General features: G+C 43.2%; 1 protein-coding gene and 1 pseudogene across 1 annotated transcript; one reads left to right on the top strand and one right to left on the bottom strand.

The window, feature by feature from the left end:
* Positions 1 to 24,004: 24,004 nt before the first annotated feature.
* On the bottom strand, positions 24,005 to 64,336 carry cdo1 (cysteine dioxygenase, type I). The gene is made up of 5 exons (XM_078396319.1): positions 63,728 to 64,336; positions 36,245 to 36,322; positions 32,952 to 33,106; positions 28,806 to 28,975; positions 24,005 to 24,624 (listed from the first exon to the last, which is right to left on the bottom strand). The coding sequence occupies exons 1-5, from the start codon at positions 63,895 to 63,897 to the stop codon at positions 24,595 to 24,597; spliced, it is 603 nt and encodes a 200-aa protein (XP_078252445.1). The 5' UTR covers positions 63,898 to 64,336; the 3' UTR covers positions 24,005 to 24,594.
* On the top strand, positions 42,105 to 60,766 carry LOC144611311 (uncharacterized; annotated as a pseudogene).
* Positions 64,337 to 72,089: the final 7,753 nt, after the last annotated feature.

The raw sequence follows: 72,089 nt of genomic DNA, 5'->3' as shown, positions 1-72,089 counted from the left end.
AATCTTTTAGAGGGATATGGGCCAAAGGCAGGCACATGGAACTAGCTCAGTAAGATACCTTGGTTGGCATGAACAAGTTGGACTGGAGGCTGGATATGAACATGGAACAAGAACATTACAGCAGACGAACAGGTCCTTCAGCCCACAATTTCTCTACCGAGCATGATGCCAAGACCAAATCTTATCCGCCTGGACATGATCCATATACCTCCATTCCCTGCATATCCATATGCCTGTCCAAAAGTCTCTTAAATGCCGCTATTATAAATGCCACTGCCTCCACCACTGCCACTGGCAGCAAGTTTCAGGCACTCACCACACTCTGTGTAAAAAGCTTGCACTACACATCTCCTTTAAACTTTGTCCCTCTCAACTTAAAACTTCGCATTTCAGTATTTGATTTTTTTCTATCCTGGGAAAATGGTTTTGACTGTCTACCCTACCTATGCCTCATTATTTTATCAGATCTCCCCGCAATCTCTGGCATTCTAGAGAAATCAATCCAATTCTGTCCAACCTCTCCATGTATCTAATACCCCCGAATCCAGGCATCATCCTGGTAAACTTCCTCTGCACCCTTTCCAAAGCCATTTCAGTAATAGGGCGACCAGAACTGCATACAATACTCCAAACAGCCGTTTGTAAGTTCAGGCTGTCCATAAGCTGGGCATTAATAACCTCGTGAGGACTTGTACGTTAACTGCATCATATCTAAACCGTTTGCACAACTCTGTATTATAAAAGTACATATTGCTCATAAGAATAAACATAACATTTTAAAACTCCGTTTAAATATGCTACTTGGAGGGTGGTTCCTCTCCCACCGTGATTCAGTGGGAGAGGGAGTAAATGTTTAAGGTTGCTATTAGTTCATAAATTCTAGGAGCAGAATTAGGCCATTCGGCCCATCAAGATCGATATTTCTATCTCAACCCCATTCTGCCTTTCCCCCCATAACCCCTGACACCCTTACTAATCAAGAATCTGTCATTTTCTGCCTTAATTAGGGTACCGATTAAGCAGGCTGCTTGTTCTGGGTGGCGCTGAACGTCTTTACTGGATCGACTCATCCAAGCAAGTGAAGAATATTCTATCTCACTCATGACTTAAGCTTTGCAGATGTGGAAAGACTTTGTGGTGAGTATTTCAGGATCTTAAAACCAAATTATAGAGTTGTTGCAACTGAATTTCCATTTAACTGACGAATGAATCTGGGGAAATGGCAGTGTCATTACCATTTAAAGTCAAGGGTTGGTAGCCTGAATCTCTTGTTACAGATGGTACTTTCCTAGTATTCATGGAGCATGAATGTTATTAGTCATTGATCAGCCCATTCCTGAATTTAAAAACCCTTTTCTCACGATAGAAAAAAATCAAATACTGGAATGTGTAGTTTTAAGTTGAGATGGACAAAGTTTAAAGGAGATGATCCTGGGGGGAGTTGATCGAAATGTGGGGAGAATTTAAAAATTGTAAGATTTCTGTAAATGAGTACTTGATAGTTTGTGGCAGCCCAGTGAATTGAAAGCCCTCAATTCAATTGAGGGCTCAGTGAATTGAAAGCCCATTCTGCATGACTGTGACTGGATTTGTCTTGTTATCCGATCATCAGTTTGTTGACTAATGTAGATTGGCTTCCATTTAAGAAAGCATTTTTTAAGTTCTTCCCTTGTTTTAAATCTATTGAGCTTTGGCCTTCCCTTTGTCTAATCTAGAGTCCGACAATGTTGTGAGTTACATATGTAAGCCTGCAGTTAGTCACTCCACCACCGGCAGTAGTGTTCAAACTTCAGTCACCAATCATCTTTCCATCTATTTCAATCTAAGTTGTCAATGTGAAGAATCTTTGGATGTTTTGCTACATTAGAGCTGCCATACTACTCTGGTGTATTTATGCTTGAAAGCACAAGAGCAGATCGGAGATGATGGCAAGATCAAAATGAGATGAGGTGGGCCTCGTGGTCAAATCACCAGCCTGCACTAGCTTTCTATACTCCCAGACAACAACAATTCATCTGAATAAAATATTACATAACCATCTGCACTCAAATAATCGAGCAACCTCCCAATACAATAACACTGCTAAATAAATGAGTTTACAATGGATTGAAAGGAATATAGTGAGCACTGTCCAATTAGCCAGGGATCAGAAGCCAATTAGCTGGACTCAATTGCAGAACATCGTGCAGAATTTGCTGGAGCAGGTTAACTAGTGGTTTACCACATCACCAAGAGAAGTGAAGCCGGAAAAGAATAAATTGATTACAAGAAAAAAGGAAAGAAACATAGAAAATGCTACACACAACAAAATAGATTTTAAAAAAAAATTCTAAGTACAATTTCTCACATATCTCCACGGTGGATAGGTGTGAGATGTAACTCGGTCCTCACAATCACGTGCCAGAGACAAAGTCGTGGAAACAAGAAAACTTTATTCACGAGTCTGCAGAGCCGGGTGCCTCTCCAAATCGAGACACACCGAGACACAGACAGTGTCTTCTTTTTATACAATATTACTTCTTTGAATTTCCCTCCCCTTCGTTGGATCCCCCTCCCCTTCGGGCTCCTTCCAATCAGAGCGCTGAGGTGCACAATCTTCTGTACCGCCCAGGGTAACTCCCAGATCATACATTGCAGGTAAATGGTAATTAGCAGTTTCAGGATCAGGGGCATATTTGCAATGTTCATTTACCTCATTAAGCAAGCGCAGTAGCTATCTACATGACTCATTTTAACCCTTTCCTGCCTCGTTGACGCCTTCTTAAGAATGTGGCTGGTTGTGTAGCTTATCTCTGTCCACAATCATTCTCTCAGTGTCTTAACAAAGGCAGTGTTAAACTTTTATCATCCTGTCTCCGGGTTTAATCGTCCTGTCTCTCACAAACCCTCAGTTCCCCCCCCCCCTTCATTCCTTCAGGTATTAATCATCCTGTCTCTGGTGGTTTAATCATTCTGTTTCTCACAAACCACCCTTTTTCTTTTGCTACGCTTCCTTGATTAAACCCCATTTTCGAACCCCTTTCTCTCCAACTGATGTAGCATTCTCCTAATTTCCTTTCTCTGTGAATCCAGAACCTCCCCTGGTTGCATTATCATAATTTTCTGCACCTCCCCTCTTGCCCCCATTGGTATCGCTACAGCCTGCATCTGGCTTATGCTCCTGGTTATAAGCTCTCTAAGACAAGGTATACAACAGGGGATAAAGATCAGCCCAGCCAGTGCACATAAGATCACCAGTGCCACCGTTTTCCACCAGGATCCTACCAGAAGGGAATTCCACCATCCAACGCCCATAAATGAGTTCCACCTTTGTACTGGAACATGTGCCAATTTCCGGATTCCTTCAGATGCAAATTCCATCAGCATGTGCAGTGCCCTACCAGGGGCTCAAACACGCTGGATAAGGTGTACACCAATGTAAAGGACGCCTACAGAGCTCTCCCGTGCCCACCTCTGGGACAATCCGATCACCTCTCACTGTTTCTACTGCCCGCATACAAACCCCTCATCCGCAAGAACAAACCCACAATAAAGACGGTCAAAATATGGCCCGAGGATGCCACCCTACAACTCCAGGACTGCTTTGATCGCACCGACTGGGACCTGTTTGCACAACAGGTGACCTGTGGTTCAGAGGTAGACTTGGAGGAATACGCATCCACTGTGCTCTCCTACATCAACTGCTGTGTGGAGAATGTCACGGAGGACAAGGAGATAAAGATGTTCCCAAACCGGAAACCCTGGATGAACAAGGAGGTACAGAACCTGCTGAGGGCACGCAACAATGCCTTTAAATCTGGTGACACTTCGGCATACAGTGTTGCCAGGTCAAACCTGAACAAAGGTATTAAAAGGGCCAAAGACACCCACAGGCAACGGGTGGAAGACCACTTCAACACCACGGACACCAGAAGCATGTGGCAGGGTGTCAGGGACATCACTGGCTACAAGAGCAGCCCTGCCTGCCCCCACAGCGATATGGCACTGACCAACGAGCTTAACACCTTCTTTGCCCGCTTTGAAACTGGCAAAACCACCTTGAGTGAAAGAACCCCAGCCGAGGCGGTGGGACAGGTCTTGCAACTGAACACACAGGAGGTACAACGCGCTCTGCAAAGGGTCAACCCACGCAAGGCTGCAGGACCGGATGGAGTTCAAGGAAGGGTACTGAAGGACTGTGCTGAACAGCTGGCTGAGGTATTCACCAGGATCTTTAACCTGTCATTATCTCTAGCTACGGTCCCCAAGTGCCTGAAGTCGGCTATCATAGTTCCGGTGCCGAAAAAAGCAAAGATCTCCAACCTGAACGACTACCGCCCGGTTGCCCTAACGCCGATAGTCATGAAGTGCTTTGAGAGGCTGGTCCTCTCACACATCAAATCCAGCATCCCTGACTCACTGGACCCACATCAATTTGCATACAGGGCAAATAGATCCACAGAGGACGCCATCTCTCTGGCTCTTCACACTGTCCTGACTCACCTAGAGAGACAGGGCACGTACGTGAGGATGCTATTCGTAGACTATAGCTCCGCCTTCAACACGGTCATCCCCACCAAGCTCATCACCAAACTCCACCAGCTAGGCCTCAGCTCGTCATTATGTGACTGTATCCTGGACTTCCTGCTGGAACGACCGCAGGCAGTGAGAATGGGCCCGCACCTGTCCTCCACTATCACCCTGAGTACCGGCACACCACAGGGCTGTGTTCTGAGCCCCATGCTCTACTCCCTATTCACACACGACTGTGTTCCTGCATTCGACACCAACACCATTGTCAAGTTTGCAGACGACACAACGGTGATCGGGCTTATCACCAACGGGGATGAAACAAACTATAGAGCGGAGGTGCAGAACCTGGCGGACTGGTGCTCGGATAACAACCTGTCCCTAAATACCACCAAGACCAAGGAGCTGATCACCAACTTCCGTAGGTCACATAACGGGGAATATGCCCCGATCTCTATCAACGGGGACAGTGTGGATAGAGTGTCCAGCTTCAAGTTTCTGGGCACTCACATTTCGGAGGACCTAACATGGTCCAATAACACTGCTGCGCTGGTCAAGAAGGCACAACAAAGACTGTTCTACTTAAGAACACTGAAAAAGTCTGGTCTACCCCAACAGCTGCTAACGACCTTCTACCGCTGCACCAGAGAGCATCCTAATGCATGGCATCCCTGTGTGGTACCTCAGCTGCACGGAGGCAGAAAGGAAAGCTCTACAGCGGGTAGTCCATAGAGCTCAGAGGGCCATCGGAACACAGCTACCAGACTTGGAGGGCATCTACAACACACGATGCCTCAGAAAAGCCACCAGCATCCACAAAGACTCTTCACACCCCTGCAACAGTCTGTTCGAACTCCTTCCATCGGGCAGACGATACAAGGCCTTCTACGCCCGCACCTCCAGACTCGGGAACAGCTTCATCCCCAGGGCCATAGCTGCTATGAACCGGTCTTGCTGAGCCGGATGACCACAACGCATAGATCAACTTGCACTTTACCCTGGCTAAAAACTGTTACAATTGTTTCGTTTCGTTGGGTTGCTGTTAATTACTTAAATTATTGCATCGTATGGGAGGCGCATTCCCAATCTCGTTGTACCCCTGGGTACAATGACAATAAAGATATATTGTATTGTATTGTATTGTATTGTATTGTATATGTCCATTACTGCCTGTCCATTATCGTCAATATTCAGGCAACAATTAGAGAGGTTGAATTTCCCACATACCCCTCCTTCTTCAGCTAGGATGTAGTCCAGGGCCAATCGATTTTGGTATATTGCTGTTCTCATCTGCGTTTGCTGCTTTGTCAACATCTCTAGTGCGGCAGCCATCCGATTAGTGATCACCTCCAATACCGCCTGTAAGCGTATTAACTGGTTTAGCATGTACACTGGGGTACGATATCCCCAGGAACCATCCTGAGCCCAGGTGGCTGGCCCATAATATGAAATGATTCAGGCCGGAGGCCACTCATCATCCTCCCAGGTTCCTATCTCTAACTCCCTTTTCTTTCTTTGTAGGTGTAGGTCATCAAACACTGGGGTGCCCAGCATTCGTCCTCCTTCAGCTGGCAATAAAAAGAATCCTGGCTGCACTAACCCAATAAAACAAGCTCCACTCCACCTCCCCGGGAGTACTGAGTAGGCCTTATGTCCACAGATCCAGAGTAATCCCTCTGGAGCAGGTCCACTAACCGTGTCACTTTCCCAGAGGTCCCGTAAGATTGGTAACCCCTGATATGGGTTGTTCCCTGTGCAGTTCCAGATTCGGCTTTCATTGTCTGTTTTGTTTCTGACTGGGGTGATGTTTATACAGTTCCCCCAGTCTTCTTTGGCCAGATACCATTTAGGTTCCTCAGGCCACCAGGTCCGTGTCTGGTTCTCCCACAAGGTTAAGATGCGTTGACAAGGACTGATGCCGACTTCTTCTTTCCCCGGAGTCCTTGGTCGAGCTATACATTCCGTCCCTATTGGAGTGTCAGTCAAAAGCCATTCCTGGGGGCCTCGATCTCTCCCTTTCGTGATGTTCCACTCAAACAGGTCCCACACTTCGACAGTTGATCCCCTCCAAGGCCATCGAGAACTCATAAGAGGTCCTCCACAAACCCAGCAGTCCTTGACACCCAGAGTCTGAGCAATCCTGGTAGCCAGGTCCACAAAGAGATTCCCTCCGAATTCAGGAATTTCTATCTGCTTCTGTATCTCTTCGTACAAGGATACAGATACTGGAGGTCTCTTAGTTGGGGCTGGTGGGGCTGGTTGGGTTATCCCTTTTCCTTTTAGCCTGTTTATTAAGATTTCCTTTTCCCTGTCTGAATATTCCTTCCCCAATTGGGACCCCATCCCCCATTGCCCGGCTTTCCATAAGCAAAGCCATCTCTGTCCTTTGGGGCAGGTCCTATACATCCTCATTCCTGTGTATCCCAAATTCTGCACTAAGTAGTATTCTACTCCCCCCTCCTTACAGCTGGTTCTGGTCCTATGGGTATATCATGAGTCATGCACATGGGAATGATAGGTAAAAGACCTTCTGGTTTGTCCGCCATACCTGATGGGGTGGTAACATTTATCACAGCTGTCCACACATTTACTTACAGTGACGACCATCATGAGCACCAGTGCCACGCACTGCATTGTAATCTTTTAGTTCAATTGTTCTTTCTCAAAGATCAGAGTCAGTGGTTTACTTCCTTGCCTTACTGTCCAGTCCTCCTCAGCTGGAGGTTCCACTGGTCCCTTTATTCGCGCTGCGTGTGTCCACCCTTTTTCTTTCGTCCGCACTGCCATCTCCGTGGTCAACAATACCAAATACGGACCAGTCCAATGGGGTTGCAATTTTTCTTCCTTCCACGATTTCACAAGAACCCACTCTCCCGCCTTCACGGAATGGATTGGAAAGTCGAGCGGGGGACTCTGTGCCAGCAGCCCCTTGGTTTTTAATTCTGTAATAGAACGAGAGACTGCCAGTAGATAGTTCCTTAAGAAAACATCACCACCCTCTAGGGTGGGTATTCCTTCTATCTTTCCCAAATAAGGTAACCCAAACAACATTTCGTAGGGGGATACTGCTATATCTTTTCGTGGGGCAGTTCAAATTCTAAGCAAGGCTATCGGCAAGCACTTAGTCCAAGGTAGTCTAGTCTCCTCCATTAGTTTGGTAATTTGTGTCTTTAGGGTGCCATTCATCCTCCCCACCATTCCCGAACTTTGCGGGTGCCAGGGACATGCAACTTTCCAATACTCCCTCCTTCAATAGCTTTTCTATGATCGGTTGGAGTCCCTTTCGACCCTCGATGGAGATGGGGTATTGCCTGACTCGCACGGCATCATGCCCTTCCCTGAGGACTATCCGGAGGGGTGGTATCCTCAGTCCCCCCCTATTTCCTTCCTTAGCCCAGACCTGATCATTGATCCTCTGTTCAGCTTCTTCTTTTAGTTTATATAATTGGACCACTATCCGCCCTACCACAGGTGCCGTTCCTAATCCCAACTGGATCTGCAGATCCCGTCCCATTAAGTTTACTCCAGCCTGTGGAACTAGAATCAAATCCTCCACCGCCTCCCTATTTTCGTATTTGACTTTTACTCCTTCTATCTCCGGGGCCGTCATCACTTTCCCTCCTACTCCAGAAATCTTCACATGCCCTTTCCCAGTTGCCATCCCTTCAGGTATTTTGGTCACACTTGATCTCTCAGCTCCTGAATCCACCATGAACACTGGGTCCTCTCCCTGGGGTCCGATTTTTAAATTTACTAGGGGTTCCCGTTTGTGTCCTGTTAACCCCAAGGAGGGGAACCCCTGAACCCCTAATCCTCTTCCATCAGGGTATACGACTGAACTTCTCTCCTTAGTTTTTGGCACTCCCTTTTAAAATGTCCTTCGTCATTACAGTGATAACACCTGGAAGGTCCTGTTCTCCATGCCCAATCGCGTCCTATGTCTCTCCTCTCGCTTCCCATTCTCCCCCTCATTCCTCTTCCTCTTCCTCGTCCCCTATAGGTCTCTTTCCGTCTATTCCCTTCTCGGTCTTGCTCAACCACTTGCTCTACCGCCTGCATCATCATTTTGGCTTTTCCCTTCTGCCTTTCCTCATCCCGTCGCACATATACTCTCTGTGCCTCTGTTAATAATTGGTTTAATGGTTTCTCATTCCAATCCTCTATCTTTTCTAATTTCTTCCGGACATCAGGCCAGGATTTGGTCACAAAATTCGCCCTCAACATTTGTTGCCCGGCGTCTGACTCCGGGTCAATCCCTGAATATTGCTGCATGTTCTTTCTTAACCTTTGTAGGAAGGTAGTGGGGGCCTCGTCCTTTGCCTGCTGGTTCTCAAATGCTCGCTCAAAATTTTGTCCCTTAGGCACGGCCTCCCTTATTCCTTTTACTATTATTTCCCGGAGTTCTCTCATATTTTTCTGACCCTCTTCGGACTGCTTGTCCCAATTGGGCGAGGCAATCGGGTACTTCACGTTCCCCGCTACAGCTGGATGATGCTCGGATCGCTCCCAGATTTTAATTCCGGCCTGTCTAATCATTTGTCTTTCTGCAGAGTCGAACAGATTTCCCGATAATGGACATCAGTTCGTCCCAGGTATATGTATTTGGACCCAAAAACTGGTCGAGTTGCTCTGCTAACCCCAATCCTCATCGGAGTCTAGTCGTGGCCACCAGACTGAACTCCCTTTTATTGGTTCCTTTGGCCAATCAAAATAACAGAATTTAATCATAATCTCCTTATTTTTACCCCCAGTGCCTCCTTCTCCCCAGAGTTGTAACATTCGCCCCAACGGACTATCGGGCGGAATGTGGGGACCCTCTTCCCTTGGTCCCTTTCCCTTGGCACATTTTTTATCCCCATGGTCATTATTCTTAACACAAGAAGTACCCATCCTCCCTGTCCGACCTTTCCCGTCCGACAGAACCCAATCGCCCGAGTAATACTTGATAGTCACTTTTCTTACCCGGGTCCTGTGCACAGAAATTGCTCGATTGATCCCTTCCTTACTCCGGATTCCCTCTTGTTTCCACGAGTCTCTTGTCCGGATATCACTCGCTCAAACCGCTGATGGCAAGCAAGGAGATCAGAGACTGCTGAAATCAGCAGGGTGCACCTTCCCTTCCTTCCGTGCCTCCGTCAAGCGGCCGAAGTGGCGATCCCGGACGAGCCCCCAAGCTTGTGAGATGTAACTCAGTGCTCACAATCACGATGCCAGGGACAAAGTCGTGGAAACAAGAAAACTTTATTCACGAGTCTGCAGAGCCGGGTGCCTCTCCAAATCGAGACACACCGAGACACAGACAGTGTCTTCTTTTTATACAATATTACTTCTTTGAATCCCCCTCCCCTTCGGGCTCCTTCCAATCAGAGCGCTGAGGTGCACAATCTTCTGTACCGCCCAGGGTAACTCCCAGATCATACATTGCACGTAAATGGTAATTAGCAGTTTCAGGATCAGGGGCGTATTTGCAATGTTCATTTACCTCATTAAGCAAGCGCAGTATCTATCTACATGACTCATTTTAACCCTTTCCTGCCTCGTTGACACCTTCTTAAGATTGTGGCTGGTTGTGTAGCTTATCTCTGTCCACAATCATTCTCTCAGTGTTTTAACAAAGGCAGTGTTAAACTTTTATCATCCTGTCTCCGGGTTTAATCGTCCTGTCTCTCACAAACCCTCAGTCCCCCCCCCCTTCATTCCTTCAGGTATTAATCATCCTGTCTCTGGTGGTTTAATCATTCTGTTTCTCACAATAGGTAATGCAGGAAAGGAAATCTAACAATGAAAAGGGTACATACACAAGGTTCACAACAAAGGATACAAAGTGCTGGAGTAACAACGGGTCAGGTAGCATTGCTGCAGAACATGGATAGGTGACCTTTCATGGATAGGTGACCTTTCATGGATAGGTGACCTTTCATGGATAGGTGACCTTTCATGGATAGGTGACCTTTCATGGATAGGTGACCTTTCATGGATAGGTGACCTTTCATGGATAGGTGACCTTTCATGGATAGGTGACCTTTCATGGATAGGTGACCTTTCGGGTCGGGACCCTTCCTCAGACTCAGTTGAGCACCTGTCCACAGTCAGTTTAACCAGTAATTAATATGCAGACACAACTATTTATTGAAATTCATGCAGCATTATCTACGAGATCTTTTTATACGGCTCGTGCCAGAATCATCAAGTAGGTTGTGGCACTTAGCAATAGAGTAAACCTTTAGCATGTGTTGCTGGATGATGTGTGCAATAATAACCTGAGTGCCATTCATTTGGTAACAAATTTTGATCCAATAATTTTCATATCAGCAATTGACCTTCAAACCCTAATAAAGAAATAGAAGAAAACATTTAAGCAAACAACAGGCTGAAGTTCAAGAAAGAGAAGATTGTTTATTTGTCATATGCACCAGATATAAACCAGAATAATGCTATTCTTGCTCGTTGCAGCTTTACGGGAACATCTGATGCATCAACAACAATAAATACACAACACGTGATCATTTATTCTGAGTAAGCCAAACCATGAGAGTGCAAAACCCCAAGTACATCGAGCAACCGCAATAGTGCAGAGTCCATAGCGGTTTGGTGCTGAGGTAAGGTAATGGTCCTCACGCTCCTGTATCTTCTTCTTGACAGTAGCAGTGAAAAGACAACCTGGCCAGGGTGGTGTGGGTTTTTGATGACCTTGAGCCAGAGCTTCCAGTAGATGGTTTCAATGGTGGGAGGTCAGTATCTGTAGTGGAATGGTCAACGTCAACACTGTCTGTAGACCCCTTTATTCTTGAGCAGTTAAATAACCAAACCTGACCATGAAGGAGGGACATTTTAAAAGCAGTTGTTTGATGGGCTCAGGGAGAAGCACCAGCAGCCAATAAAAGGAAGAGAAGGTGCGGAACTTTCTCTGCAGAAAGGGGATTGCCTTTTATCAAAACTCGAGAGTTGGTGAGCACCCATTTTGACAGGAGAGAATGCCTTTTAGACAATTTGGTGGGAGAGGTGAGAGAAAGAACTGCTTATAATTGGAATGAGGTTTTATTCAAGTGAAGGAGGGACTTCTAAAAAGCAGGTGCTTGATTGGTTCCAGAAGAGGCATGAAATTAAAGAAAATCCCAAAGCTTTTTATACCATCATTAAAAACTACAGGGTAACCAGGGAGACGGTAGGACTGCTCAAGGATAAAGGTGGGAATTTGTGCTCGAAGTCTGAGGATGTAGGTGAGATGTGTGTTTCCTGCAGGATGTGGGAAGTCAGGGACACCGCTGGTGCTTCTGACAAATGCACCTGCAGAAATTGTGTCCAGGTGCAGCTCCTGAAGGACTGTGTTGGGGAATTGGAGCAGCAGCTGGGTGACCTCAGGGCCATCCGGGAAAACGAGAGTTTCCTGGACTGGACCTACAGTGAGATTGTCGCACCAAGGATACCGGAGGAGCAAAGGTGGGTGACTATGAGAAACAGGAGTAAACGTGGAGTGCAGGAAACCACGGTGGCTGTACCTAATGAAAACAGGTACACCCTCTTGGGAGCTGTCGGGGCAGAAGACGCTTCCAGTCCGAGCAGCGGCCAGGTCAGTGGCTCCAATCCTAGCGATGAGACTTGACCGGTGAGACCGACGTCGGGCAGAGCCATAGTGGTGGGTGACTTCATTGTCCGAGGTGCGGACAGGAGATTCTGTGGCGGCAGGCGAGACTTGAGGATGGACGGTTGCCTCCCTGGTGCCAGGGTTCAAGATGTCTCGGCCCAACTTCAGAACATCCTCGAGAGGGAAGGTGAGCACCCGGAAGTGGTTGTGCATGTGGGCACAAACGACGTCGGGAGGAAGAGGAAGGAGGTTCTGCAACGTACGTTTAGAGAGTTAGGAAGAAGACTGAAAAGCAGGACTTCTAGGGTGGTTATCTCTGGATTGCTTCCAGTACCTCGTGCTGGTGAGGGCAGGAACAGGGAGATAGGGGATCTGAATGTGTGGCTGAGGAGATGGTGCAGGGAGCAGGGAATTAGATTTATAGACCACTGGGATCTCTTCTGGGGTAGGGGTGACCTGTACAAAAGGGACGGGTTACACCTTAATTGGAAGGGGACCAACATTCTGGCAGGCAGGTTTGCTGGTGCTACATGGGTGGGTTTAAACTAAATAGTAGGGTGGAGGAGTTGACAAATTGGGAGTATGAGGATGGAGTTAAAGGGAAAGAAAGTACAGGAAAAGTTACGAAAGACACCCAAATTAATGGGGCGGAAAGTTTAAGAAGGGTTCAGAGAGTAAGGTCAGGTGTGAGAGGGGAGGTGAATACCGAATTAAAAGTGTTATATATGAAGTATAAGAAATAAAGTGGATGAGCTTGAGGCTCAGTTAGAAATTGGTTAGTATGATGTTGCGGGAATTACAGAGACATGGCTGCAAGAGCATAGGAGCTGGGAACTGAATATTCAGGGGTATACGTCCTATCGAAAAAACAGACAGGTGGGCAGAGGGGGTGGGGTGGCTCTGTTGGGAAGGAATGAAATTCAGTCCCTTGCGAGGGGTGACAAAGAATTAGAAGATGTAGAGTCATTGTGAATAGAACTGAGAAATTGTAAGGGTAAAAAGACCCTAATGGGAGTTGTCTCCAGGCCCCAAAACAGTAGCCTGGAGATAGGGTGCAAGTTGCATCAGGAGTTAAAATGAGCATGTAACAAAGGTAATGCTACGGTAGTTATGGGAGATTTCAACATGCAGGTAGACTGGGAAAATCAGGCTGGTACTGGACCCCAAGAAATCGAGTTTGTAAAAAGGTAAAAGGCCTCCGAGATGGATTCTTAGAGTAGCTTGTACTGGAGCCTACCAGGGAGAAGGCAATTCTGGATTTAGTGTTGTGTAATGAACCGGATTTGCTAAGGGAACTCAAGGTAAAGGAGCCATTAGGAGGTAGTGACCATAATATGACAAGTTTTAATCTGCAATTTGAGAGGGAGAAGGTAAAATCGGAAGTGTCAGTATTGCAGTTGAACAAAGGGGACTCTGTTAGCATAGGGAGGAGCTGACCAAAGTTGACTGGAAAGGAACCCTAGCAGGGATGATGATGGAACAGCAATAGCAAGTGTTTCTGGGAATAATCCAGAAGATGCAGGATCATTTTATTCCTAAGAGGAAGAAAGATTCTAAGGGGAGTAAGAGGCGAAAGGAAATTCAAGGACAGTATAAAAATAAAAGAGAAGACGTATCACATAGCAAAGATGAGCAGGAAGCTAGAGGATTGGAAAACTTTTAAAGATCAACAGAAGATAATTAAAAAGGCAATACGGGAAGAAAAATGAAATATGACGGTAAGCTAGACAAGAATATATAGTAAAAGCTTCTTTAGGTATGTGAAGAGGAAGAAATTAGTTAAGACAAATGTGGGTCCCTTGAAGACAGAAACAGGTGAATTTATTATGTAGAACAAGGAAATGGCAGACGAGTTGAACCGGTACTTTGGTTCTGTCTTCACTTAGGAAGACACAAATAATCTCCCAGATGTACTAGTGGACAGAGGACCTAGGGGAGGGAGGAACTGCAGGAAATTCACCTTAGTCAGGAAATGGTGTTGGGTAGACTGATGGGACTGAAGGCTGATAAATCCTCTGGGCCTGATGGTCTGCATCCCAGGGTACTCAAGGAGGTGGCTCTAGATATCGTGGACGCATTGGTGATCATTTTCCAATGTTCTATAGATTCAGATTCCTGCGGATTGGAGGGTAACAAATGTTATCCCCCTTTTCAAGAAAGGAGGGAGAGAGAAAGCAGGGAATTATAGAAAGTTAGCCTGCCATCGGTGGTGGGGAAGATGCTGGAGTTGATTATCATTTGGATAGCAGTAACAGGATCGGTCCAAGTAAGCATGGATTTACAAAGGGGAAATCATGCATGACAAATCTTCTGGAATGTTTTGAAGATGTAACTAGTAAAATGGACAAGGGAGAGCCAGTGGATGCAGTGTACCTGGACTTTCAGAAAGCCTTTGATAAGATCCCACACAGGAGATTAGTGGGTAAAATTAGAGCACATGATATTGGGGTAGGGTATTGACATGGATAGAAAATTGGTTGGAAGACAGGAAACAAAGAGTAGGGATTAACGGGTCCCTTTCAGAATGGCAGGCAGTGACTAGTGGGGTGCCGTAAGGCTCGGTGCTGGGACCGCAGCTATTTACAATATATATTAATGAGATGAAGGAATTAAAAGTAACATTAGCAAATTTGCAGATGACATAAAGCTGGGTGGCAGTGAGAACTGTGAAGAGGATGCTATGATGCAGAGTGACTTGGATAGGTTGGGTGAGTGGGCAGATGCATGGCAGATGCAGTATAATGTGGATAAATGTGAGGTTTTCCACTTTGGAGGCAAGAACAGCAAGTACGCCTATCCTGACGTAGGCGAGTTCTTAATATTATAAAGCACATACTAGGCGGGACTACTACTAACAAGCACTACGATTGGCTAGCATGCAATAGCCCATCTACACAGATTATTATCTGAATGATGTCAGGTTAGGAAAAGGGGAAGTGCAACGAGACCTGGGTGTCCTATTACATCAGTCACTGAAAGTAAGCATACAGGTACCACAGCCAGTGAAGAAAGCTAATGGCATGTTGGCCTTCACAACAAGAGGAGTTGAGTATAGGAGCAAAGAGATCCTTCTGCAGCTGTACAGGGCCCTGGTGAGACTACACCCGGAGTAATGTGTGCAGTTTTGGTCTCCTAATTTGAGGAAAGACATTCTTGCTATTGAGGGAGTGCAGCGTAGCTTCACAAGGTTAATTTCCGGGATGGCGGGACTGTCATATGATGAAAGAATGGAGCGACTGGGCTTGTATTCACTGGAATTTAAAAGGATGAGAGGGGAAACATAACATTATTAAGAGATTGGACACGCTAGATGCAGGAAACATGTTCCCGATGTTGGGGGAGTCCAGAACCAGGGGCCACAGTTTAAGAAAAAGGGGTAGGCCATTTAGAACTGAGATGAGAAAAAACTTTTTCACACAGAGAGTTGTGAATTTGTGGAATTCTCTGCCTCAGAAGGCAGTGGAGGCCGCTTCACTGGATCCATTCAAAAGAGAGTTAGCTAGAGCTCTTAAGGCTTGCGAAATCAAGGGATATGGGGAGAAGACAGGAACGGGGTACTGATTGTGGATGATCAGCCGTGATCACATTGAATGGCGGTGCTGGCTCGAGGGGCCGAATGGCCTACTCCTGCACCTATTGTCTATGTATCTATGAGATACTAAATGAGTACTTTAGATCTGTTTTCACCAGGGAGAATCATAATTCTCATGTCGTTATTCTTCAATAAATATGTTGGTTAAAATTATTGAAGCATCTCATCGCCTGGTTGACTTCTCAGTCTGTTTTCTAGGCCAATTCAGCAACACTTCCTTCTTAACCTTTATTACTTCATTTCAGGGATTAATTTCAGACTCATATTTCTCATTTTTAAATTGAAAATGAGATTTTAATGTGGTATAGTAACTCTTTTCCCAATTAATCTTTACCATGGGATCTTTTTTAATTGATTCCTTCATTATGCATGGCTAGATCTACAATAGCCTATTCCCTGGGCAGTACCACAATGTATCTCTTCGAACTAAATTCCATAAGCTACTTTATCCAACTTGAATTGTCCATTTTCTGAATTTATAATCACACAGGATTATTACAGTAGCGTTCCTGCAGGCTCTCACTATTACCTGACCTGTATGCTGTGCCTCAGCATAGCTACAGTTAGGTGTATGTGCATACATTGAAGGTGGGTGGGGGGTAGAGCTGGAGATTATTCCAGTAGGCACTTTCCCTTTAATTCTCACCTCCACTCAAACTGAGTCTATATCCTAATCTTTTGAGTCCATGTCAGTTTTCACCACAATACTAATCTTACCTTTCATTATCAGGGTTTGGCCACCTTCATTTCTTTTCCGCCTCACCTCCTGAAAGGCAAGTTCCCCAGAACGTTCAACCTTGGTCACCTTGCAACCATGTCTCTGCAACAGTTATCAAATCATTTCTAGTTGTGCTGTCAGTTTATCTGTCTTATTGTAAATTCTGTGTGCACTCAAAGAGCCTTAATTTAAGCTTACTATTTGCCCTGCGAAATTTACACCTGTAATCTAATGTTTATACACACTATCCTTCCTTAACAATCTGGTTATTGTTTTCCCCCCACTACTACTCTGCACCATACCCTTGGTTTTCCCCTTAATTTCCCCTCACCTGAACCTTCCTTCACTCCCAATTTTGCATCAGCTATTTAACTTAAACCCCAAACAATAGTTCAAATTATTTGATTCACTGGGACACTAATTGCAGCCTCCTTCAAGTGACTGCTGCCCCCTTTTCCCAGTACTGTGCCAATGCCCTATAAACTAAAACACATTTCTCTCATTCCATACATTCAGCTGTCTGATCTTATTGAACTTGGCCAATTACCACATGGGTCAGGTCCCGCTGAAGTGTTTGATAGCGCTGTGGATCAGGCCACCTGGATCTATCTGTTCTTGTTCTGCAGCCCCAAGGGGATGTCCTTAATCCTAGCAATAGGCAGCCAACACAACCTTCTGAATTCACACTCCTGGTTGCAGAAAACAAACTTTTCCACTAACTGTATCTCCGGCCACTTTTGCATTTGCTTCTCAATAGTCAATAGTCAATAGTCGTTTATTTGTTACATACACATAAATGTGCAGTAAAATGAAACATTACCCGCAGTTGAACAACAAGACCAATAAGATTAATCAATAAAAATGCAATAACACATACAATCACAACTAACACCAAACAAAAAGAAACATCCATCACAGTGAGTCTCCTCCAGTCCCTCCTCACTGTGATGGAAGGCCAGAATGTCTTTTTCTCTTCCCTGCCGTCTTGTCCCGCGGTCAGGCTGTTGGAGTTGCCACGTCGGGGCGGTCGGGGCGGTCGGGGCTCCCGATATTGAAGCCCCCGCTGGGCGGTGAAAAAAAATCCCGCGGCCTATTTCAGGCCGCGCCGGACGGTGAAAGGTCCAAGGCCTATTTCAGGCCGCGCCGGATGGTGAAAGGTCCGTGGCGGGCCGACCCAAGCCCCGCGATTCGGGGCGGGCGAACACGTTGCCTCTGCCGCTGCCGGAGCTCCCGATGTCGGCCCCCATCCAGGGGCCTGCGGGCTTCCGACGTCCAGGCGGCCCGTGCCGGAGCCTCCGGAGATGAATCGCAGCCGCTCCCGCAGCATCCGCAGGCAGCCAGCGCCGCAGGTGGTGAGTCCGGGCCGTGGGCTCTGCGAACCAGAGACCCAGGTGGTCCCAGGTGCATGGCCAGTGGTAGGCCGCAACGGGAACGGAGACACGGCACAGAACAAAGGTCGCGTCTCCGTTCTGGAGAGAGAATGTTACAGTTACAGTTCCCGTTCCCTCCCACCCCCCCCCCCCCCCCCCAAAACATAACATACAACACTACATCATATTAACACTACAATTGAGACAAAAACAACAAAAAACACAAAAGACAGACGGACTGCAGGCCCTATGTACTATAGTCCAATGGTCAGTTTGCTTTCCTCCAGTAAACATAGGCTGAAAAACATTTGCTTTTGTTGCACAAAAGGTAGGTTTGAGGCCCCTCCAAATCTGCCCCATAGTCACAACCTTACTCATGTGAAGAAAAAAAAAATTACAAAGTAATACCAAAGGAATGTGATCCTAGGAGGTAACGTTCTCCCTTCCAGATACATAACACTATCTGGAGATTTGACTCCAGTGTAACATTTGAGGCCATAAGTTTTGTTTACTGTGAAGTGAAAATTGTTTCACAGTGAAACAACTGCAACTGATTAAAATTCCAGCCTTTTAGTTTCCAAATGGCACGGATGGGTTCTGTTTCCAGTCTAAATATTGGCTCTTACTTTCACTGACTTCAATCGTAACGGCAACCCTGCTGTTGCCAACTAAAATAGTTGCAGCACAAATAGTTAGTTTCCTGCAATAATAAACTGTCGATAAATGAAGTTATACTCAAAAATCTTAGATCAGAAGGTAATTTATCTGATTTGCCATGTTGCCCTTAGTTTAGTTGTATTATATTGCAGTTTAAATTGCACATTTTCAAAGGTAAACAAGCATTGTTACCAATGGCAGTTCTAATGCCCAATATCACAACAAAAAAATCCAAATGAAAACCTTTTCTTTGGTAACATGAATGTAGTTTGCCTTACTCCAATTTTGTGCTTTCCTGCAAGGTCCACCCTTCTCCCTATTCAAAGCAATCATAAAACTTATGATCAATCTCCCCAAAATCCTCTTCCACTGAAACACCAATCACCTTGTTAGGCTCATTTGTCAAAACAAGGTCCAGCATGTTCCCGTCTCGGGTTTGACTGTCCACATACTGTTTTAAGAAACCCTCTCAATACTCCTCAACTTTTGCCATGCTTGATTCTTTGACACTGAACAAGTTCCAGTTAATATTGGGGAAGTTAAAGTCACCCACTAAAGGGCCTGTCCCACCTCGGCGATTTTTAAGGTGACTGCTGGCGACTAGGCTGTCGCCGCACGGTCGCCGCTGTGTCATGGTCGTGAGTAGTCTCCAATGAGTTGTAGCTTTTCTTGGGTCATCGCGGAAATTTCTCTCTGGTCGAAAATTTTCGGCCAATGATCGTCGCTTGTCATATCCTGTCATGGGCGCTGTCGTAGGTTGTCGCCAGGTGACTTTGGTTGTCGCCGGTGCTGATCCACCTTTTATAAGAATTTTGTTTGTTTGAATAAAGTTAATTTTGGACATTTGACCAAAGATTGATGTTTGAAGTTATTGTATTTCAGAGTAGTTTCTCATGGCATCTCTTTCAAATATTTTAATTTCATTTATTTTGACCAATAAAGCAAACACAAACACAAGCATTGCACTGCATTGAAAAGCAAACTCTTTTCATTTATTTTGACCAATAAAACAAACACAAACACAAGCATTGCACTGCATTGAAAAGCGAACTCTTTTCATTTATTTTGACATTGCACTGCATTGGGTCTCGTCAGGGACAAGGGCTTCAACCACACAGACTTCTTCCTGGGCTTCTTCTTTCCCATTCTTCTTGTCCTTGTGTCTTGCAGAATTTTAAGCATGAGGGCTGCTGCAAGCAGCAGGGCTTGCATTTGATGTAAGAGCAATGCCACCATATGTTACTTCCTGGCAGTCATAATAAATGATCGGAGACCCTATCCAAACCCATTTTTGCGCCAAAGTTATGTGTAATGGCTACCGTTGTCACCAGTTGTGACCTGACAGGGTCGTAGCTTGTCGAGGGTGGAGGTAGGCTGACTTCGGTTGTCATAGCTTGTCGTAGTCGCTGTCGTAGGTGAACATCCTAGGTCGCGACGACTGGGTCGCCGGTTAGAAACATAGAAATATAGAAATTAGGTGCAGGAGGAGGCCATTCGGCCCTTCAAGCCAGCACCACCATTCATTGTGATCACGGCTGATCGTCCACAATCAATAACCCGTGTTATTGCCGACAACTAAAGGCTGGTTGTCGGCAGCTTGCCGTCACCTAGGTGGGAGGTTGTCGTAGGCATTGTCGTAGGGGGAGTCGTAGACATTGTCGTAGGGTTAAAAAAAAATCGAAGGTTTTTCGGCGTTCTGCTACGGCTTTGACAGTCGCCGGCAGTCGCCTTAAAAATCGCGGAAGTGGGACAGGCCCTTAAGCCAACCCTATTGCTTTAGTATCTTTCGGATATATATATATGCGTGTGTTCCTCTGTCTTCCACCTGCCATTGGGAGGCCTACAATATAATCCCATTAGAGTGCTTGCACCTTTCTTATTCCCAGGCCCTACCAATATCACCTCAGTGGACAAACTCTTCAGTATGTCCTCAGAGTGCCACCATGACAGTCTCCCTGCTTAGTAGCCCAACTCCCTCACCACTTTTGCCTCCCTCTCAATCACACCTGAAACATCGAAACCCCTGGAACATTGAGCTGCCATTTGTGTCCCTCTCACAACCACATTTACCACAATGCCCAAGTCATCGCAGTCACAAGCACTGCTCCAGGCTCATCTGCTTTTGCGACAATACTCCATATATTGAAATAAACATGCTTCAACCCATCAACGTCACCAAGTTTCTTCACCTGTCTCTGCCTGTCCTCTCTTTGAGTCTTACTGGTCCCAACCTCTACCTCCCATCACTCCTTCCAATTTCTGACCTACTCTGGTTTCCATCCCCTGCCTCTCTAGTTTAAACCCTCTCCTGTAACACCAGCAAACCTCCCTGCAAGGATATTTTTCGCCCTTCAGTTCAGATACAACCCGTCCTTCTTGGACAGCTCACTCGTGCCCAAGAAAAGATCCCAATTGTCTAAAAATCTGAACCCCTGCTCCTTGCACTAACTCCTGAGCCATGCATTCATCTATCCTATCTGCCTGTTCCTATACTCATTAGCACATGGCATTGGGAGTAATCTGGACATTACTATCCTTGGGATCCTGTTTTGAAATTATCTGCCTAACTCCCTTTATTCACTTTGCACGACCTCATCCCTTTTCCTACCCATGTCATTTGTGCCAACATGCACAACTACTTCTGGCTGCTTGCACTTCCCCTTGAGACTGTTCTGCATCTGCTCGGAGACATGTGGGACTCTGGCACCAGGGAGGCAACACATTCTCCTGGAGTCTTGTTTGCTGCCACACAATCCCCTGTCTGTCCCCCTAACTAACGGGTCTCCTATCACAAAATACTGGAGTAACTCAGACAGTATCTCTGGAGAGAAGGGATGGGTGACCTTTCGGGGCGAGACCCTTCTCCGGGTCTCTCGGGTCTCCTATCACAATGGTTCTGCTTGGCTTTTCCCTTCCTGGCTGTGTCACTGTCTTCGTCACTGCACATCAACTTCAAGAATCATAGGTCATAAGTGACAGGAGCACAATTAGGCCATTCGGCCCATCAAGTCTACGCCACCATTCAATCGTGGCAGATCTATCTCTCCCTCCTAACCCCATTCTCCTGCCTTCTCCCCATAACCCTTGACACCCATTACTAAACAGGGAGTATCATCAATTGCTATCTTTGGTCTCAGACTCATTTTCATCTTGCATCTGCCACATAACGGCATCCATACAAGGCTGCATTATTGCCCTACACTATTTCCAATTGCAATGCTGTGACTTAGTTGCAACAAACATTCCACTTGTTCCATTCGAGGGTTGCTAATCTCCAGAACAAATGGGATACTATTTAACCAAGGTCACTCCAACTTTAGTTCCCAATTTGACACCTGCACACATATTCAGATGGAATTCCAAATCATTGTCAGCTTGTCATTTAAGCATGAGCGAAAAGCCTTCACATGCAACATCAACAGATCAAAAGGTCTCCCACCAACCTATGCTTGCTGTATTGTACCACTTTCTGACAATAAGAGGTTCATAGGGTAAACCTGGACAATGTGGAACACATGGGACACGATCACTTACATGTTCCCCACCAAATCACACATACAATGCTGACCTGGAGATGCATTATAATACCCTCATGTCACAAATCCAAATCCCAGAACTCCCTCCCAAACCATGTCACAGAAAATTCTTCACAGTATTGTAGTTCAAGAAGATGGCTTCCACAGCGTGCAAGTAAAGCACAGATCCAGAAAACTAAATGTTCAACGTCAATAGTCAATAGTCAATTTATTTGTCACATACACATAAATGTGCAGTGAAATGAAAGATTACCCACAGTCCAACAATAAGACCAATAAAAATAAGCAATAACACACAATCATAAACCAACACCAAACAAAAAGAAACATCCATCACAGTGAGTCTCCTCCAGTCACCTCCTCACTGTGATGGAAGGCCAGAATGTCTTTTCTCTTCCCCTGCCGTCTTCTCCCGCGGTCAGGCTGTTGTAGTTGCCACGTCGGGGCGGTCGGGGCTCCCGACATTGAAGCCCCCACCGGGCGGAGAAAATCCCGCGGCCGGTTCCAGGCCGCGCCAGACGGTGAAAGGTCCCCGGCAGGCCGACCCAAGCCACGCGTTTCGGGGCGGGCGAAGACGCTGCCGGAGCTCCCGATGCAACAATTGATAATATAATTCACCATTGCCTTCAGTACGTCATAGCCTTTGGCTACACAGACCCTGTTCAAAGGTTAAGTCCTCAAACTAAGCATTAGGCTCTGTCTACAAAGCAGTGCCCTCCTGTGTGCTTCTGAACTAGGAAGAGCAGACATCTCTCAGCAGAGCCACCACCACATATTAAAACAAAACTTCAAATCCACTGGAAGGATAAGTAAACCAACATTAGCCTTTACCCCCACCCCCAATTACACTCAAGTCAGCACCAATGGACAAATCACTTGTCTAACCACTGAGTTCTAAAAAAGATTTTCTGTTCTTTACCAAATTATAGCAAGAAATATTATCAAAGAATCCTAGAAATCTAAAATTCACATCAACTGGTAGGAATCCTTGGCCAATGTTTCATAGAAACATATAAAATAGGTGCAGGAGTAGGCCATTCAGCCCTTCGAGCCAGCACCGCCATTCAATATGATCATGGCTGATCATCCAAAATCAGTACCCCGTTCCTGCTTTCTCCCCTTGTCCCTTGCTTCCATTTGCTCTAAGAGCTATACATAACTCTCGCTTGAAAACATCCGGTCAATTGGCCTCCATTGCCTTCTGTGGCAGAGAATTCCACAGATTCACAACTCTCTGGTGAAATAGTTCTCCTCATCTCAGTCCTAAATGGCCTGCCCCTTATTCTTCAACTGTGATCCCTGGTTCTAGACTCCCCCAACATCGGGAACATTTTTCCTGCATCTAGCCAGTCCAATCGCTGAAGAATTTTATATGTTTCTTTAAGATCCCCTCTCATCCCTCTTAATTCCAGTGAATCTAAGTCCAATCTTTTCAAGAGGAAGGAGCAGCTGATTGATAGAGAAGAGCACACAAAATCCCAGTGTAATGGTAGGAGGAGCATATCATATCACAATTGGGGCAACATGGTTGCACAGCAGTAGAGTTACTGCTTTACAGTGATTGCAGCGCTGGAGACCCGGGTTAGAGCCCGATTATGGGTGCTATCTGTATGGAGTTTGTACCTTTTCCTCGTGACCGCGTGAGTTTTCTCAGAGATCTTTGGTTTCTTCCCACATGCCAAAAACGTACAGATTTGTCGGTTAATACAAGTGTAAATTGTCCCTCGTGTGTAGGATAGTGTTAATGTGCAGGGATCACTGGTCGGTTGTATCTCTAAACTAAACTAAAATTACCCATCCAATCAAACACCTGCATGTTACAATGACTGCAGCTCCCACATTAGCCATATCAGAATCCACCAGACTGGAGTGGAACCATTAACTTAATCCCTTTTGATGAAGTGTTACAACCAGTAACTGGTATTCTTAACTGTTACCCTTTCCACAAGTTACACCACATGAGCAGAATAGTTATCCACTGGGTAAAAATGAACATACTTTGCACACAGGCATTTCACAAATTCAGTTTATTATCGTAATATCTAAAAGAAAATCTTGTTTTTCCATATATACAAGTACAGATTTTTTTTTAAATCACATCAGAAATGGTTAAATGAAACATCAAGAGACTTGTCATAAAATCATTACATTTACACCTTGTCTTGTTGCAGGAAAATATATTTTGTTAACTGTTTTTTTAATCCACATTACAACTTGTCAGTACCTATAATAAGTATCCAAATATCAAGCAATGATTATGGCACTTTATTTTAGAATTTAAGATTACAACGATATAGTCAATACTGATATTTACTTAGCATTAAAAACACAATCTTCAGATAAATTACATAATTTGTTACAGTTGAAGATTTATTGAATCATTCAAATCATGTCGATCGATAGGAAATTAAAGCCCCCCAGGGAAATCACAACACTGCCTTTATTAAATGATTCATATTTGCCTGATCAGACCATCTAAAAATCTTTCGCCTGACAATGATTTAATTTTGCTCCATCATAATGGTGTTTTCCATCCTTCCACTCAAAGCACAAAAGCATCTGTCGCGTCATGTCAACGGTAATTTGGCATCTCAAATTCCAGCAAGGTGATGTTGTAATTCAAGGAATTAGTTGTTTTCTTCAGAAACAGCATTTGCCTACAAGTCAAAAAGGAAATTAGGCAGTGAAAGCATTAACAAATGCAAATTATTTTAATTTACACTACTGTGTTGATCAAGTGCCAATGATTTCAATACATTGAACTTCTGCACATACACAAAACAAATGAATTGCCTCAGTTGTCCCCAATATCATATACAGTACCAACATGTCTGTTTAAGTGCTCTGTGCCTAGAGTCAAGAGTGCAGCCAGCCTCAAAAAAGGGAGGCATTTACCCTCCAGGTACAACACCACACAAAATGACAACCATATTCATCTAAATGGGGTATTGGCCCTCCAGGAAATACTAGTGCTTTAGTTATTTTTATATTCATGTTTTGAAGCTTATTTTATATTTTGAAATCTACTTTTCAATTAATCCTATCGAGTTTTTTCGAGTCTTCAACAATAGTGTTTAAAAATGTAAGCCCTTCACAGCTGGGATATGTGAAGATGACCAGTTAATTTTGCTCTCATGTCCAACAGGACAAGTGCGAGTCAGTGATGAGTCACACCCCAAATCCAGCATGATATGTAATGCAAACCAATTTTCAGTCAGTCTCCGACCAAATCTTTAAAATCCCAATGTCATGTGAAAGATACATATTCTGGATGCACTGGGAAGCATCATCAGTGATGTGACCTGGGGTCATCGGGTGTTTCGGGTCTCACAACATCAGACACCCTCGCCCAGCCGGGGTTGATCAAGTCCCGACTTGCGTCCCAGCAGCAACTGCCCATGGCTCAGCCCTCTTAATCCAAAGCCATCTGGTGGCTTTCTCTGCGGCTTCGCTAGCGGATTGAATGGCCCTCTTCTTTGCCAGCCCCGTAATGCCCAATTGGTTGAGGACTTTGCAGAGTGAGCGTCCTGCAAAGCCTCTATGGGTTCATAGTGTCTTCCAGCCTCTGTCCCGGCACATCTCCAACAGCTCCTGGTACTTTGCGCGTTTCCTCTCATTAGCTTCTTCCATACGCTCTTAACAGAGCACTGTCAGCTCCAGAATGATCAGCTGTTTTGTCACTGATGATCATGTCTGGGCGGAGTCATGTTGCTGTGATGTGCTGCGGAAATGTCGGCTGTTTGCCCAGATCGACGTGCAGCTGCCAGTCAGTGGCCGTGTAGAGGAGGCCCACCCTTGTTTTTGGTTGTGGTCGAGGCTTCTCTCCAGCTTTGACAAAAGTGATTGATTTCTTTGGGGCATGGTGGTGTTTGCTGCTACTGATGGCAGTGGCTATGCTCTCAGCAACCACCTTAAGCACCTGGTCATGGCGCCACTGATAGCGACCTTCCCCAAGGGACTTTGGGCAGCTGCTGAGGAGATGTTCTAATGATCCTCTTCCAGAGAGGGTCAAGGTCCTTTGAGGAAGAAAGTTGTGGGGAAGGGGTGGAATGCAATGGTCACAGAGGTCAGATTAATAAATAATCCAAATTTTAGAGGCTTGGCTAGACACTAACACACCATACGAAACACACTAAATGAAAATTTCCAGTGATCTAAAGAGGCAAATGTAGAGCCTTTAAAAGAAATTCACCAGGAATCTGTGCTCAGTCCCAAATCTTTCAGGAACATCACTTGTGGAAAAAAAGAATTCTTGTGAATAATTCAATGAAGAGTTATTTACACATCTCTGTGTAGGGATAGGGAGAGAATCAATAGAGCCAGTAGTATGAATAGTACAGCACAGATGATAACCAGATACGAATAGATATGTGAATATACATTTTAAAAACTCTGGTATATGTGGAAAGTACTATAAACTCCACAGGGAAAACACTGTATACTTTACATCCCCCTCTCCCACCTGGTGCATTTTCTGATAATTCATAGACAACTGTGGAGGAAAGCGTGAGTACACTGTACCACTATAGATTTAGTAGGAAATAATTCAGGTCTGCTGACTGCAGGGAAGTCTTAAATTGACACAAGCAAGCAATTAGTGAACAATTCACTAGGAGGATCAGATATTTGCCTTTTGCACACGTAAAAATACCACATACACACACACAAATATATAGTGCATAAAATGAAAGCACATGGCATTGGACTGGTTGGCAGACAGGAAGCAAAGAGCAGGAATTAACGGGCCTTTTTCAGAAAGGCAGGCAGTGACTAATGAGGTGGCGCAAGGCTCAGTGCTGGGGCGCCAGTTATCTCCAATATATTAACGATTTAGACGAGGGAATTAAATGTGACATCTCCATGTTTTCAGATGACATAAAGCTGGGTGGCAGTGTGAGGTGCGATGAGGGTGCTATGAGGCTGCAGGGTGACTGGATAGGTTGGGTGAGCATGGCAGATGCAGTATAATGCGGAATAATGTGAGGTTATCCACTTTAGTGGCAAGAACAGGAAGGCAGATTATCATCCGAATTGTGTCAGATTAGGAAAAGGGGAGGTGCAACGAGACCTGGGTGTGATTGCACATCAGTCACTGAAAGTAAGCATGCAGGTACAGCAGGCAGTGTAGAAAGCTAATGGCATGTTGGCCTTCATTGCGAGAGGATTTGAGTTTAGGAGCAAGGAGGACCTACTGCAGTTGTACAGGGTCCTGGTGAGACCGCACCTGGAGTATTGTGTGCAGATTTGGTCTCCTAATTTGAAGAAGGACATTATTGCAGCGTAGGTTCACCAGGTTAATTCCTGGGATGGTAGGACTGACAAATGATAAAAGAATGGGTCGACTGGGCTTGTATTCACTGGAATTTAGAAGGATGAGATGGGATCTTATATAGAAACATATAAAACTCTTAAAACCTTGGACAGGTTAGATGCAGGAAAAATGTTCCCAATGTTGGGGGAGTCCAGAACCAGTTTAAGAATAAGGGGTAGGCCATTTAGGACTGAGATGAGGATACATTTTTTCACCCAGAGAGTTGCGAGTCTGTGGAATTCTCTGCCACATAAGGCAGTGGAGGCTAATTCACTGGATGTTTTCAAGAGAGAGTTAGATTTAGCTCTTAGGGCTAATAGAATCAAGGGATATGGGGAAAAAACAGGAACTACTGATTCTGGATGATCAGCTATGATTGTATTGAATGGCAGTGTTAGCTCGATGGGCCGAATAGCCTACTCCTGCAAGTATTTTTCTGTTTCTATATTTCTATATCCGTCCAATGTCCTTTAAACAAGATAACTGTATCCGCTTCTCTGGCAGCTCATTCCAGATACAGACTGCTTGCTGTTTGTTGACCAAGGACCTCAGTATTTGGCATATTTGAGTAGCAACACAGCATTCTTGTCCAGTTTGGTAAATAGCAGGGAAAAACAACTAGATTAACACAAGGAACTGCAGATGCTTGAATGGAACATTAAAATTTCAAATTCATATAAAGCAGTAGGGTATTATAGTTGTATTTTTTCTCCTTCCTCAACCTTTAAAAAGAAAACTGGAACTTCTGGTATAAATTAATTTGTTTTAAAATAGAGAATTGGCACCAATTTTAGTACTATCTACAAAAACAAATGAATCACTTTCCTCTTCTGGCCCAACAGCTCCACAAATTATTTCAAGCAAAGTAAAATATGCTCTCCCACAGAAATCAGATGTGCCAAGATTATGCAACAGTGTCTTTCTTAACAATTTTAAATTACATCATTCATTTTTACTGAAAAATACAGTTGCATGAAGATTATTGCTACATTTTTAATTTCCTGCTCCAGACTACTACTGGGTAACAGAGTTGTGATTGGGGAATAGTGGATTTTTTACAACATTATTCACGAAAACAAATGAAGAAAATCAACTTGCTAAACTCCCAGTGAGTGAGGTTTCCCAGCACATCAAATCCAACATAATTTCTAACCACAATTATCAAGCATGTTTCCATATAAAACCTTCAAAACAAAAAAAATCTTTAAACCCAAAAAAGGGGTTAGATTAACAATGAAAACTCCACGATCTAAGTAGCACATTTTTCAAAATATATTTGGAGGTCTCTGTGAGAGATTTAACACAACACCCACCCCAAATCTAAAATACTGCTCTTAAATTTTACACTTTTTATAGTTTGTAAATTCCATAGAGGTAAAATTACATCCAAACTTTTGGTTTTAAAGTCAGATTTAGCTTTATATCAACATTACCTGCACAAATGGACAGAAAATGCCACTCAAGCTTCCATTGTACAGTACGCACCTTTTGCAAAATTAAACTAGAAAACATAATAGTTGTACTCACAAGAGGAATTTTCTCTCCATATTTGCTTGTGAAAGTAACTCTCACTTTCTTTTTATGTCCACTTCTTTCATCAATGCAGTGGCAAGAATCAAAGGGAGGAATATACAAGTGAAGGCTGACGGCCACCTCTGTGTGACTCACATTTTCAACTCTGTGTACCCCGATTGAATCTATTAGTAAAATAAAGTATTTGATCACATGCATTACTGATGAAAAATCACACAATTTACTCTAGATCCAGAAACAAACATACACTTTATGAATTTATTTTCAGGTCCTAGAATGATATCTTGGAGCCTTAAACGTTATAGTAAAATTCAAGATATGTTTTTCTGAAGAATCCCAAGCAATCCCGAGCAAAAAACTGATGTCTGGACAGTACCTTTGTTTATAAGCATTACTTGAAAAAAAATGAAGATCATAATTAATCAAATAGGCTCTCTGACTGAGACAATAGCAAAATATCACCATTTTTTGGGGATTGGGCTGTTTTCTCTGGAGTGTCAGAAGTCGAGTGGACACCTGATTGAAGTATATAAAATTGAGAGACAAAGATAGTTAGACAAATAGAACCTTTTCCCAGGGTGGAAATGTCAAAGACTAGAGGAGATAGCTTTAAGGTGAGAGGAAAAAAGTTAGGGGAGATGTGTGGGGCAAGTTTTTTTTGTGTTTTTTTTTTTTTACACAGAGTGGTGGATGCCGGAAACAAACTGCCAGAGGTGGTGGTGGAACTGGATAGAGTAGTGTCATGTGTGAGGCACATGGATATGCAGGGAATTGAACGAAATGGACCACGTACCAGCAGAGGAGATTAGTTTAACTTGGAGTCATGTTCGGCTCGGACATTGTAGGCCGAAGGACGTGTTCCTGTGTGGTGCTGGTCTGTTTCTTTTGAACCAAGTATACATTAACCTCTCTCAAATAAAATGTTCCCATCCCCTTTGTTTCAAAGCTGGATTGGAAGTTTCAAGTAGCAAGTAGTTAGAGAAACAAGAGGCCGTAGCGTCCTGATATAGGATTCAAAATGTCAACAATTCCACGCTGCTTAAATGTTTTATGGAAGGATTCTTGTTGAACAGCAAATAGAGTTAAGGAGTTCAAGAGCAAAGACTCCAAAAAATTGCATGACTTGTAGACACATAGTGATCCAATTAAAGTTAATTTGCAGTCCAGTTTGCTAGTCTTGTTGGTTAATTTCCAAAAGACCCCCATTTTAACTCGAGGCCCATGAGAATTAATCAGCAGCTGGGCATCAGCATCTCCTGCTTTTTAAGTATTCATGCCTCAATTGTCAGCGAAGCTAGGAAGTGATAAAGAGCCAATGTTGCTTTTGGTTCAAATCCACCAGTCAATTTTGATACCAATGTTACAAACAATGTCAAAACCTCATCCCTTTCAGGAAGCAAAGCAGTTTTGGGACCCATGTTTAAGATGTCCAGATATTAATTCTGTCACAACAGCATACATGAAAAAAATCAATCATTCTATACAAGCCAAGTTCTAAACCAAATTAACAATCCCATCCATAGTTGCAATTTTAAAGCTTCCTCACAATTTTTATTGCTCCCTGTATTAAACCACAAAAGGTGAATGAACAAGAGTTTGCATTCCAAAGGATGGGTAAACAAACTACAATGCTACCTCCTCTCTTGGGAGCATTATTCCAGCTGAATTTTATCGATAATATCAGGGACTGCAGCCAACATTCACTTTAAAAATGGATGCTGAACTACTGGCAAAAGTAATACAAAAACTATTCCAGAAGACAAATTCCAAAGCAAAGTTGAGAACACCATAAATTCAAATATAAACAATATTTTTCCTTTCCCAGACTGGTTATGGCAAGCACTCGCAACATCTGCCTTAACATCAAGCTTCCATGAAGCCTTGCAATCACCTGCCTTAACATCAAGCTTCCATGAAGCCTTGCAACCACCTGCCTTAACATCAAGCTTCCATGAAGCCTTGCAATCACCTGCCTTAACATCAAGCTTCCATGAAGCCTTGCAATCACCTGTCCTACATAAAAACAAAAAACTTGTTAGGAATAGGAATACGTTATTGTCACATGTGACTAGGCACAGAGATTCTTTGCTTGCATACACAAATAGCAGCCTACATCGCTGACATTTAATATTTGATGTCTGAGCTTTAAATAGAATATACCATTTAATTTATATTCACATTACATAATCCATTCCTATGGAGAATAAGTTTCAAAATGGAGTCTCAATATTCAGTTATTAATGGAATATTTCGACAAAACCATTAAAATTAATACCATTCATTTAAGGGTAGGGTAAATCAAGTATCAAAGTACAAAAGAGAAATTCAAAATTGGCATGTTTAATGTCCATACAGGTAAGAAAACAAAGGCCAATAGTTGAATGTGATTAGAAGAATGAGGAATATTAGCAGCAGAGTTTTGAATAAATTCAAATTTATAGTGGCCAGATAAAAGTATTGAAATAACCCAGTCTGTAGATTCCCCAATGCATGGGCTTCAACAGCTGATGAGCCTGGGCATGAAGCAAGACAGGTGATAATTCAGACATGGAAGTAAGGGAGCTGGAAAATAAAATGCAACCTTAAAGACAATAGTTTAGTTTAGTTGAGAGATGCAGTGTGGAAAGGCCCTTTGGCCCACCGAGACCGCGACAACCTATGCTCTGGTTCTATCCTTGAGTCACTTAAGTTCCTTGGAACCATCATCTCCAGGGACCTTAAATGGGGGGCCACCATCGACTCCACAGTCAAAAGGCCCAACAGAGGATGTACTTCCTGCAGCAACTGAAGAAACACAATCTGCCACAGGCAATGATGGTCCAATTCTATACTGCTATCATTGAGTCCGTCCTCACCTTCTCCATCATGGTCTAGTTTGGCTCAACCACCAAGCATGACATCCCCCAGAGGCTGCAACGGATCGTTCGCACAGCTGAGAAGGTTGTTGGCTGCAACCTTCCCCCCATTGATGAACTGCAAGGGACAGGAAGCGAGCGGGCAAGATCATCTCTGACCCCTCCCACCCTGGCCACAAACTATTTGAAGCACTTCCCTCTGGAAGGCGACTCGGGACTGTCAAAGCAGCCACATCCAGACATAAAAACAGCTTTTTCTACTCAATAACCAAAGTCTGTAGTCTCTTTTTTGCTCTGGTTTATTTTCACCCACATGTTTAGACCATAATGGTGTATCCTTATTGTTTTGATGTGTTTATGCTTTATTCTTAATTGTTAACAGTATGTTTGTGTTGTCATTTGTGAATGGAGCACCAAGGAACATTCCTTGTATATGCATACTTGGCCAATAAACTCATTCTTTCATTCATCCATCCTACACTCTGAGAGACAATTTACAGAAGCTCAATTAACCTACAAACGTGCACATCTTTCGAATGCGGGAAGAAAGCCGAGCAGCTGGGGAAAACCCACATAGTCACGGGGAGAACGTACAAACTCCATACAGACGGCGCCTGTAGTCAGGATTGAACCTGGGTCCCAGGTGCTAAAAGGCACCAACTCTACTGCTGCACCAGTGTACCACCCTTTAAAAAATAATTTACATCTCCCTCCATTCTTTGACCTTTATTTAACTGGATGTGTCGGTACATTAGTCAAATAGCCTATCAAACAGAGGCATTGAGGGTATCAATGTTAAATAGAATAAGAGCCCAATAATAGATTCTGACAGGAGGGATGAAAAACCATTGCAAGTCGTTTTAAGTTGCACTCCAAATCTTGAGCACAAAATCTAGGCTGATAGTCAGATATGCATTGTTAAACAGAGGCTCCCACTTTCCCTCCAAGTGCAAAGAAAATATCCCATTTGTTATATTTCATATGAAAAGGGAGCATCCTGGTCAAAAGTTATCTCCTAATCAACAAGATATTTGAGAGCTTGCCACGCACATTTCCTACTTTACAAATAATTGCAATGGCTCCAAAACAATTTGGAATCTCTCACATTCAAGGACACCAAAATTGTCTTTGAAAACATGGAATTTCACATATTGTGAATAGGAAATAATAAATAAAGTTAGAATAGGGATTGCCACAGAAAGTTGATGGACATAGGGTAATGACTAAAAATGCAATCTTCAATCAATATTTCCTTTTTTGGTTTATTTGAACATGGAAAACTTACCACAAATGTAAGTACACTGGTTTTCTTGAAGGATGGTCTCATTGTTCTTGGTCAGTTCTTTTTTTCCATCACCAGGCCATTTGAAGATAGTTTCCTTTAACTGTCCCTGAAGCATTTTTAAGAAGCAGTGGGAATCAGCGTGATCATGAATACTGCTACAATGTGGAAAGGCAAGAAAAAAGTCAAGTCTCCAAAACGTGTTTTGTTTTTCAGCACGATTAAAAATACTTTGGACAAAACCATAAACATTAAAAGCAGGTGCATGTGGTCATCCATTTGAAATCAAAGTTAGAACAATGGCAGAAAATATTTGTCTAAAGAAACTGGAGTCCATGTACATAAGGTCATAAGTGATAGGAGTAAAATTGGGCCATTCGGCCCATCAAGTCTACTCCACCATTCAATCATGGTTGATCTATCTCTCCATTCTCCTGCCTATTCCACATAATGTCCAACACCTGTACTAATCAAGAATCTATCTATCTCTGCCTTAAAAATATCCACTGACTACAGCCTCTGTGACAAAGAATTCCACAGATTCACTAACCTCTTACTAAATTTTTTTTTCCTCATCTCCTTCCTAAAAGAACATCCTAAAAGAACATAGATCATTGCAACGTTATGACTTGCTACAGAAAATCATCAAAAGGCCTAATAGAATGCTGGTTACAGTGGTCAAGGAGTTAGAAAAATGCTGTAGTGAATAGCAGTTAAAGTTTACCCCCGTGTTATAGCCGTTTGGTTTACTGAAATTCACTTGTACAGAATGCACAAATCACTACCAAAAAAATTGAGATATGGAATAAAAAATAATTATTTCAGAGTTTAAATGAGAGAAAAAAGCTAAATAAACAAAATGCACCAGAAACAAATTTAGTCAATAATTCATGCTATGTGGAAAAAAGAAAAAAAAAATCACAATATGGACAATATTCTAGGAATACAAACTCTTTGTAATGCAGCAATCTATCCATGGTAAACTGGAAAAAGTCCTATTTAGACAAAACCTAGGGAATTGCAATCAGTTCTAGGAACCTGTAAACACAAAGAACTGCAGATACTGGAATCTTGTGTAGACTCCAAAGTGCTGGAGTAACTCAGCATGTCGGGCAGCATCACTGTAGGACATGGATAGGCGGTTTCAGGTCGTGACATCTGAAGAAGGATCCCAACCAGATACATCACCTACCCAGGTCCAGCAGAGTTGGTGCCTGACCTGTTGAGTTACTCCAGCACGTTTTATTCAATGCAACCTGAAAAATTGGTAATTTAGCAGAAGGATATCGAGACACTACAGTTAAATCACACAAAGAGATGATGGAAACCAGACCTGAATTCAGAAAGTAATTAGGGGGTTTGATTGAAGTTCGATATCATTAAAGGAATAATATCAACAGACCATAACCAGTGAAGATGGGCAATAAGTCATCTTTTACGATAATTCTCAACATTGGTGCCTCGCACTGATGCGTTCTCAGCCCCTTTCTATACTCCCTATACTCCCACGACTGTGCAGCCAAATGCAAATCCAACTAAATTTTCAAATTATGTTGGAAGGAACTGCAGATGCTGATTTAAACCGAAGATAGACACAAAATGCTGGAGTAACTCAGCGGGACAGGCAGCATCTCTGGAAAGAAGGAACGGGTGACATTTCAGGTCAAGACCCTTCTTCAGACTTCAAATTCACGGACAACACCACCGTTATAGGCCAGATATCAAATAATGATGAGACAGAGTATAGAAAGGAGTTGAGAACTTCATAACCTGGTGCCAAGACAACAACCTCTCCCTCAACATCAGCAAGGCAAAGGAGATTGTGATCGACTTCAGGAAGCAAAGCGGCACAAATACTTTGGTATACATTGATGGCGTAGAAAGTATTTTATTGGGACACATTACAGCATGGTTTGTGAATAGCTCCAAAACCACAAGAAATTGTAGAGCTGTGGACGCAGTCTAGTCCATCACGCAAACCAACCTCCCTTCCATTGACTCCATCTATAGTTCACGCTGCCACTGCAAGGCATCCAGTATAATCAAGAACCAATCTCACCCCAGTCACTCCCTCTTCTCCCCTCTTTCACCAAGCAACATGTACAGAAGTTTGAAGCCCCCAGTACACACAATAATAATAAATAACCTAAACTAGAGTAAGCAAATTATCTGCTCATTAGGGAATATAGGATGGAAAGGTACTGGTCTAAATATTAGAATGGACGTTTAGTAGTGGTTTTATAGACAGTGATCAGAAAAATGGAACTCTTCCAAATATTACCAATTAATATTTGATTAATGGGCAATTTTAAAGACTAAATTGCTAATATCTTTGGTTTTATCATAGGATATATCATGGGAAGAAATATAAGATTGATCACAATTAAGCTGTGTAATAAATGTCAGAAAATTCAAAAGGTTCGCCATGAACCTATAAAGTTAAAGCAGGTTGCACCTTAATCATAGATAATGATTGATCAAGTGGTAATATCATTTAGCGTGTTAATATCAGACAGTAAAATGCCTACATGCTTCAAATACACACACATCATCACTTTCAAAACATTATGAAGTATGTTGACAGAATGCTTCCTACTTGGGAAATCGAGAACAGGGAATTGCTGCTTAAAAAAGTCATCAATTTAAGGCAGATAAGGGCTTTTTTTTCCCTCCGAGGAGTTTGATTTTTTTGGAATCTAGTCCTCAATGGGTGTTGAATATATAAAATATCCAAAATGTGGGTGCATCTTTAATACAACTGGCAGGAACGCAAACTGAAGGCTATTATCACATCAATTAAACGGTGGAGCATACCCACGAAACCAATGGCCTGCTCCTGCTCCTAGCTCATATGTTCACATGATTTGAAAAGATAGGAAAGAAATAACAATGCAAGACCCATATTCATACATGTTTTGAGGGACGAATTGGCCAGAAGGCAGACCACCAGCTAACGAAACTGTTCAAGCCACTTTTCCAAAGTCAAGGTTTTATTGTGACTGAATCACATTTCAAATATTAGGAGAGAAATGGGATTTAACGGAACAATGTACAATTTTACTGATCATTGTAATTTACTTTTACATCTAGCATTCAGATGATGCCCTTCTTACTATTTATAAGTTCAACTAATCTATTAAAGTCTATCTTTATTTGTGTTGGCAAGATTAGTGATAAGTTTTTTGGAAGCAGAGTTGTTAATTTTGTCAACTTAAAATTACAAACTTTAAGCACAGAGAAAACATAACTGTTGAAATATTGATACAAGGACAGCCTTGGATGAATATCTATCTCACCTGCCATGGCCTTCACCCCAGCACAGTATCATCAAATTAAACTTTCCATTTCCTTCATCAACAAGATTTCTAGTGTATCTGCAAAGAGAAAGCACAGGTGGTCCAATTATACTGCTTGAACCAAATATCCAAGCCAGAACAATAAAGGTATTTACAGAAAAGCATGTTAAGGCTAAAAAGATCACCAACAGACATTAAACCCAACCACCATAATTTTAAATTGGAGAAGTGGCCAAAACACCGGATTAGCCAGAATCTTGGCAGTAGAATATAAAATCTGAAAATCTAGGTGGAAGTCTCAAGTTTCAACCTAAATAGATGCACACAAGTGGGGATGCTTCAAATGCTGTTAAATCAGATGCCAATAACATTTCTCATAATAGTGCTTGGAGGTCCTATACCAGGGAAAGTGTCCCTATCCTCTCACAGGACATCAAATTAAAACATTTTCAATATGTACAAGTGCAATCTGGGGTATTATCAGAAGAAGAAGATGAATGAATAAATAAATCTAAATGAGGAAGAAGGAAAATGGATAAACAGGTTATTAAACACAGACAGATAGACACAAAGTACTAGAGTAAATTAACAGCCCTGGCAGCATCTCTGGCAAAAAAGGATGGGTGATGTTTTGGGTTGGAACACTTCATAATGTCATGATTTGAGTCTAAGAAGGGTCCTGACCCAAAACATCACCCATCCTTTTTCTCCAGAGATGCTGCCTGACCCACAGAGTTACTCCAGCAATTGTGTCTATCTTTGGTATAAACCAGCATCTGCAGTTATTTGTTTCTACATTCTAAGTTACTAAACATATCACCACAGGCCAATAAAGATAGATTTCATAAAACAACTATTAAGTTTCATTTCTAAAAGAATGGAATTAAAATGGGCATGTATGACAGCGTTAGGAAATGAACTCATTTGGAAAAGCTAAATATATTGGGGAACCTGCCTCGCCCTAGAAGGACATCTCTTAGAAACTAAGGGAGTAGTAAGAATGTAGACCATGCACCTGTAAGGGTTAATACTGTAGAAGACATTTTGTGCTAACTCTGACAGACATTTTAAGCTGAATTTGCTCTTTAAACTGAAACGTTCTCGTGGGAAGTAGTCCTTCACAGTCCTAGACACCTGCAGACAAGAAGTTGCTTCTCAGGGTTTAGAAGTTGTTTTTCATGGTTTATCGAGGACTGGATGTTCCAATGCTCTGAGCCAAATCCAATGGTGCCTCCTTATCACACTGCCTCCTTATCACACAATGGTGGCCTCTTTAGTATGCAACTCCTCTTTACTCCCCTGTACTCCTGTTTGACTCCCTAACACAATTAAAGCAACTCTATTATGGGAACTCTACTAGGTATCTGTTGAGACTGCTTTATGCTATGTAACCATGGAAAATGACTGCATGTGCTTTGTGCTGCTTTCAACTGTATAAATACTGACTGTAATCTGTGCATTCTTTGAGAGGACAGAAGCAAGTGCTTGAGTGAACAACAGTGCACTCAGGTCTCTGTGCCTTCTCCCACCTTGGTGTTAAAGTTAAAAGTTTTAACTGAGTCTTGTGTTCTTTGAATTATTTCATAGATAAGTCAAGGCGATTTTCACAATACCCAAGTGCACTTAAAAGAAACCAGATAATGGAAACACAAGTAGCAAAATAAAAAGATGCTGATAGACATGAAAATCCACATACAGAGTAGAATTACCAGGCCTACCTGCCCGCATTGCGGTTCACTTTACATATTTTTACCTCGTTAGTAAAATTAATCAAGTAGAGAAGTCTTGTGACAATTGTAAAGTACTTTAGTAACATCAGGAGGAAAACATGCAGTTTTCAATTTCTCTGAATTACTTCCAATGTAATCTTAAACAAAACAGCAATGTTTATTCCTTTGCAAAAGTTGAGCAAGTCGGGCCTAGGACAGAATTGAAATCTCAAAGAATGATTTTTTTTTTAGCTTATTCATTTTTGGGAATATGGATGTTGTTTGCAAATACAATACTTATTTGCCATCACCATTTACCCTCGAGAGGATGGTGGTGAGCCACTTTCTTGAACCATTGTTACCCTACAGGTGAAGGAACTCCCAGTACTGTTGAGTGACAAGTTTCAGGATGAAGACCCAACACAGAGGATCAGTGATATGTTTTTCCAAGTCGAGTTAATATGTAAATTAGAGAGGAACCTGCAGGTGGTGCCGTTATCATGTATCTTCCGCCCTTACCCTTCTTGAGTGTGAAGATCACATATTTGGAAGTGCTAAATCAAAAGGAGTAACTATAATGCATTTTGTAGTAGGCACAGCCTACAACAGTGCATTCAGTGGTGCAGGAAATGAATATTTTGGGTGTAAATGGGTCCCACTCAAGTCAGTTGCTTTGTACCAGACTGCCCTAAACTTCGAAAGTTGCTGCTGCCATACTTATCTGGGTAAGTGAAGTATATTCCATTATGCCCTTGATTTGCACAATGCTTATGGAATCCTAAAAGATTCCAACACAGCTGACATGGTGGATGCTGTGCAATTATCATCTCTCATGGGAGAATCTGGAACTAGGGAATGGAGTTTCAGAATAAGAGGTCACCCATTTAAGACGGGGTAAGAAATTTCTTCTGAGGATCATCTTTGGAATTCACTAACCCAAAGATCTTCAGAAGCGGTCACTGATTATATTCAAAGCTGAAGTAGACAGATGGTTTTTGAAAAGGGGAGATTAGGTTACGGGAAACAAACAGCCAAGATTTGCGGCCAAGATCAGATCAGTCACGGCAGAGCAGATTCCAGACTACATGACCTGCTCCGGCTTCCATTTGCTATGTGCAATAGATTTCTGGAGCCAAGCAGAAGTAATCCTTGACCAGTGTTCAGTTAGTGAACAGAGATAAAAGAGCAAATGCTGGGAGATAGCCAGCAGGTTTGCCAGCATAGGGAGAAAGAGTGTCAGGACTGGCTCCTTAATTAACCAGAATTGTTTTTTCACCATCTTTCATTAGACGATGGAATTTAACCTGTGATTGAGGTACTACAAAGTAGGCAGCTCCTTACATAAAACACCATAGCATAAGATACTAGCCAACAGATGACGTACCCGATTATAATGGTGGATTCCAAGTTTTCTCAATGCAAAGCATTTGTGTAGGAATGAACTGCAATGCTGGTTTAAACCGGAGATAGGCAGGCAGCATCTTTGGAGAGAAGGAATGGGTGACATTTTGTGTCAAGACCCTTCTTCAGACTGGTCTTCAGACTGAAGAAGGGTCTTGACCCAGAACGTTACCCATTCCTTCTCTCAGTGTAATTGGTATTTGCCTTTCTTTACATTAATAGAATGCCCAAATATTACATAACCGGTTTCAAGGTAATAAACTACAATTGTCATCCCAGGCCTTCATTTAAATTACCACACAATGGTAACCACTTCCAAGTATGTGGCACAATCTTCATCTATTGATCCTCCAAAATGTTATGTGCACAGCCACATAAAATAATGTTGTGTTCAATCCAAATTCTTTTGAAGGCATTTGGCTGAAGAGACTCACCTGCTAACATATTGAAGACAACTCCCTCACAGTTATATTTCTATGTTTATTCTTTCATTGTGATATGTATAAATCAATAGACTGGGAAAATACAAGCAACTAAATCTATGCAATACTATGAAAAGGTATATTTAACTTTAATGAATGATTTTATAAAGTACTAGAAAGATTATACAGGGGTAATGGAAGTTATTCATGAACTAAGTGGGGTTTCCCAGGATCATCACCCCAACGAGGCAGAACCGTGTTTACTCAGTAGATGACTCAGTGATACATTGATTGTTAAAACTAAAATTCCTGCACCACACCCACCGTTCCAGTGCTGCCACTATTGATTACAGCATGTCCTTCCCTTTGTACTAATCCTGGTGTGCAAGAATTAGTCAACCTTGTATTTTTCCACCCATCAAAATTCCACTAGATTTCCTGTATAAACTCATAAATCATGGAAACAGGCCCTTCGGCCCAACTTGCCCATACCGACCAACATGTCCCATCTACATCAGTCCCACCTGCCTGCGTTTGGCCCATATCCCTCTAAACCAATCCTATCCATGTACCTGTCTAAATGTTTCTTAAACGTTGCAATAGTACCTCCCTCAATGACCTCCTCCAACAACTCGTTCCATACACCCACCACCCTTGAGGGGACTTAAAACAAAATCTATGACTCCAATGTGAAATTTAGAATATCTTATTTGTTTTTAATAATGCAGAAGATACTCACACAAGACTAGGCTTGCACAGATTCACTCCTCTCTCTCTCTCTCTCTCTCTCTCTCTCACTCTCGGGAAATATAAACAAAGATTGGGACCAAAACAACATACATCGAAAACATCCAGCACTAACTTGTTAACATTTCACGTTTAGTTAAAATACAAGATGAGTTCCTTAATAAGGTTTTTAGGGTTTTTTTAGATTTAGAGATACAGCGCGGAAACAGGCCCTTCGGCCCACCGAGTCCGCGCCGCCCAGCGATCCCCGCACATTAACACTATCCTACACACACTAGGGACAATTTTTTTTAAGGTTAAAGTGAAGAGCCAATGAATAGAAACTGCACAAATTAATGCATTGCAAATGTTAAGACAATTGATTAGAAATGGTGCATAAAACCTTCTATACATTGTACTAGAGCAGATGTTATTATAATCTTCCCAGCTATCAAAAAAAGTTAAATGTTTGCATATGCCATGAATGGCAACATTCGAGGGATGTGTGCGATGACACTAGTCTTGCTTCCATAACATTTGCAAAAACAGCTCTCAGACAAGGGTACAAAGACAGCGAATTCTGGATGTAGCCCAGACTATCACACAAACTTCTATTGACTCCATTTATCCCTCACGCTGCCTAGACAAGGCCAGCAGCATGATGAAAATGCACACCTCCAGACTCGGGGACAGTTTCTTCCCAGCTGTTATCAGGCAACTGAATCATCTTACCACAATCAGAGAACAATGCTGAACTCCTATCTACTTTATTGGTGACCCCCCAGACTATCCTTGATCAGACTTTGCTGCCTTTACCTTGCATTAAACGTTATTCCCTTTCCATTAAGATTGACAAAATGCTGGAGTAACTCAACAGGCAGCATCTCTGGATAGAAGGAATGGGTGACGTTTCAGGTTGACTCTTCTTCAGACTGAATAAGAAGTGTCTCGACCCGAGATGCCACCCATTCCTTCTATCTAGAGATGCTGCCTGTTTTGCTGAGTTACTCCAGCATTTTGTGTCTATCTTCAGTGTAAACCTGCATCTGCAGTTCCTTCCTACACATTGCTTATCATTTATCTATACACTGTAAATGGCTCAATTGTAACCATGTATTGTCTTTCTGTTGACTGGATAGCACAAAACAAAAGTTTTTCATTGTACCTCTGTACACTTGACAATAAACTAAACTGTAAACTGTTTCCCTGCTTTAACCTCAATTTTTTTTTCCATTTCAGGCTGCAAGATCCCATAAGACGACCTAAAATATACCAATCCAAATTCTGAAAATAAGTTCAAGAACTGACAGTCTGAACATAGACACAAAGTGCCAGGCAGCATCTCCAGAGAAAAAGGGTGGGTGACATTTTGGGTCAGAACCCTTCCTGACTGCCTGAATATATTTCAGTTCCAATCCTTCTGCCTCATGCCTAGCCAGCAAGTACATTAGGAAAATACTGGGTATTTTCAGGGCCATGGAGGAAAGATTTATTTTTGAATAGGGGAGGTTAGGTCAGAAAATACTGCGTTTCATTCTTAAATGTGCCAAATCTAATAAGTCTAAGAGGCAGTTTTTTTTCTGCTGGGCCTTGCCGGAAGGGATGGGGATTGAGGTGCAGGAATGGGGAAGTAAGGAAAGAGGAAACAGTACAATTTTTAAGGAAAAGATTCTTGATACAATTCCATTAAATTGCCACATCACTGGCATGACATCTCAATCCAATGCTTTCTGTTAAAAAATAAATTGGTATGAGAATATATGTTGCCTTTGTTCAAAAAATGTTTAGCTGCTCATAATACTATAATTGTTCAAGATCTGATATTATTTATTTGAATAATCTGGAAATACAAAACTTGTTTAGAAACAAAGAATACCGTTACAACTGGTGCACTGAAAGATAAAAATAACATTTTTGCTAGAACTGCATTTGTTCTTGTATACCTTCATGGCTGTTCTTGTTCTTACTCAGTATTCAATTGTCCCTTTAAATCATTTTTTATGCATTCTAAAAATATTTTCATTCCATGCTTCATTTGACCCAAAATCATCCCAGTGCAAGACTCCAGAGTTATTGATACACAATTTCTTCAGTGGCTCATTGAGCAGCATCCTCACCTCAGTTAGCATATCATGTCCTAAAGATTTGAGTGCAAAAATATAGATTGTAAGTGCCACACTGTTGTAATGTTGAGTTGCCATCTTTCGGATATTAACCTATGACTCTGACTAGTCTCGTTGGTAGAGACAGATCCCATTAAACGTTACTAAGAAGCCGAGGTCTGTCCAGGTACGAAGTCCTGAACATCAAACCTGAACATGACTCAACTGGTCAGTCTTCTTTGCCTCGCTGCACACAAACTTCTCCACAGATTTAGCGTGATCTCACCCATTCCTTCTCTCCAGAGATGCTGCCCGTCCGCTGAGTTACTCCAACATTTTGTGTCTATCTCTGGTGTAAACCAGCATCTGCGGTTCCTTCCTACACATGTAATCTATTGTCCTTTGTATCAAAGCAGGAAAGAAAGACCGCCTGACTTGATCGAAACCCAAATCCTCTGGCAATGCATACAAGGTGTTGGGTTTGGGTTGAATGCAAAGTTCATCAGCTGGTAATAGGTAACTGGGCTCCACTAAGGGCAGGAATGTACTTCCAATGTCCAGAGCATCACATGGTGCAAATTTCACTGTTCTTTCTGGGAGCTTGTAGTGCTCAAACTAGTCGTGTTTTCTGTTTTGCAAGTGTCAATTTATCACAACTACCGAATTTGTTTCACTTTGGGACTTTGCCAAGAAAAGCATAAAATGTTATTTGAAAAAACATGGAACATACAAAATTACAATAAGGGACAGGCTCTACAGCCCAGTAGGTCTGTGCAGAATATATGCCAAGACCAACCCGTATCTGCCTGCACATAATCCATATCCCTCCATTCCCTGCATATCCATGTGCCTCTCCAAAAGTCTCTTAATGCCACAATTGTATCTGGTTCCACCACTACCCCCAAGCCATCGGCTCAAGTAATTCCACTATTTTCTGGGGTTTTTTAAAAACTTAATATTTCAGCTTTTGCAGTGTATGGTTTTTAATTGAAAATGTTCATCAGGAATCTATCAAGGGAATTTGATAGAGGAAGTTTGGATCCCGAAAGAGGAAAACTCAAAGAACATCAATCAGTTTCGGTCAATCTCGCTGCTGAGCGTGGAAGGAAAGGTGTTTTTCAGCATTGTCCCCCAAAGATTAACTGAGTTTCTCCTCAAAAACAGCTACATCGACACCTCAGTGCAAAAGGGTGGGATTCTTGGAGTTCCCGGCTGCTTAGAGCACACTGGAGTAGTCACGCAGCTCATCAGAGAAGCCCATGAAAACAGAGGCGACCTAGTTGTTCTGCGGTTGGACTTGGCTAATGCCTATGGGTCCATGCCACACAGACTGGTTCAGCTTGCACTACATCGCCACCATGTTCCCAGTAAGATCAAGGTCCTGATCGTGGATTATTACCATAATTTCAGGCTGAGGGTGAGTCATAGAGTCCTACAGCACAGAAAGAGGCCCTTCGGCCCATCGTGTCCGCGCCGCCCGTTACCAAACACAGTCTAATTTTAATCCCATTTTCCCGCATTTGGACCGTAGCCCTGAATGTTGTAGCATTTCAAGTGCCCATCCAAATGCCTCTTAAACGTTGTGAGTGTTCCCGCCTCCACCACCACCCCAGGCAGTGAGTTCCAGACTCCAACCACCCTCTGGGTGAAAAAGTTCTTTCTCACATCCCCCCGAAACCTCCCTCCCCTTACCCTGTATCTATGTCCCCTCGTTGTTGAAACTTCTGGGTCAGAAACATTAGACTGGCATGGGCTTGAAAAAGGAATAATAACGGGCTGCACCATTTCTGTTATTCTTTTTGCTCTTGCCATGAACATGGTGGCCAAGTCAGCCGAGGTGGAATGCAGAGGCCCCCTAACCAAGTCTGGTGTACGACAGCCCCCAATGAGCTTTTATGGAGGACCTTACCATCACCACAACATCGGTCCCAGGGAGTAGGTGGATCCTACAGGGTCTTGAGAAACTTATCACTTGGGCAAGGATGAGTTTCAAGCCAACCAAGTCAAGGTCCATGGTGCTGAAGGGGAAGGTGACTGACATATTCCACTTCTTATTATCCGGAACTGCCATTCCCATCATCACTGAGAAACTTGTCAAGAGTTTGGGGAAGCTTTTTGACGCAACTCTGAAAGACTCTGCCGCCATTCAAAAGTCCATCGAAGACCTTGAAACCTGGCTCACCAAAGTCGACAAGTCAGGCCTGCCTGGCAGATTCAAGGCCTGGATCTATCAGCATTCCATCCTGCCCTATGTCCTCTCCTGGTTTACACTGTTCCATTGACCACAGTTGAGTCCCTCGAAAGGAAGAACAGTGGCTTTCTTCGCAAGTGGCTTGGCCTTCCCCGCAGCCTCAACAATGCAGCACTGTACGGGACCAGTAATATCTTGCAGCTCCCATTCAGTGGTCTCAGTGAAGAGTTTATGGTGGCACGGACAAGAGAAGCCCTACAGTACAGGGACTCCAGGGACCCAAAGGTGTAATCGGCTGGCATCGAGGTGAGAACAGGGAGGAAATGGAGGGCGGAGAAAGCAGTGGAGGTGGCAGAGTCACACCTAAGACAAAAGGCATTGGTGGGAGTCATAGCAACTGGCAGAGCGGGCTTGGGATACTTCCCTAAGACCCAGGTTGGCAAGGCCCAGGGCAAGGAGAGACACCATCTCATCCAGGAAGAGGTCCGAGCAGGTGTGGAGGAAGAGCGTGTGAGCAGGACGGTGGGGCTCAGGCAGCAGGGAGCGTGGACAAGGTGGGAGAGCATACCACAGCGCAGGATTACCAGGTCAAACATCATGCAGGCAGATTTACAGCGCGTCCGGTTCCTTGTCCAAGCTGTCTGCGATGCCCTACCAAGCCCAGCAAACCTCCACGTCTGGGGCAAGAGCGTGACACCTTCCTGCCCACTTTGCACTGGAAGGGGATCATTAGAACATCTCCTCAGCAGCTGCCCAAAGTCCCTTGTTGAAGGTCGCTATCGGTGGCGCCATGACCAGGTGCTTTCCGACCTTGGATTTTCCCAAACCATCTGCCAATGGATCAAGGACTTCCTGACCAACCGCCCCCAGACCGTCAAAATAGGCCCTCACCTCTCCTCCACCATTACACTGAGCACCGGCTCACCACAGGGCTGTGTGTTGAGCCCCATCCTTTACTCCCTCTACACTCACGACTGCGCCCCCACCCATCCCACCAACACCATCATCAAGTTCGCGGATGACACGACTGTGGTTGGACTCATCTCAGAAGGAGATGAGACAGCCTATAGGGATGAAATCCAAAGGCTGGCAGCATGGTGTTCAGTGAACAATCTGGTCCTGAACTCCTCCAAAACAAAGGAACTTATAATTGACTTTAGAAAAACCAGTGGAGATTACGACCCACTCTACATCAATGGGGTCTGTGTGGAAAGGGTACCAGCTTTCAGGTTCCTGGGTACGCACATCGCAGAGGATCTTACCTGGTCTACCAACACCATCACCACAGTAAAGAAGGCACAGCAGAGACTCCACTTCCTGAGGATCCTCAGGAAAACCAACCTGCAGGAGAAGCTCATGTTGTCCTTCTATCGCTGCTCCATCGAGAGTGTGCTGGCATACTGTATAACCACATGGTATGCCAGCTGCTCAGAAAAGGACAGGAAGGCCCTTCAGAGGGTCATCACGACGGCCCAGAAGATCATCGGCTGCTCACTGCCCTCCCTGGAGCACCTGTTCAGACTACGCTGCCTCAGTAGAGCAGGCAAAATAATAAAAGATCCATCCCACCCCGGCCACCGTCTGTTTGTTCATCTGCCCTCTGGTCGACGTTTCAGGTCGATCAAATCCCGAACAAACAGACTTAAGAACAGTTTTTACCCCAGGGCCATACGAGAACTGAACACTACCTTTGCACTAGGCAACACCGTTAAAAAATCTTGTACATAATATAATTGTATTTAATTGTATTTATGTATTTATTTGTTTTTGCATTTATTGCATATATGTTTGTACGCACCGTCAGGATTGGCTATTTTTTAATTTCGTTGTACTCGTTGCAATGACAATAAATGAATATTATTATTATTATTATTAAGGTGGTTGCTGAGAGCATAGCCACTGCCATCAGTAGCAGCAAACACCACCATGTCCCAAAGAAATCAATCACTTTTGTCAAAGCTGGAGAGAAGCCTCGACCACAACCAAATACAAGGGTGGGCCTCATCTACAGGGCCACTGACTGGCAGCTGCATGTCAATCTGGGCAAGCAGCTGAAATTTCCGCAGCACATCACAGCACCATCACTCCGGCCAGACATGATCATCACCTCTGAAGTGACAAAACAGCGGATCATTTTGGAGCTGACAGTGTCCTGGGAAGAGCGTATGGAAGAAGCAAATGAGAGGAAACGCACAAAGTATCAGGAGCTGGTGGAGATGTGCCGGGACAGAGGCTGGAAGTCACGCTATGAACCCCTAGAGGTGGGCTGTAGAGGCTTTGCAGGACGCTCACTCTGCAAAGTCCTCAACCAATTGGGCATTATGGGGCTGGCAAAGAAGAGGGCCATTCAATCCGCAAGCGAAGCCACAGAGAAAGCTTTGGATTAAGAGGGCTGATCCGTGGGCAGTTGCTGCTGGGACGCGCCGGGGCCTGATCAATCCCTGCTGGGTCAATCTCTGCTGGGTCACCTGGGTGAGGGTGTCTGATGTTGTGAGACCCGAAACACCCGATGACCCCAGGTCACATCACTGAGGATGCTTCCCAGTGCATCCAGAAGATGTATCTTGAACATATCAATGTTTTTAAAAGAACAGTGCCCAGGACTTCCGGTGGCGCTATGGACTGAGTAAGTCGCACGCCAACTAGCTCCGTGAACATTTCGATTTAAGAAGAGAGGAACGGGACGGGCCCGTTGCAACTTACCGGCAATTCTCAACGAAGGGTGGGTAACGTCATCAGATCACGACTTTTAATAGTAAATGTCGACAAGTCGCACCCCCCCGTTAAAAACCGTTAAAAAAGGAATGGTTAGAACAAGACTGTTGGAAGAAGAAGAACCAGGACAGATGGAAGCCTCTGCTGCAGCCCAAACTTCAGCATTGACTCAGGAAGAAACTTCCAAATGAACCCGGAATCCACAGCCAAAAAAAATTGGTTTGGAAGAATTTCGTAGCGTTGTTGGTGAGGAGCTTTCAGGTATGAAGTCTCAAGTAACGAATATGACGGTTGAACTCCAAGAGATGAAAGTTGAATTAGTATCGCTTAAAGGAATGAAGCGGGAAATACTAACTATTATTAAGGATCAGTTGGCTACATCAAAGGCTGAAATATGTGAAATCATGAATGAACACATGGAGGAAGTAACCTCCAAGCTACAAAAGTTGGACTCCGATTTTTCCGGTAAGGTGAACCACATCACTGAGTCAATACAACAACATGATGAGGCTATATGTGAGTTGGAAACTTTAGCCGAGACGAGTGCTGAAACAACAAAAGCAGTATTGACGGAGACAGCGTTTATCTGATTTATTGATGAAATTAACTGAAAAATGTACTGACCTAGAGGGTCATTCTAAACGACAAAATTTAAGAATTCTTGGAGTTAAAGAAGGTAAAGAGAAAGCTAAAACCCTTCGTGACTTTACTGCTGAGCTGTTACAAGAAGTTTTGAAAATGGATTCAAAGCCCTTGCTGGATCGAGCCCACAGAGCACTGAGAGCACGGCCAGGTGCTAACGCCCCTCCAAGGCATTTGATACTGAAGGTGCATTATGCTCACGTTTTAGAAGATATGCTGTCGAGAATTGCTAGTAACAGAACTTTATCATTTCAAGGCGATGAGATTCGCATCTTCAGAGATTACCCTGCTGAGGTGGTCAAGAAAAGAGCACTGTTCAATGAGTCAAGATCTATTCTTAGGAAGATCCCAGCGCTCAGATTTGGTATGTTGTATCCAGCAAAACTTCGAGTTACCTACAATCAAACAGAATCCTTTTTTACTGACCACAATAAAGCACTGGAATTCGCTCGGGAGATCAAAAGGTCGCTGAAGGGTTGAATATGACATCACGGCTTTATTAATTGGCAGACAACTGATTGGTCTTTAAAATATTAAAACCTAAAGATTTAAGCTTAGTGTATATACTATACGAATATTAACCGTAACTAATTACTATTAATCAAAAAACATATAAACATAGCACAAAAAGTAAGGAAATTTGTGTTTGGTAGATTATTTCTTTGTTGTAACAATGCTTCTTGGCAATAAATCTTATACCGTGGGAAAGCCTGTTTATTTCCCTTTTAAATGGTGCCACATTTGTAAGGAACATGCATTTGTGGGATGAGCAGCAGAGCTGAGTATATGGATTGCGCCCATGAAAAATTTGCCAAATCTTCTCTGCCAATGCCAAACAGCTTATTCTGCTGTTGCTATTGACTCTTGTTTTGAGCTTCTGGTACCCCCAGGTGCTGACAAGAATGGGATGCCATCCCACAACAGTGTGTGACCAGGCTGGTGACCAGCATGAGGAGATGGTGCCAGGCTGTTATGGCTGTGTATGGTTCTTCCACACACTACTGTGGCTCCTGTTTATTAAATGAATAAATTGTTAAATTGCCAATATGTCTTGTTTCTTCAGACTTCAATCACCCAATCCACCAAACAACACCGAACAAGAGTCAATGGCAGAATAAGCTGTTTGGCATTGGCAGAGAAGATTTGGCAAATTTTTCATGGGCGCAACCCACATACTCAGCTCTGCTGCTCATCCCACAAATGCATGTTCCTTACAAATGTGGCACCATTTAAAAGGGAAATAAACAGGCTTTCCAACGGTATAAGATTTATTGCCAAGAAGCATTGTTACAACAAAGAAATAATCTACCAAACACAAATTTCCTTACTTTTTGTGCTTTGTTTATATTTTTATTAATCATTACTAATAAGAAGTACAAGTAATATTTGATTTATGTAAACTTTACTTCGAACACTTAATTAATATACCTTAGACAGAAAAATCGATTTATTATAGACTAATTAGTTTCGGGCCTGCCCCGTTTAACTCTCTTTTATAAAAAAAATTTAAAACTTCGTTAAAAAACGGAGCTAGTATTATTATTTTTTTACATCCCACGGAAGTCCTTAGATTTTTTGCCACCTTAGGGTGGCTATCACTAACTGCACTAATTGTAGTTGTAGTTTTAGTTGTTTCTTCTTTTTTCCTGCACTCTTTTAACCTTTTATATATTGATTTTTTTTTTAAGATTCAATTTTTATTATTATGTAATTTTTCAGAATTTATATACCTTTGGGAGATATTTCCGGGATACATTCTACGTAGTACAAAAGATCATCCAACCTTCATTCAAGAAAAATGTTGTAGTTCGGGTGCCAGGCCATTTGCTTTATTATAGACTATTTATCGGTTAAGATGCAAGATACTACTAGGAAAACAGGGGGTAAAGGTATTACATTTTGTAGTTGGAATGTCAAGGGTATTAATGAACCAATTAAAAGAGGTAAAGTACTTTCACATTTAAAATCTATTGATGCTGATATAATGTTCCTTCAGGAAACTCATCTCAAAAATGTAGCACATAATAGATTGAAAGGCAAATGGATTGATAAATTATTTCACTCATCATTTCCCTTTAAATCAAGAGGTGTTGCCATTTTAATTCGTAAGGGTATACCATTTATACATACTTCCTCTATAGTCGACACTGAAGGTAGATGTTATATTAGTGGGAGAATTATATTCTACAAAATTGATATTGGTGAATGTCTACGCACCAAATTTTGATAATCCGTTATTTAAATATATATTTTTTAATACCATTCCAGAATTTGGACAATATAACTTGATAATTGGAGGAGATTTAAATTGTACATTAGATCCTTATTTGGATAGATCGTCAACTCAAAGGAAAACAAAATCCAAGTTGTGTGAATTATTAAACTCTTATATAAATAGTGCAAATATAAAAGATGTTTGGAGAATTGAAAACCCTTCAGGCCGAGAGTATTCATTTTATTCACCAGTGCATAAAACTTACTCAAGAATTGACTATTTCTTGGTGGACTCCAAACTTATTCCTTATACGTATAATTCAAAATATCATAATATTATTATATCCGATCATGCCCCTTTAACATTTAGAGTAAAACTCCAAGGAGTAACGGGGAAATAGACCAATTGGAGATTTAATCCTCAAATTTTAAATGAAACAGCATGTTATGACTATTTTAAATCGCAATTTGAATTTTTTTTTAACGCAAATGACCTCCCTGAAACACCTGCGTCCCTGCTTTGGGAAACATTTAAAGCGTTTGTGAGAGGATGTATTATTGCCTTTCAAGCGTCTCAAAACAAGAAGAAGCGGGTTGAACAACATGAGCTAGAAAGTCAGATAAAACAGTTAGACATAACAAATGCCATCGCTCCCTCTATTGAAATACATAATAAAATCACAGCTCTCAAATATAAGTTAAATTATATACTCTCAGCTCATATTTTAAGGCTTTTTCAATATACTAAACAAAAACATTTTGAATTTGGAGATAAACCACAGAAATTGCTAGCACGTCAACTCCGTAAATTAGAAGATGATTCTACAATTCATAAAATTAGATCAGAAAACGGAGATTTGCTTAAACTACCCAAGGATATTAATCAGAGATTTTTGCAATTTTATCAGTCATTATATTCATCAAAAATAACAGATAGCTCTGCGCAGATGCAAAACTTTTTGCAGGAATGTAATCTTCCTGGTTTGAATGCGAGTGACAGAAATTCACTGGGCGCAGAAATAACTATGAAAGACATTGAAGAGACCATTAAATCCATGAAAAATGGGAAGACTCCTGGCCCTGACGGCTTAAATAATGAATTTTATAAAAAATTTAGTGATTTGATCTCTCCACGTTTGCAAACTGTATATAGTCACGCCTTTAAACAACAGAGATTACCACAAACTCTGACTGAATCAACAATAATACTTATTCCTAAAAAAGATAAGGATTCTGAAGACCCTGGTTCGTATAGAGCGATAGCTCTTTTAAATACTGATCAGAAGATATTAGCGAAAATTTTAGCTCATAGATTAAGTCTAGTTATAGATAAATTGATACACCCCGATCAATCAGGCTTTATAGCTAAACGATATTCATTTTTCAATTTGAGACGCTTGTTCAATATAATATATTCAAATAGACTATTAAACGAAGATTTAGCAATCATCTCACTAGATGCTGAAAAAGCATTTGATCAAGTAGAATGGCCCTATCTTTTCTCAGTGATGGAAAAATTTCAATTAGGTGAAAATTTTTGTTCATGGGTGAAACTTTTATATACATCCCCAACAGCTAGAATACTAACTAATCAAATGCTGTCATCCAAATTTCATTTATTTAGGGGTTGTAGACAAGGATGCCCACTATCCCCGCTTCTATTTGCCCTCGTTATAGAACCACTTGCTGAGAGTATTAGATCAAATTCAGATATTCATGGTTATAACACTAAACATACAACCAATAAAATTTCTTTATATGCGGATGATGTATTAATATACATTACAAAGCCAGAAATTAGCATTCCGAATTTATTAAATCTCATAACTCAATTTGGTTCATTTTCAGGTTATAGAATTAACTGGTACAAAAGTGAAATTATGCCAATAATGGAGCACAATCCGGCCATACTTCAACAATTTCCTTTTAAAATTGCCTATGAAAAGTTTAAATATCTTGCAATTTACGTGACTAGGAAATATACTTCTTTATTTAAATTAAATTTTCCTCCTTTACTCACTAAATTACACAGAAATATCCAATTTTGGAAAACACTTCCTATATCATTAGTTGGTCGTAGTAATGCTATAAAGATGATCTTTCTTCCACAGCTACTATACTTATTTCAAGCAATTCCGATCTATCTTCCAAAAAAGTTTTTTTTTTAAATTGATTCAATTATTACTCATTTTATTTGGGACTACAAGACTCATAGAATAAATAAAAGACATCTATGTAAGTCTAAAACTAATGGAGGAATTGCCTTACCTAACTGTTCTTCCCTGACCTTCTGAGCTTCAGCACTTTCCTCTTCTCCATCAGAGCCAAAGAGATCAATATCATCTTCGTCGTCATTGTCTGCTGTTGCTTTCGCGGAGGTTGTATCTGCTACATTTTGTGGACCATATTTACCAAGATATCATCCACGATGATGGCACATCTCTCTGACCATGGCGTCCTCTTGCAGAAAGCCCGCGCAGCTTGTCTTTGATGCTGACATTTCTGAGCGCTGGGACACGTTTGAGTTTGATTTCACCCACTTTGTCAACGTCGCACATCGCGCTGATCCTGACTCCCTTAAAGCCTCCCTCCTACTCAACCTTGTCGGACCTGATGCCATGAAGAGAGCCAGAACTTTCACCTATGCTCCAGCGGTCCTGGGCGACGACGACGTGGAGATTACCCCTGCAGAATCTGCCAGTGACCCCGCTTGCCTGCTACGTAAGTTCAGGGAGATTTGTGACCTGCCCTCGAACCGCATTCTGCAGAGGGCACGGTTCTTTACAAGAAAACAGTTGCCGGATGAACCTGTTGAATGTTTTATTGCTGATTTGCGTTATCTCGCCCAGCGGTGCCGTTTTGGTGACATGACGGAGCAGCTCACTAGAGACATTTTAGTAACTGGCATGCGTGACCAGCAGCTACGATGTGAGCTTCTAAGGGATCCGGATCTAACGTTGGAAAAAGCTATGCATGCCTGCAGATTGTCTGAGGTCGTTGTATTGCCAGATGACCACCGAGACTCGGCCAATAAGTCTATCAACCTGGCTGGGTGTAGGAGACCCCAGCCTCGGATGGTAAACAATGCTTTTCTGCCGCGTGCCAACCCAGGTCCTGGTGAAGTGCCCCAAAAAAGGTGCCCAAACTGTAACTACATGCACCATAGACTGTCTACCTGCCCTGCTTATGGCAAATTTTGTAACTTTTGTAAAAAGTTAAACCACTTCTCTGCGGCCTGTCGCTCGATCCGTTCCCGTGGGAGACAGGCACCGATTTCCAGACCCAGTCTAAACATGCTGAGGCAATCTGATGGCTGTTACGATTTACAGCCCAGCCTGGTCGACTCCTACGAGGCAGATCCAATTAATCCTCCTGAGAATTCGAATGTGTTTACCCTCCTACACACAACCGCCCAACGCTCTGATCCCTCTGTAGCTCTGACTGTCAATGGTGTGTCCTTCCTTGCAAAGCTGGATACAGGTGCGAAGGTCAACGTATTGTCAATAAATCTTTTCAATAAGATAAGGAATAATGAGCCCCTGGTTGTTGACAACGCTACGTTGCATGCCTATGGTGGAGAAATTCTAAGGCCTGTGGGGAGGGCTGCTTTAACTTGTGTGCTGCAAAAGGCAACGAGAAACCTCGTTTTCTATGTTTTGAACTCTGACTGTGTAACCCTGCTGGGCAACCGTGCGTGCCAAGATCTTGGCCTGGTGTCCTTCGACCGCACGGTCCACAAAGTGCAACTGTCGTTCAACCCTGTTGTGGAATACCAGGACCTGTTCAACGATGACCTGGGAAAGTTACCACTCACATATCGTATTTCCGTTGACCCAAACGTACAACCTGTAGCCCGCGCAGCTCACAGGGTGTCTCACGCCATGAAAGACAGGGTCGAGGCGATGCTGAATAACATGGTCGATAAGGGGGTGCTAGAAGCGGTTAGCGATCCCACCGCTTGGGTCTCCACTATGGTTGCCACGATAAAGAAAGACAAGAATGAAATACGTGTGTGTATCAATCCGAAGGACTTGAACCTTGCAATCAGGCGACCACACCACCCCATGCGGTCTGTTGAGGACGTGGCGGCTCAGGTCGGGCAGGCCACCATCTTTTCGGTCCTAGACGCTAAGAACTCGTTTTGGCAGATCCCGTTGGACAAAGAGTCTTCTGACCTAACGACCTTCGCCACACCGTTTGGCAGATTCAAGTTCCTGCGAATGCCATTCGGCATTAATTCCGCTAGCGAGGTGTTCCAGCGAACTATGGAGCAGATATTCTCGGGCCTGCCATGTGCCATCATCGTGGATGATATCCTGGTTTATGGGAAAGACATTGCGGAGCACGACCTGAACCTCCGCAGCATCCTGGATCGGGCGCGGAAGGTCAATCTGAAGCTGAATCCCAAGAAATGCCGGTTCCGCGTCCCAGAAGTCACGTATGTGGGACACGTCTTCACCTCTAACGGACTAAAACCCGACCCCTTGAAGGCAGCTGCCATCTCCGAGATGGCAGCCCCCACCGACGTGCCAGGTCTACAACGATTCTTAGGCATGGTGAACTACCTGGGGAAGTTTATACAAAACCTCAGTGAGCTGAGTGCTCCCCTGCGGCAATTGACAAAAAAGGATATTGCCTGGGCCTGGCTCCAACATCACCAGCAGGCCTTTGACTGCCTCAAGTCGAAATTGATTGACACCCCGACGTTGCGGTACTTCGATGTAAGTCGCCCCATCACCGTCACCTGTGACGCTTCCAAGTTCAGAGATTTCCTGTTCGGCAGCAGATTTACGGTCGAAACCGACCACCAGCCACTGGTGACCATCCTAAACAAGCCAATTCACGCTGCCCCCGCCAGGCTGCAGCGTATGATGCTACAGCTCCAGCGTTTCGAATTCGACATCATCTACAAGAAGGGCACCGAGATGCACATTGCGGACACCCTATCGCGCGCCCCGCGGACCTCCTGTGATCGCCACCCCTACGAAACAGAGGACTTGCTTGTACTGGGCGTTAATTTCATTCCCACCAAGCAGCTACAGGTGTTGGCCGAGCACACCGCTGCCGATCCAGTTTTGCAGCGGCTTGCCACTGTGATTAAAGCAGGGTGGCCAACAAAGCGCTCCGCTGCGCCATCTGAAACACAGCCCTTCTTCCTGGTCCGCGACGAATTGGTGCTCCAGAATGGCGTCATCGTCAAGGGACATAAAGTTGTGGTCCCGTCCTCCCTGTTTGACTCTTACTATTGCGCAGCCCATAGCGGACACCCTGGGGTCGATGCAACACTCGCCCACGCTCAGTGCCAATTCTACTGGCCCGGAATGGCCAAATATATCCGAGACCGAGTTTCTGCCTGCTCCACGTGCAACAGTCTTGCTCCACACCAGCAGCGACAGCCCCTGCTGCAACAGCCTGCCCCTGCCTTGGCCTGGTCCTCGTTGGCTGCTGACATCTTCGAGTGGCGTGGTAACCACTACCTTGTCCTGGTCGACTCATACTCAAACTGGTTCGAGGTGGATTTACTGACATCCCTCACGTCGGAGATGGTGATCCGAAAGCTGCGGAAACACTTCTCCACTTTTGGGTCCCCTGTCAGGCTGCAGACTGACAACGGCAGGCAGTTTACCAGCCTAGAATTCAAAAGTTTTGCGGACAAGTGGAATTTTGTGCATTTCACCAGCAGCCCTGAGTACCCACAGAGCAACGGACTTGCAGAACGGGCCGTCCGCAGCGCCAAGCATCTGATGGAACAGGCGAGACTTTCCAACACTGATTTGTACTTGGATCTCCTAAACCTCAGGAATGTTTCCAGGGATCCGGCCATGGGGTCACCTGCTCAGCGTCTGATGTCAAGGAATACCAGATCTACTATCCCGATTGCCCAGCGCCAGCTGCAACCTCGGGTGCTGGAGCCTGCCTCCGTGCAGAGGCGTATTCAAGAGAAGCATGACAGCCAGCGGCGTTCCCACGATCGGTCGTGCAGACCACTCGATCCTCTTTTGCCTGGACAGGTTGTTCGGTTGCAGACCGCCGGCGGTCACTCCCGTCTGGCCACCGTGGTTGGGGTGGCCGACTCACCTCGTTCGTACCTGGTGGACCATGAGGGCACCATCTACCGAAGAAGCCGACAACACCTGCTTGCGGTTAATGAGCCAAAGCCGCAGCCCCCGGGACCCTATGCCCCGCCGCTCTCATACCAGCAGCAGGCTGCCGTCCCGGCCAGCGTTCCTTGTATGCCTCGGTCCCCATATCGCGCGCCCGGTTCCCCTCTGCGCGGGTCCCCTGTTGCCGGTTCCCACTCTCCCGGTTCTACCACCGCACCTCCCTTCCCTGGTTCCCCTGCTGCCTCGTGTCCTCCGGTTTCTTCTGCTCTTTCGGGGGGAGGGGGAGACATTCGTACGCGCTCGGGCCGGATTAGTAAGCCACCTGTGCGCTATGGCGATTTTGCTTAATTCTGTTATTAATTCTGTTGTTGTGACAACAATCTGTTTAATTTTCTAGGGGGAAGGATGTAGATGGTTTATATGCAACCAATAACATAGTTACCTCAGTACCATTAACCCCGCCTAGTTAACATCAATCATAACGCCTTCCCTTCCTGGGTACAGTTCAGTAGAGGAACGTAGCCAGTGCTTGAAGATGTATGTAATACGCTGTGCTATCATTAAAAGATGTTGTACGCTTTAAGAGTTTGTGAAGTATTAATTTACACTAACTTCTTATTTTATTATTGGGCGGTTAATATTAAAAATATAACCTGCTGGTTGGATGACACTGATCAACAACCGGATTGTTTAAAGATGGAGAAAGAGGATTGTTTACCATTTGATATTGGTGCGATCCTCTTAACTCCAATAAATTTAAATAAAAAGACATATGGAGGTAATCCCATTATACACAGTGTTATCCGTACCTGGAAACAATTAAATCTTACTTTAAAACTGAGTAAATTATCTGCTTTCCTCCCTATTGCGAATAACCCTTCTTTTAAACCGTCTGTCTTAGATAGAGGATTTGCTCAATGGAAAAGTTATGGAATTAAAAGGGTGGGAGATCTTTATCATAAGGGAACTTTTCTTTCTTTTCAGGATTTACAGCAGAAGTACGGATTACATGTTAATAATTATTTTAGATATTTACAACTTAGAGATTATGTAAAATTACACATGCAAGAATATAAGTTTAGAGGTCCAGAAACTCTTGATGTATGCCTGAATCGACATTATAATTCAAATAAATTAATATCCTTTATTTATAATACTCTCCTAGATACTGACATTCCGTCATCAGAATCATATAGACGAGCATGGGAGGACGAATTGAACCAACTCATAATGCAAGATATATGGGATGAAAGTTTACAACATATACACCAAAGTTCATTAAATACTAGACATTCCTTAATACAATTTAAAATAATACATAGATTACATTATTCGAAGATGAAATTAAATAGGATTTTTCCTAGTATCTCTCCTATTTGTGATAAATGTCAATTTCAAGAAGCTAATTTAACTCATATTTTCGTAACTTGCATAAAAATGCAAAATTTCTGGTTGGAGATTTTTAAAATAGTTTCTAAAGTTATCAACAAGCAATTGGATATGGATCCAAAATTAATTATATTAGGATTATCAGAACATACTGCAAACTTTACAAGAAGTCAGGTACATTTTCTTGATTACAGTTTAATAACTGTGAAAAAATTAATACTTAAATTTTGGAAAAAACCAATAACCCCCACAATTAAAATGTGGACTACGGAAATGACAGAGACCCTGCATTTGGAAAAAATAAGATTTGCCTTAATTGACAAACCTGAGTTATTTTTTAAAATATGGTCTCCATTTATTGAATTTTTAGAAAAGTAAATGGGTTTGGCACAGGACTAAAATTAAAATTTAAAATTAAAAGTTGAAGCTTGAGTTTAGGGTTGGATGTACAACTGTGGTTATTGTCTCCTGGATCTACCCCCTTTAATTTTTATAGTTATACTTTTTTAAAAAAAAATCTTATTCTCTCTTCCCAATAGTTTATAGTTTTGTTTTTTTTGCTTCTTTATTTTTTATTTTCTCTCTTTAAAAATTTAAAAATTGAAGCTATGTAAGAACTTTGTAACAAATTTGTCTTTTATTTCTATTTGTACATATGCTTTTCAAAAATAAAAATATATTTTAAAAAAAAAGAACAGTGCCCTCCATAATGTTTGGGACAAAGACCCATAATTTATTTATTTGCCTCTGTACTCCACAATTTGAGATTTGTAATAGAAAAAAATACATGTGGTTAAAGTGCACATTGACAGATTTTAAGAAAGGCCATTTTTAAACATTTCACCATGTAGAAATTATAGAAGTGTTTATACATAGTCCCCCCCATTTCAGGGCTCCATAATGTTTGGGACATAGCAATGTCATGTAAATGAAAGTAGTCATGCTTAGTATTTTGTTTTGCATATTTTGCAAAGCCTTTGCATGAAATGGCTGCTTGAAGTCTGCCATTCATGGACATCACCAGTTGCTGAGTGTCTTCTCTGGTGATGCTCTGTATTGCAGCCATATTGCAACCTAATTCTTGTTTTCTTGTTTTGGGGGCTAGTCCCCTTCAGTTTTCTCTTCAGCATATAAAAGGCATGTTGAATTGGGTTCAGATCGGGTGATTGACGGCCACTCAAGAATTTACCATTTTTTAGCTTTGAAAAACTGTGTTTCACAGATAAGGTGGTATGCTTTGGATCTTGGGCAGTTCCTTCTCTCCTCCATACTTTGTTCTTGCCATCACTCTGATACAAGTTAATCTTCATCTCATCTGTCCACAAGGCCTTTTTCCAGAACGGTGGTTGCTCTTTTAAGAACTTCTTGGCAAACTGTAACCCGGCCATCCTATTTTTACGGCTAACCAGTGGTCTGCATCTTACAGTGTAGCCCAAAGATACTAGAGGAACAATATAGACCACTCGACCCTAAAAACGTAGTACATCATTGGCGCCATTTTAGGAGGCAGAAACTTGCAGAAACATTTAAGAAAAATAACAAAACTCTGTGAATTGATAGATGAGATATATTCTGCAGTTTAGTGGAATCATCACACATACTGTTCCCCAAAAACACTAATTACACTGCGAGAGTCATAGCGAACGCCGGGTTTTGCCTACTAAAATGGCTCCTTTGCGTACGACACTTCAGTGTAGGCGATTTCAACGGAGTGGTCCATCTTGTTCCTCTAGTATCTTTGGTGTAGCCTCTATACTTCTGATCATGAAGTCTTCTGCGGACAGTGGTTATTGACAAATCCACACCTAAAGAATGTTTCTGATCTGTCGGACAGGTGTTTGGGGATTTTTCTTTATTGTGGAGAGAATTCTTTTGTCATCAGCTGTGGAGGTCTTCCTTGGCCTGCCAGTCCCTTCGCGATTAGTAAGCTCACCAGTGCTCTCTTTTTTCTTAATGATGTTCCAAAGAGTTGATTTTGGTAAGCCGAAGGTTTGGCTGATGTCTCCAACAGTTTTATTATTGTTTCTCAGTTTCATAATGGCTTCTTTGACTTACATTGGCACAACTTTGTTCCTCATGTTGATAAACAGCAAAAAAAAAGCTACCAAAGGTGATGGAAAGACTGGAGGAAAGACTAGGTGCTGAGAGCTCTCCTATACCTGCATTAAGGAAGCAATTAAACGCACCTGAGTAATTACAAAGACCTGTGAAGACGTGTCCCAAACATGGTGCCCTGAAATGGGGGGACTATGTATAAACATAGCATGGAGAAACCAAAATGTATACAAATGGCCTTTATTAAAATCTGACAATGTGCACTTTAATCACATGTGATTCTTTTCTATTGGAAATCTCAAATTGTGGAGTACAGAGGCAAATAAATGAATGGTGGATCTTTGTCCCAAACATTATGAAGGGCACTGTGGATGTGATTGCACTTCCACCCGTTCCTGTTAGTCTAAATTGAATCAGACAAGCATTAAACCCATGTACGTCAGCTGTGGTTTCAGTTCTTGTCCAACAAGCCATAACAGGTCAGATTTGAAAATTTGAAGTTTCAGAAGAGTTAGTGTGCCTTGCTTGCATAACTCTACATTCTTAAAATGCCACGTGAAAATGAAATTGGAATATATTTTGGGAACCAGGTGGTGAAGAGGTGAGTGAGTTTAACCTCCACTTCATAAGTTAGAATCCAGTCCAGACTATCAAGATGAATTTGGTTCCCTGCTGTTCTTAACGTTTTTACATGACAATGCACAACTGGGTTTCAGCTGATTCTTGGTTCCTGCAGCCATCCCAAAATATTTGATGAGCATAATGGAAATTTTTATTCTGTCTGAGCAGAAAGAGCACTTCGGGCGTCAGTTAAATCTGGCCAAAGAATCAAAAATTATACTTGATCTCTGAGCACAATGTATCTAAGTTGGATGAGCTTTGCACACCAATTAGGCAAATATTACTACTATACTCAGAGATGGGTATGTGAGGAGAGCATAACAATCTCACCTACAGTATTGAATAATTTGATATCTAGAAAATCATGTTCTGTACATGAAGTATATGTTCACAGCAGATTAGGCTTCTGTAAAGAAGGGCAAAGTCAGGAAATAAACTTAGTTTTAAAAGGGAGTTTTGCATTTAACATTTATGCTGGATAGTACAACCAAGTAAAGCAAAGGGGTTATCTTTACCAACAAAATTTATGATAGTGAAACAAAAAACAATCCTATCAATTGTCCAAAATATCATACAACACAAAGTTAGCCTATTAGAGTCATACAGCATAGAAACAGGCCCTTCGGCCCAACTTCAATTCAAATGTCTTCTTAATATTGCTTTGCATTTCTTCAAGGAGCTCAAGCTAGTCCTGTTTGGCCTAGATCCCTCTAAACATTTTCTATTCATGTACCGATCCAATTGCCTTGGAAATGCTGTAAAGTACCTGCCTCAACAACCTTTTGGTTGTTCCATATGCCCACCATCTTTTTACTCTACTCCTGTATCACCAACCTTCCTAAAATGAATGCTGTCTCTTTGCATTTGAGACTGGAGAAAAGACTAGGTGCTGAGAGCTCTCTTATACCTTCATTAAGGAGGCATTTAACACACCTGAGCAATTACAAACACCCGCCGTCTTCTTCTGTCGCATGTCTTTTAGACCTGCAGCTCCGTTGAGGCGAGCCAGGCCAACGTGTCATCGTCCAGGTCAATCAGACCTCGTTCACCATTCGGTGGCCGGTATTTGGGGCAACTGGTGACTATGTGCTCCACTGTCTGTGTTGGGTACCCACACTCGCAGAAGGCACTGTCCACGAGACCTCACCTCTTCATCGCTACTCCATAGCGTCCGACACCGGTCCTCAAGCGATTGAGGGTTATCCACTGTTTTCGGGGCAAGTCCTGGCCAGGGACGTCCATGGTTTCACCGATGTAGCGGTGTAGCCTAGATGGTTCCGCTGACTTCCACTGGTCTCTCCATCTCGTCTTGACACAGGTGGCCTTGGAAGTGTCAACCGGTGTTGTACAGAGCAGCTCGCGGGCTTGCAGGGCAAAGGGGCGCCGTGACTTGAGGCGCACATGTCGTGGTGTCTGTGACGATCTGATGGAGAAGGTGGAAATCACTAGTCTGTGCCTTTCGAGAAAGGGCCAGCGTGGCTGCTTCTCGTCTGATGTTGGCCGGGGCGATGCTGGCAAGGATGGGCAGTTGGTTTACTGGGGTGGCTCGTAGGCATCCGGATACAGTCCGTAGGGCATTGTTGAGGGCAGCATCCAGCTTCTTAGCGTGAGCATAACGGCACCAGACCGGGGCGCAGTACTCGGCGGCTGAGAACACCAGGGTCACTGTGGACATGCGCAGTGTCTTCATCGTGGCTCCCCATGTGGTGCCGGCTAGGCGGCGTATCAGTGCGGCACGGGCGCTTATCAAATAGCCGTGAAGCCATGTGTTTCAAACATTATGGTGCCCTGAAATGGGGTGGGGGGGGGATATATGTATAAACACAGCTGTGATTTCTACATTGTGAAACCAAAATGTATAAAAATGGCCTTTAATAAAACCTGACCATGTGCACTTTAACACGTGATTTTTTTCTATTACAAATCTGAAATCGTGGAGTTCAGAGGCAAATAAAAATGATGGGCCTTTGTCCCAAACATTATGGAGGGCACTATAACATCAATTCTGTTAGTATTTACAAGTGAAACATTAAGACTCTTTCGGCTACATCATCATGCCTTAAAGCGTTTTAGGTATATAATCAAATACCTACATTTGCATTGAAGAATTCAATCCAGAGAAAGTTAAATGGAGAAATGGTGTTAAAAAGTTAGTCTATGGCAATTAAATGTAGTCGTAAATTAATACGTCCGTTTTTTTAACCGTAATTCTTTACGCGAACTGTTCTTTTCCCTTCCTTCTACTGGCTAGCAGTGGAACAAAATATATCAAACTCACTATAAATTGGACATTTAAAGTGGCAGAACTGATAAAGCAGTAACAGGTCAGAATATCCTTCCCACCAAAATTGCAGTAAATACATAGTTTACCCTTCTTACAGTAAAATCCGGGAAATGGCTGCGAAAGATGGGATGGGATCAAAAGTTACAAAAGGCAAAATAGATCAAAACCTTCAAACGGTTTTTGTTTTAAATTGGGTTGACATTTCTTATCGCCTTGTTAAACATTTTCCAAGTGTTTTGAGCCGTTTCCATAGTGTGCTGGCAGGTTGAATGCAAGACTCCAACATGGTGACATTCTATTTTGCAGCAGCCTTCCAGTCCCGGCTCGGCGAGCTGCAAGCGATCAGTTACCAAGAGCCAGGCAGCAACGTATTAGCAATTTAAAACAGATACGTTCCACAAATACCTCAGCGCACGATTAAAAAAAACCACCAACTCGTCTTTACCAACTCTAATTGGATTGAACTTTAACAAACTCCATTGATATTAAATCCTGGTTAGAAATTAATGAAACATAATATTTAAGGATTTTTTTTCTAAAAAACGATTTAAGGGGATAAAAATTGTGTCAATTATAAGTAGAACCAGTTGTTTTTGTCGTGTACAAGTGACATTTCAAAGCCATAGGTGCAGAATTTTAAGTTTAATATTCGGTCACCAGTTGATTAGGTTTCGACAACTGCAGGAATGAATCCTGCAAGGGGCCCAAGTAGCCCGGACAATGTTCATACACAACCACAAGCTGTTCCAGTCGCTTCACCCCCCACTAGGCTGGAGCGATTCGACTGAATCTTTCCTCACTGGGTTGTTCAGCCCCTGCGTGTGCAGAACACAGGCCATTCTTTTACCCAGACGCAGCGTTTTACCCACGGTGGAATCCACACATCAAAAACCCGGCCAAACTCTCACCTGTATTGGTCAAATTTGGCATATTTCAGCCACTCGCGGGGGTCGCTTTGATAGGATTCCATCAAAGCTTGCACTTCGTCCACATCGACTTTGTCACCGGCGAAAATCTGGTGCAAACCTTGAATTACATCCGTCAGGCTCTGAGATTTGTGTGTTTCTGTCCGCTCCATGATATACTCTCCAGTACAACGACACAAGCCAGCCACTCACTACCTACCTACCTTCCTTCCTTCCCCAGCCGCCGGTTGCCTAATGCCAGCTATTTATAGAGTCGAGTAAAGCGCAGGGGAATGACCAACAGCGACGTAAGGGGGATCTTAAATTACGTTTCCTAGAGCAGTTTATATTTTCCGGCTTTTACATAGAACGCGTAGGGGTGTTGCAAGCAGATAAACAATATATGTGCGCACTGGCATATTTGATGAACAGTTATCTTATTTGGCTAAATTAATCAATAATTTGAACATGATCGCCCCCTTTAATTTGCGATGAAAGATATTTTTACCGTGCTTGAGATATAATAAAATCATTCGGGTATTTGTTACACGAAGGGGGTAGTGTTTTGAGTTAGGAAAAGTGTCCTAACCCGAAACGTCTGTCTATTTCCCTCCCCAGATGCCGTCTGACCCGCTGAGCTCCACCCGCATTTTGTTTTTGATATGATTCCAGCATCCGTAGGTCCTTGTCTCACATTTCACATGGTCTACACACATCACTACACCATGAAAGAGTTCTTCATTAAAATGGAAAGTGAAGTAGTGCAGTTTGGGGGAGTGAGTTGGCTTTGCTTGCGACAAACCAACAAAGGAGGTTGCGTACAAAACACTGTTGGAATATTGCCAGACAATATGGGACCCTCACCAGAACGTCAAGTGTCTCCGATATGTTAAATCGCCTTGGCTGGGAGTCGCTGTAGTCAAGACACACCAAAGCCCGCTTATGTACTGTCTACAAAGAGACTCATGGCATTGTCCCCAGTAACATATCTCACTTATTCAATCCAATACCCAGAAATGTTCAAGACAGTCCTCAGGTCACTTCATTTATACTAGGATTGGAGCAAACAAAAATAGCTACCTACAGTCACTATATCCATGGACTATCCCAGAGTGGAACATCCTTCCCAACACCACCAGACGTGCACCAAACTTGTCACTCTTCAAGTTACAGCTCGACAACTTGGACATGGATCATCTCACCAAACTTGCCCACATAAAAATCTAAATAACTTTTTTGCAACCAGTACCCACCCGAGTGAAACCTGCACGAGATAGCCCAGCTATTGGCGGTTGTGCAGTAGAAAACAGAAACAGAAGCAGAAGCCTCATTAAAAAGCGATACTGTACTGATTCACAAAATGCTGGATTAACTCAGCAGGTCAGGCAGCATCTCAGAAGAGAAGGAATGGGTGACGTTTCGGGTCTGAAGAAGGGTCTTGACCCGAAACATCACCCATTCCTTCTCTCCTGAGATGCTGCCTGACCTGCTGAGTTACTCCAGCATTTTGTGAATGAATACCTTCGATTTGTACCAGCATCCACAGTTATTTTCTTATACATACTGTACTGATGATGGCTAATATTTATGAAATGAATATGGGAAAGCCAATGTTTCAGTCTGGCACAAAAATACAAAATGAAATGGAATCAACCATTGATATTTCGCTTGGGAAGCTTACACCCATAACTTACATGTAAGCTGTAAGCTTACATACAGCTTACCGCGGTATGAACCAAAGATACCAGAGGAGCAAGATGGACCACTCCGTCGAAATCGCGTATACTGAAGTGTAGTACGCAAAGGAGCGGAACATCCACCATTTTAGTAAGCAAAACCCACTGTTCGCTATGCCTCTCACAGTGTAATCAGTGTTGTGGGGGAACGGTATGTGTGATGATACCATTAAAATGCAGAAAATATCTCATCTATCAACACATTTTTTTGTTATTTTTATTTTTAAATGTTTTCCCTCTGCTTAATTTCTCCGTTTTTATTATTTCTTACTGTTTCTGCCCATTTCCTTCCCATCCTTCCTCCCCAGCTCCCTCTTTTGTGCAGTTTCCCTTGTATTGCTCAAACACACACTCTGCTCAAATTTAACTTATTATATATATATATATAATATATATATATATATATATAATATATATATATATATATATATATATAAAATATATATATATATATATATATATAAAATATATATATATATATATATATATATTATATATATATATATATATATATATATGAATGTGTGTTTGTGTGTATGTGTATGTGTGTTTGTCTGCTTAAGATGGCGGCGCATCGAGAAGCAGCGACTTTGCGCTCTCTAGACCGGTGCAATTCGGAGCAGCCCAGCACCAAACGAAGCTGCGAAAAAACCCAGGAAAGTACACCCAAAAAACTTTTAAAACTCAGGAAAGCACTAAAACTCACCACCAGTATGAGGAAATCCAGCACCGGCACCGAAACCCCAACGCTGTTGGCGGCAGCACGTCCGGACACAGCGACATCGCGCTCTCCAAAGCGCTGCAGCCCATGCAAGGAGGACCGCTCATGGAGCTGCACGGAGCAGCCCAGCATCTGACGAGGCTGGGTAAACAGGTCACTAAATTTTCATTTAAAATCCGCAACCCTTACCTCCACCAAAATCCAGTCGGAGCCCGTGGCGGCGAGTCCGGACACAGCGGCAGCGCGCTCCCCAAGGCACTGCAGCTCACGGAAGGCGGATCGCACATGGAGCCACACGGAGCTGCTCAACATCAGACGTGGCTGCGAGAGACTGGCTTGTGAGTACTATAAAACCCTCATCAAAATCCCGACGGAGCTAAGCTGAACAGCTGCCTGGATCACCACACCGGAGGGAAGGAGCCGGAGTCAGCGCAGGGAGAGAAAGCAAAAACGTGGACGGCGAGCGGGGGTAAAGGCCAGGCTACGGAGGGCTCCACAAAGACCATCCCTACCAAGCGTCTTTCTCACAAATGTCCAGTCACTCTCCAATAAGCTGGATGAGGTAAGGCTATGGATCAACACCCAGCGATCCCTGAAAGACTGCTGCGCGCTGATCTTCACGGAGACGTGGCTCAACGCGCTGGTTCCCGACGAGGCTGTGGAGCTAATGAACCGGTCACTACATCGTGCTGATAGAACAAAGGACTCCGGTAAGAGCAAGGGTGGGGGGTTCTGTATCTACATCAACAATGACTGGTGCACCAACCACACTGCAATAGAGAGCTACTGTTCCCCAGACCTGGAGTACCTACTGCTTAAATGTAGGTCGTTTTATCTGCCTCAGGAGTTTACTGTGGTCATCATCATGGCCGCATACATTCCCCCACAGGCTAATGCTAACCTAGAGCTAGCACAGCTGGACTCGGCCATCAACAAGCAGCAGGATGCCCACCCCGACGGTGCCTTCATTGTTGCAGGGGACTTTAATCAGGTCGACCTACAAACTGCGCTCCACAAATTCCACCAGCATGTGCAGTGCCCTACCAGGGGCTCAAACACGCTGGATAAAGTGTACACCAACGTAAAGGACGCCTACAGAGCTCTCCCGTGCCCACCTCTGGGACAATCCGATCACCTCTCACTGTTTCTACTGCCCGCATACAAACCCCTCATCCGCAAGACCAAACCTACAATTAAGACGGTCAAAATATGGCCCGAGGATGCCACCCTACAACTCCAGGACTGCTTTGATCGCACCGACTGGGACCTGTTTGCACAACAGGTGACCTGTGGTTCAGAGGTAGACTTGGAGGAATACACATCCACTGTGCTCTCCTACATCAACTGCTGTGTGGAGAATGTCACAGTGGACAAGGAAATAAAGATGTTCCCAAACCAGAAACCATGGATGAACAAGGAGGTACAGAATCTGTTGAGGGCACGCAACAATGCCTCTAAATCTGGTGACACTTCAGCATACAGTGTTGCCAGGTCAAACCTGAATAAAGGTATAAAAAGGGCCAAAGACACCCACAGGCGACGAGTGGAAAACCACTTCAATACCACGGACACCAAAAGCATGTGGCAGGGTGTTAGGGACATCACTGGCTACAAGAACAGCCCTGCCTGTCCCCACAGTGATGTCACACTAACCAATTAGCTTAACACCTTCTTTGCCCGCTTCGAAATTGGCAACACCACCACGAGTGGTAGAACCTCAGCCAAGGCCAGGGCCGTTTTTACAGCATTATGGGCCCCCGGGCAAAGCAGTGTACTGGGGCCCCTACCGTTACTCTCCCCCACCCCCCTTTCCCTACCAGCCCCCCCCCCCCCCTGTCGTGCCGGCGAAAAGCACTTACCGAAAAGCACTTAGCGATGGACTTAGGGTGCTACATTGTTGCGAAAAGCACTTACAGATCGCTGTGAGAAGCACTTAGTGACCGAAAATGTTGCGAAAAAAGCACTTATTGAACCTACATTTTTAAAGTAGTATTTATTTATTGCAAGTCACTTAACATACACAGATCAGCATGGGGCCTCTATGCTCGTGGGCCCCCGGGCAAGTGCCCATCAGGCCCATGCGTTAAGACGGCCCTGGCCAATGCGGAGGGACAGGTCTTAACATTGAGCACACAGGAAGTACAGCGCGTTCTGCGAAGGGTCAACCCACGCAAGGCTGCAGGCCCGGATGGAGTTCAAGGAAGGGTACTTAGGGACTTTGCTGAACAGCTGGCTGAGGTATTCACCAGGATCTTTAACCTGTCGTTATCTCTGGCTACCGTCCTCAAGTGCCTGAAATCGGCGACCAAAAAAACCAAAAATCACATTCCTGAACGACTACCGTCCGGTTGCCCTAATCATGAAGTGCTTTGAAAGGCTGGTCCTCTCACACATCAAATCCAACATCCCTGCCTGATTGGACTCACATCAATTTGAATACAGGGCAAACAGACCCACAGAGGACGCCATCTCTCTGGCACTTCACACTGTCCTGACTCACCTGGAGAGACAGGGCACGTACGTGAGGATGCTATTCATAGACTATAGCTCTGCCGTCAACACAGACATCCCCACCAAGCTCCACACCAGACTCCACCAGCTAGGCCTCAGCTTGTCGTTATGCGACTGGATCCTGAATTTCTTGATGGAGCGACCGCAGGCAGTGAGAATGGGCCCGCACCTGTCCTCTACTATCACCCTGAGTACCGGCACACCACAGGGCTGTGTTTTGAGCCCCATACTCTACTCCCTATTCACACACGACTGTGTTCCTGCATTCGAGACCAACACCATTGTCAAGTTTGCAGATGACACAACGATGATCGGGCTGATGAAACAAACGGTGATGAAACAAACTACAGAGTGGAGTTGCAGAATCTGGCGGACTGGTGCTCAGATAACAACCTGTCCCTGAACACCTCCAAGACCAAGGAGCTGATCATCAACTTCCGAAGGTCACATAATGGGGAATACGCTCCGATCTTTATCAACGGGGACAGTGTGGAGAGAGTGTCCAGCTTCAAGTTTCTGGGCACTCACATTTCGGAGGACCTCACATGGTCCACTAACACCGCTGCGCTGGTCAAGAAGGCGCAGCAACGACTGTTCTACCTGAAAACACTGAAAAAGTCTGGTCTGCTGCTGACTACCTTCTACCGCTGCATCATAGAGAGCATCCTAACACATGGCATCCCTGTGTGGTATCTCAGCTGCACGGAGGCAGAGAGGAGAGCTCTTCAGCGGGTAGTCTATAGAGCTCAGAAGGTTATCGGAACACAGCTACCAGCCTTGGAGGGCATCTACAACACACGATTCCTCAGAAAAGCCACCAGCATTCATAAAGACTTCTCACACCCCTGCAACAGCCTGTTTGAACTTCTACCATCTGGCAGACGCTACAAGGCCTTCTACGCCCGCACCTCCAGACTCAGGAACAGCTTCATCCCCATGGCCATAGCTGCTCTGAACCGGTCCTGCTGAGTCGGATGGTTACGTCGCACAGCGACCCGGCACAAACCTATTTGCACTTTATTCTGTTTTAAAACTGTTTCTAATTTTGTTTCACTGGGTTGTCTAAATTGATACTGATTAGCTAATTAATTTATTGCATCGTATGGAAGTCGCATTCCCAATCTCGTTGTACCCCTGTACAATGACAATAAAGATATATTGTATTGTATTGTGTGAGAGGCAAGAGAGATAAATAAATTTCAAAGTTCCTTCTCATGGATCAGAAGCAATTTTGATTTACAGCAACGCTCTATTTCTCTCCATCTTATTTCTCACATGATGTACATAAACAATAAAGGCGATTCGACCATTATGGTTTATGTATATGCATATATATATATATACACACACATACATATATCTCTAGTTTTTTTGTGATTTCCTCAAATTATTTGTTTAGCAGTCTTTTTCTTTCAATCTCTCTCTCTCTCTTTCTCTCTCTCTCTCTCGCTCTCTCTCTCTCTCTCTCTCTCTCTCTCTCTCTCTCTCTCTCTCTCTCTCTCTCTCTCTCTCTCTCTCTCTCTCTCTCTCTCTCTCTCTCTCTCTCTCTCTCTCAATATATATATATACACATATACACACACACACATATATATATATATATATATAAAATCAGTCATACACACACTTCTCAGCACATGGTTCTCCCTATCGTGATCACTGTTCTCTCATGCATTTCATTAGGGCCTACCCATACACATTCGCAATCAGTGACATCAAACTTATTTCCAGAATCCTAATATTGTGAATAAAATAACAATGAACACTTGTCAAGATATTTTTTCATTCTTTTTATTCTATATTAGTGTAATAAGATGTAATGCATACATACCTTCATTGATACAGAAGTGCTTGCTTTAAACATGAATAATGTACATTACTACCATAGTTTAGTTTTGAATTTAACATATAATTGAGGGGGTCGGTTGAATATAGCGCTAACCCTCACTTTTGTGAAGAATGAGTTACATGATCCTTACCCACAACCCTACAACCTGTAAAAATTTCATATTTAAATTCAACCGATAAGTTGGTCAAATAACATGGGCACCTTCTTGTTTTTTTGTGATTTGTGGATTTTTCAAATGTGAATATCTCATAATGACACATTTGTGGGTTAGCAGTATATTGCACCAACCCCCTCAATTTTATATCATTCAAAAATGAACTTCATAAACAAAGATAACACTTTTTATTTCTGTCATTCATGGTAAAGTTTACATCATTTTGTGTGCGAGATATACAGGGTTGCACTGTTTCGCATATCAGTTAACCAATGAAAAGACCAGGTCCTGATTTATATCAGGTCCTGATTTATACCTCTTCACCTTCCCCTCCTTGTCTGAAGAAGGGTCCGAACCTGAAACATCACCCATCCTTTTTCTCCAGAGATGCTGCCTGACCCGGTGATTTAATCCACCACTGTGTCTATTTGAATTGCATTCATGCTTCTGTATCACATCAGGCAGCATTGGTCATTTTAGTGGTTGTCAAGGGTTTTTTAACTAATCAATTCACCAATTAAAATTTTCTTTGCTCTAAGTATAAAGTTCTTGGTTCTTCGTTCTTGGTCCTCCAAAATATTCCAAAATGGAATTTAAACTGGAGGTGGCGGAGTATGGACTTAAGCAAGAAGGGCTTCTTGGAGAAGAACTGCCTTAAATTTAGTTGCGTCTGGTTGAATAACTATAGTAGGGTGAAAACTATTCCATGCTTTAATTGTGCGAGGGAAGAATGAATTGCTATACACATCTGTCTTGATAGCTGGTGTCTCAAATTGAATCGAATGCCCTCATCTACTCCTGATAGGTTTGGGTTTGGTGTAGATGTGGTAATCTATGTCGAGCTGACCATTTAACATTTTGTAAAAACAGGTCAAACGGTGGGCTTTACGTCTGTCTTGGAGAGTGTTCCACCCCAATGAATTTAGAAGTTCGGTAACACTCGCTTCTCTCTCATAGGTATTTGTAACAAAACGAGCTGCCTGTCTTTGGACACGATCGATGGAAGAAATGTTTTTAATTGTGTGTGGATCCCATGCTGCCACTGTGTGGTCCAAATGTGGTCTAACAAGGGTGACGTATAACTTCTCCTTGACAGAAGTTGAACATTGATAAAAGTTGCTTCTCAGAAAATTTAGGACACCTGTTGCTGTCAGGTGAAATGTCCTTCCAATTATATTGTGGGTACAGTAGAGTTCTATTGTTTGCAAATGACTAATCTCTGCTTCCATGACTTTTTAAAAATAAAACAAAAAGAGATACAGCTTGTGGACGTGAAATTAAAATTAACAGAGAAAGCAAAGAAGAACAGTTCATTAAATATGATCAATTGGCCAGATACAGACAGAGTGGATCTCCAGTGCAAATATTCATTCAGTAACATCCAAAGTTTAAAG

The sequence above is a fragment of the Rhinoraja longicauda genome, chromosome 3 (genome assembly GCF_053455715.1).
Source record: "Rhinoraja longicauda isolate Sanriku21f chromosome 3, sRhiLon1.1, whole genome shotgun sequence".
In the NCBI taxonomy this organism is placed as follows: domain Eukaryota; kingdom Metazoa; phylum Chordata; class Chondrichthyes; order Rajiformes; family Arhynchobatidae; genus Rhinoraja; species Rhinoraja longicauda.
This window is presented reverse-complemented; position numbering and strand designations above follow the sequence as displayed.

What these genes read in the sequence shown, in the direction of transcription:
- cdo1 (XM_078396319.1), bottom strand. Translation starts at nt 63,897, where the DNA reads ATGGAGCGGACAGAAACACACAAATCTCAGAGCCTGACGGATGTAATT. An exon ending in CCAGTGTACTTACATTTGTG is followed by an intron (nt 28,976 to 32,951) that starts GTAAGTTTTCCA and finishes TTTTACTAATAG; the next exon opens with ATTCAATCGGGGTACACAGA. An exon ending in ATGGAGAGAAAATTCCTCTT is followed by an intron (nt 24,625 to 28,805) that starts GTGAGTACAACT and finishes TTTGACTTGTAG; the next exon opens with GCAAATGCTGTTTCTGAAGA.